Genomic DNA, 60,948 nt, shown 5'->3' with positions numbered 1-60,948 from the left:
ATTGATCCGTTAGTCATTAATTCGTTGAGGGGGCGGGGGGGGGGGGGGCGGGGGGGGGGGGGTCTCCATAAAAGTAGACAGGGGCAATCGTCCTAACTTCTACGGGAATGTTCAAAGATTATACGATTCTTCTATCCCTTAGGGAATCTCATCCTATCTAATAACAACCACAGATTCGAAGACAGCTGTACTCAAAAGTGTCCAGCAAAGAGATGTGCCAAATGGTGGTGTCTCAAGTATCGGAAAAAAAAATGGAAAACTTGGAATATTTCCTAGTGCTATTTCTTAGGGATAAAAATAACTTCGACCACACTCAGCTACTAAGCTATATCTTATTGGTAAGAATTGCTGGTGACCTCAGTCAAAATGCTACCAGTTGAAACAAATTTTTCCATATCAATATTTGGGTGACCTTAAATCTCGCTCGGCCAATCTCTTGGAGGCCTGGGTCTAAGGGCTTTTCAAGACTTGTGTGATAAAGATTTGACCAAGCGATAAAGTTTTTTTGACACATTTTTGCCTCGAGTCTCAAATTGCAAGGAATCAGCATTTTTCAGCATGTTTTCTGAAGATCAGGGAGCGGGAAAACTTTAGCTCTTCTAAATATGGGCATCCATGCTCATATAAGGCAATGCATACGAAGGACACTATCCGTGGGGGATATGTTTGATATGTGTCTGTTTTTATGAGTCTACCCCCCCCTCCCCCACCCCATCCACCGGGGATCATTAATCATGGCTTATTCAAATTGGCTTTACTTTCATTTCAATTCGCTTGAGTGAGTAATTCCAACCTTTCCAAGTCATCCAAATCACACCCTGTGCACGCTGGTTGTTTTCGCCTTTAAGGTAGAGGCCGTTAGAGTTGGTCGCATGACAACTGTTGTGCCACCACGCGCCCTTGTATAAATACGCACAGTTGCCGTTTGGAATTGCATCGTGGTCACGGTCTTTGGTGGTGAATTCTCGTCCTACGTTGCCAAAGCTGTTTTCTGCATCACCTGAAGAAGTTTTTTTTTTCATATATACCTCATTAAACTTCATAAAACATTCATGGCGTATCAATTTTCAAGCTCAGACTAGATGAAATGATTGTATTACATTTAGCCCAATTGTTTCTGTTGTTATACTTTTTCTTGCCATTATCTTCGATTATGTTTAAATGAGGTTTTCTATGTTTTATAATTTCAATAAATATACATCCTAAAAACTAAAAAAACGTACACATAAATCACGAAAAAGAACAATTATAAAAATATAATATGAGACCAAAGAAGGCAGAAGGCTACCTAGTAACTGCAATCTTTCATTCACACGGGTGATGGGGTGATAAATGCCTACCACAAACCATTATATAACCACCAAAAAGCTATCTTACCGCCCGTGGTTCATTTTCCAGCTTGCCTGCCTTCTGTCTGTTTGTTTTTACCAGTGTCTATAGGGAGTATCGAGCCCCAAGAGCAACCAGCTTGTAGTTAGCCACCTCACCAACTTTAAAGCCATCGTACTCAGCGTAGCAGGTGTTGCCTTCGAAGTCCTCCATGTCAAAGCGCAGACGGTACCGCTTCTGTGATGTCATAACGTGGATATTTTCCAACCCCAGCCAGAACTCTCCGTTCTTGTCACCAAACCCCCACTTGTACTCGTCCCAGCCTCGGTAGAAATCTACCGAGCGTTCCATGCGCCTCTGAATGACAGTCCAGCCTCCTCCGCTAGTTCCCAGGTCGCAGAAGACGTCGAGTTGCCGAGAGGGAGTGAGGGCGATGGTGTAGATGCCGTCCGAGCATACGCCGTGGAATGATTGGAGCTCTGCACAAGACGCTAACCTCTGAAGCTACACGGGTTAGAAAATAGAAAGTATGATTAACCAACCCTACAACGACAGTGCTGAATAACGTATGAGCATGCGCGTGCTCTGGAGAAAACAAACACTATCGTAGTGTTGAATCGTTCGAAAGGCTGACTTCAGTTGTTGTTTTTAACAAGTGTACGGCAATAAAACTAAAAGATGACAGTTTTTTTTATAATGATGGAGTCATAAGGATTATTTTAGCCTTAGCTTTAGGCTAGTTTTCTTTTTAGCATTCGCCAAAATGTAAAAATTCGCCGGTAAAAAGCCGCCATTTTGAAAAAGGCTGGTTAAAGCCACCATTTTAAAACAAAAAGGTTGGTTTAACCACGAGGTACTTATTTACTTACTTAAAAACGTTGATTTATTTCGTTTATTTTATTTATTCATTTATTTATTCATTCATTTATTCATTCATTCATTCATTCATTTATTCATTCATTTATTCCTTATTCATCTATTCACTTGTTCACTTGTTCACTTTTATTTCATTTTTATCTAACTTTCTTTCAAAATACGGATCTATGAATTGGCTACGGGCCTGTATTATCAGAGTTTCGAGAGCTCATTTATAGTTTGCGTATATTTGTGTTTATTGAGGTTATGAATATTCTATTATTATTTTCAATTTTTTGACAAAGAAAACTCATTCTCGTAGTAGATCTATTTAGTATTTAATAATATACATTCACAGATTTTTCGATTCTGATTGGCTGAGAGCAGAGTGTAATTCTCATGTAAAACCAGGATAGCAAGTTGTAAAGTGCAATTACATAAAAAGTAAAAATCCACGAAAACTAGTATTTCCTTACACGATAAATACTATACAATACTCAAAACCTTTTCCGATAAAAAAAAAACATCAAAACTTTAAAAAGATAAAGTGAAAAATAAGATAAGAATTATTGTGAAAGTTTTCAATTTTAACAAATCGTTGAGCGCGCTGTTGACGAATCACTCCAGTTTTGACAAGAACGCACGCTGTTTTACTGTGTTTCAACCAAAAACTTGGCTTATTTGTACATGTTTATTAATAAGTAATGATACAGTTGAAATCACATTTGAACCAAGTTTTTTGCTCTCTTTGGGCGCAAGAAAGATCGAAAAGTCGAATGCAAAAGGGCCGAAATGCGATTGCTGGCGATAACCAAAGCTATTTGCTTTCTTTTTCTTGTTTCTTTTGCCTGTTCTCAGTGCAACAATGGTAGATGTGCAAACTATTTCATGACCGAACACGGTAAACGATCCCTCGCCAAATTGTTGAAGTCCGTACGAGTTTTGGACGACTTCGCGTGTACTCGGGAATGTTCCCGTACGGAGGGGCTCTGCGCATCCGTCAATTTCTACAAAGATAAGGGTTCCGATGGCAAGCACCTTTGTGAGTTACTCACGGACGACGTAGAAAAAGGCAAAGAGGGGAACTACTTGGTGGAAGATTCTCACGTCGACATTATCAGTCTCGATGGCCATCTTGTAAGTCCCACTACCTTATATCTTTATATATTTTTTAACTTAACTCTCAATAACTCGAAAAGTAACTTTTAATAACTCGGGAGTTTTTCAATATCTAAAACAGACCATTTTGCGAGACTATGGTCATATAAATTATTTCACTGTCCAATTATAAATAAAAACAAGTTCCAAAAGCCAAGAAATCACTCAAGTTGAAGTTATCTAAGGAAGTTTGAATTATCTTAGGTAAAATCATTAGAAAATCAAATGTTAAATAACATCAAATGTTATTTAACTTTTGATTTTCTAATGATTTTCTAACATCAAATGTTATTTTACATTTGATTTTCTAATGATTTTTCCTAAGAGAATTCAAACTTCCTTAGATAATAGATGTTATTTAACATTTGATTTTCTAATGATTTTACCTAAGATAATTCAAACTTCCTTAGATAACTTCAACTTGATTAATTTCAGGGGGAGCAAAAATTACTTTGAGCTAGCGGGAGATCAAAGTTTTCAAAAATTTGATTTTCTGGCGTTGCCGTTATTAGGACTTTTTTAACAAATATAAAACAAATCCATTTTGTATTGAGTTAGCAAGAGAAGTTACACGAAATTACTGAGGTGTCGAGTTTTCGGGAGTAAAAGTTGCTTTGTTTATAGTTTATTTGGCCTTGTGTATTAAGATTAAGAATATCCCTTGTCAAAATAAAATACATCATTTATTATTTAAACAGTTTTTACACTATTCTAACATGCATCTAACAACATCTTTTCGTGAAATGCTCCTGACAGCTCCACATTCTACGCTTATAACGCTACACCACTATTTGTTTTATTGAATCACTGCGCAAATAAGTACAACGAAGATATAGTTAGAATATCAGGGAAATAATTTTTTATTTTTATTTTTATTTTTTTTTACTTTAACTTCATACCATACGAAGACATCAGATATAAAATAGGTTAATCCCCTACTCCGGAACCTCAAGATCTGGCGCGCAAGCTAGGCAAGGGATTTTTATGGAACCACTATATAATGGACACCGTTGATTGTCTTATTTGTTACATACAGTAGAACCTCTATATAATGGACACCCTTGCTTGTCTTATTTACAGTTACATACAGTGGAACCTCTATATAATGGACACCCTTGCTTGTCTTATTTACAGTTAAATACAGTGGAACCTCCCTATAACGAACACCCTTGCTTGTCTTATTTATAGCTAGACACAGTGGAACCTCTATATAACGGACACCCTTGATTGTCTTATTTACAATTACATACAGTGGAACCTCTATATAATGGACACCCTTGATTGTGTTATTTACAGTTACATACAGTGGAACCTCTATATAATGAACACCGTTGCTTGTCTTATTTACAGTTACATACAGTGGAACCACTATATAATGAACACCCTTGCTTGTCTTATTTACAGTTACATACAGTGGAACCTCTATATAATGGACACCCTTGATTGTCTTATTTATAGTTAGATACAGTGGAACCTCTATATAACGGACACCCTTACTTGTCTTATTTACAGTTTGGAACCACTATATAATGGACACACTTGCTTGTCTTATTTACAGTTACATACAGTGGAACCACTATATAATGGACACCGTTGATTGTCTTATTTACAGTTACATACAGTAGAACCTCTATATAATGGACACCCTTGCTTGTCTTATTTACAGTTACATACAGTGGAACCTCTATATAATGGACACCCTTGCTTGTCTTATTTACAGTTAGATACAGTGGAACCTCCATATAATGGACACCCTTGATTGTCTTATTTACAGTTATTAACAGTGGAACCTCTATATAATGGACACCCTTGATTGTCTTATTTAAAGTTACATACAGTGGAACCACTATATAACGGACACCGTTGCTTGTCTTATTTACAGTTATTAACAGTGGAACCTCTATATAATGGACACCCTTGCTTGTCTTATTTACAGTTACATACAGTGGAACCTCTATATAATGGACACCCTTGATTGTGTTATTTACAGTTACATACAGTGGAACCTCTATATAATGGACACCCTTGCTTGTCTTATTTACAGTTACATACAGTGGAACCTCTATATAATGGACACCCTTGCCTGTCTTATTTACAGTTACATACAATGGAACCTCTCTATAACGGACACCCTTGCTTGTCTTATTTACAGTTACATACAGTGGAACCTCTATATAATGGACACCCTTGATTGTCTTATTTACAGTTACATACAGTGGAACCACTATATAATGGACACCCTTGCTTGTCTTATTTACAGTTAGATACAGTGGAACCTCTATATAACGGACACCCTTACTTGTCTTATTTACAGTTACATACAGTGGAACCTCTATATAATGGACACCCTTGCTTGTCTTATTTACAGTTAGATACAGTGGAACCACTATATAATGAACACCCTTGCTTGTCTTATTTACAGTTATTTACAGTGGGACCTCTTTATAACGGACACCCTTGCTTGTCTTATTTACAGTTAGATACAGTGGAACTTCCCTATAACGGACACCCTTGATTGTCTTACTTACAGTTAGATACAGTGGAACTTCCCTATAACGGACACCCTTGCTTCAGTTAGATACAGTGGGACCTCTATATAACGGACACCATTGATTGTCTTATTTACAGTTATTTACAGTAGGACCTCTTTATAACGGACACCCTTGCTTGTCTTATTTACAGTTAGATACAGTGGAACTTCCCTATAACGGACACCCTTGCTTCAGTTAGATACAGTGGGACCTCTATATAACGGACACCCTTGATTGTCTTATTTACAGTTATTTACAGTAGGACCTCTTTATAACGGACACCCTTGCTTGTCTTATTTACAGTTAGATACAGTGGAACTTCCCTATAACGGACACCCTTGCTTCAGTTAGATACAGTGGGACCTCTATATATCGGACACCCTTGATTGTCTTATTTACAGTTACATACAGTGGGACCTCTATATAACGGACTTCCTTGATTGTCTTATTTATAGTTAGATACAGTGGAACCTCCCTATAACGGACTTCCTTGATTGTCTTATTTATAGTTAGATACAGTGGAACCTCCCTATAACGGACACCCTTGCTTGTGTTATTTACATTTAGATAAAAACGTACTATATGACTGAAGTGAAGCCAAATCCTTATATTTTTTAAATTCGTGTCAAAATCGGTGATCTCGTATGCTTGACGTCATCGTACTAATAGAGATAGTATAAAAAAAATTACTGGCAAGAACTTTAAGTATTGGTTGCACGAAGAGATTCCGCTTAATTGAGGTCCGTCACAGGGCGTGTCTAGAAAAAAAAAACGGAGGGTTGGGTCCAGAGTAGTAATTTACTGACCACGGATCCATTAAATCCAAATAGGCAACGTTAGCTCTGGTAATAGGTCACTAGATCCGTAGGGGTTGCAGTGGGTAAATCCGATACTTGCCGAGGCGCCGAGACCCGCGTTTCAGAATCCAAGCCAGAGACTTTTGTCAAATTTCGGAACCCGAGCCCGAGCTTTTCCGGTCTCTTAAACCCCGAGCATAAGCTTTCAGGTCTGATAACCTGCTCGAGGTATGTCATAAACATTACTTGAAAAAAGAATTTAAAAAATTCTTGCTACAGTAACTAGAATTTCTGTTTTGAGCGTATAGGCTTAGGACTCGAGACTCGAAAAAGAAGAGGAAACCCGTAGTATGGTAACAACATAAAACTGATCGCTAACAGATCGTTAAAATAATCCGAGACTGCGAGATCGCGTTTAATTTTCCAATTCTTATTATATAAGCTCAAGATTCCGCATACAAGGAGTTCCTCTGACCAAAAGCTTAATTACAAATTTTAAAGAAATTTAGAAGATATGAAATTTGGATATTTGCGAGCAAAATTGCCTTTATTTCTGATCAGAGCCCGATTTCTCCCTAAAAACGAGGATAATTCATACTTTGAACATTTAAAAATTGCACTTCAAGCCTCATTTCTTGAAGACGAATCCATAAAAAAAATACTTTTTGATATGTTGGTTAACATAACATAACCTTATTTTGGCAAAACTTGCCATTTTTTTGCTCTGTCGTTCTTACCCTGATTAAACTCATTTTATGTCTCTACTTCAAAAGCTTCCATCATGCGCTGAGATCCAGTCAGCAAACGGTGCTTACATCAGTGGCATCTACAAAATCGCCCTCACTCCCTCTCGGCGACTCGACGTCTACTGCGACCTGAGCACTAGCGGAGGGGGCTGGACTGTTATCCAGAAGCGCATGGACGGCTCGGTGGATTTCTACCGTTCATGGGACGAGTACAAGATGGGGTTTGGTGACAAGAATGGAGAGTTCTGGCTGGGGCTGGATAATATCCACGCGATGACGTCACAGAGGGGGTACCGTGTGCGCTTTGACTTGGAGGACTTCGAGGGCAACACAAGATACGCCGAGTACGATGACTTTAGGGTTGGTGATGAGACGACAAAGTACAAACTTGTTTCAGTTGGTACATACTCAGGTAAGAGCGATGATTTTGTTACAGTACTAATACGTTTTAATGGTAAATGAAGCTTTATTACATAGCATTCGCACCCTTGTATTCCAATGGCATAGAGGGAAGGAGGGAGGAGGGGCCTTACTCAAAACAACTGATTGATATGGTTTTATTTCCAGGCACCGCGGGCGACAGCTTTTCGAGTCACAGGGGCTTTCCTTTTACAACGCGGGATCGCGACAACGACAATGATAATACTTATGGCAATTGTGCTGAGCGCTATGAAGGTGCTTGGTGGTACGATAACTGTTATAATAGTAATCTAAACGGCAAATGGACCATTTCTGAACACGGGATCACCTGGGAAGCTTGGCGCCAGTATAAGGCACTAAGAAAGGCAGAAATCAAAATTAGACCTTACTAAGAGACAAACCTACCTCATCTACCAGAATGCAGCGCGCGCCTAACAAAGTGCGCGCGGTAGTTGAGGTAGGTTTCCATGTCGAGTGCGCGCCGCATGCTTATAGATGGAATGGCCTATTGGCGATCATGCGATCATTTTGTATCAATGCTTTAATTTGTGCAGCCTAGCGCTTTTAAAAGCAAAGTGCTTTTTTGTATTTGTACGCATGACCGCCTTTTCAACACCGTTGCTTACCATCCAGTTGCATGCTCACGTTCAAACGACAAAAAAATCACCAAATATCGTTTCCAGTTTTAGCGTGAAAGTCGGTAATAGTTAATATCATAGTAGGTACACGCTATTATCAACAATCATAGAATATAATATTTTCTATCATGGTTGTTTGAAAGGGGCATTTGCGAATTTAATTAAGCTCAAACATGACGAACGACACACACGTCGCACAAGCTTACTGCGGTGACGGATCCATGGACAATTGGTCAACTCTTTTTAATATCAAAATGGGATAGCTTCGACCTTCTAGGAGCACTTAAAAGAACTTAAAAACGTTTTTGCAATTTTTATAATTCGACTATCTTTTTTTTGAATTATTCTAAATCCGTCATGGCATGTTTAAGTATCAAAACCCTACATTTTACTCTAGTTTCATTGTTTTTCACTCACATCAGCGGCGGCGGAGTGGTCCCATCCTTAACCCAGGGGGGGAGGGGGGAGGACGGTGGTGTTTAGTTAGGGGGTGGGGTGGGGTTACCTGGGTTTTAAATAGGGGAAAAAGGTTAACAATTAGTTTAAAAAATGGTAATATCGTCTTTTATCAAGCAATATATTTGTACGTAACGCTTGATGCATATTTAGGTGCGTTTAACAGCGTTAAACCGAAACTTCTTTAAAAACCTCCCTAACGTACTTAGCGTTTCACGTTGTTTATGGGAGACACAAGGTAAACTAATCAGATGCACTCAAATTACTCTAGATATAAAATTATATTTTTGTGGCTTCTTTTGCATACAAATGAACAAAACACGCACAACAAACATATTCATTATTAAACTTCATTGCAATATTTTAATTTAAGTCATTAATCCACTAAATCCGACGAAATCAACCAATTACCGTACACTGTCAGTCAAGTCGAAAATACATAATTTCGCTAAAAAAATGCTAGAAATTAGCTGCGAAATGTCACAAATTAATCGTCAAAATTAATGTGGGAGAAGCCGATGCTTACCCCCTTAGCTCGATTTCGGTGTTTTTTGTTCTCTTGATTTATAAGATGGCCTCACCCTAAGAGGACCGCGTTGGTCACGATAAACCTCCCGCGTCAGGTAAGTATGAGTTTATTTGGCAACTCCGATGCTTTTTAGGGCCCGATTGGTAAAAATTTGCTAAACAACGCGGCCCCATGATTTTTAAAAAAAAATCATTAGCTCATTTTGGACTTAAGTTGATAATTGACCAATGTTGCGTTTTATCGTACTAGTCTAGTAAAGCATTGAGAAAAATATAATCTTAAATAAGTCAGTTGGCCTTGCTTGTAGTTTCTAAAAAACTTAAAGAACATCGATCTACCACTCGTTTATCATTGTTTACAAAATAAACATAGGTTTAATTGAAAAATTCAAAATAAGATCCACTATCGAAGTTTAAATACCTTATTAACGATAATTAATAGAAATTATCTCAGGCACTTGCTTGAATTAGCCGATGGAAATGGATTCTTTTAGTGAGTCGGTATTTTAGCGTAGTTTAGCTCAATAGAAGGGATGTTAGTACGCGGTGATGCATGATGGGGTTCTGGGTTTATATATTTAACTGGATTTTTAGAGGAAAAGGAAAGGATCTGTGGACATCTGTCGGGGGGTTCACATCGTAGGCAAGCTTGCTAGAATCACTGTAAAATCTTTTCAAAGAGAAGAAATAAAGCATGATATCAAATGTAATAGAGTAAATGTTTCTTTATTTATTAATGAACTGTTACAGATGGGCTGTTACATTTTGTTAGACTTTTTATTTGCACGCAATCGGAGGTTGCGCAGAAACTTATTAAGTTCGGCTTTGAATCACGCGGTGGAATATTACTTTATGCTACATGTTCGACCGGAGGCACGTTTTTCTTAAAGTCCTCCTTGGTCCCTTGGTTTCCAGGAATTTTATACCTGGCCACTGTGTAGAAATTCTTGGTTACCGGGGAAACCGCTGTAGCCACGCCCACCTGTGTGGTACCACGCCATACAACCTGGGTGAAGTGCAATACCACTGACCACCTATCCTTGCCGGCTCCTTTGTTGAAGTCGTAATCCGCGATCTCGTCATACCAGTCCTGTGCATTTGATCACAACTCTGTATGTTAATTTGCGCTTAAGAAATATTCAACATTTATTATTGCCATTGTCATTTTTAATATCAATGTCATCGTCATGGTCAACGTCATCGTTATCGACATTTTCATCGTCATCGCCATTGTCATTGTGTAGTTCCAGAGAATATCTATACCCCCCCTCGTATAAAGGGGATTGAAAATTTCGGGTTGGGGGGGGGGGGGCGCAAACGGCCTGGAATTTAGAGGGAAGGGGTGGAATGCTTTTTTTCCATTAACAGTCAATGTATTATTTTTTTCCAAGGGGGTTGGTAATTCCAGGAGGGTGGGGGTCATACCCCCTACCCCCTCAATAAGGGGGGGGGGGGGGGGTGAGGGAAGTATGAATATTTTCGGGAGCTACACATTGCTATTGTTATTATAATTTCATCGTCATCGTCATTGAAATTGTCATTGTTGTTGTTATCCTGTGGGGGAAAAGGGAGGGGGCGAAAATGATGAATCTCAGATATACCTAAGGGAAGGGGACAAACGCAGGCTAGAACTGTCATTCTCTAATTCTTGTTCCCTTTTTCCTAGACTTGCTTAAGCGGCGTGGGGCGACCAAGGGGGTTGCCGAGCGTGAACCGTACCCCTCACGAAAGAACAATGAATCGTCTCTTCCTCCGCCCCCCCCCCCCACCCCCTCCCCCCCTTCTCCCAACCTGAGCTGTGTCAGTAACTGAGGGAGTCTTCAAAATCAATAATCCGCAGATTTAACGGCTGTAAATCCGTTTCACACTACTTACCTTAACCATCTCCCCACAGTGCACGCACCACGTGTCTTCCGGTCCCTTGCATTTCCGGTTTGCCGGCGCGAAGTAGGCCAGGTTCTCGCCCTCCCCAAGTTTTTTAAGGCTTGAGTCATGCTCGAACTTGTTTTCGCGTGCTAGGGTATCTGCCCAGCTCTGTGCGTCACGTGCCAGGTCACGTGACCAGGTCATCGGCGGTACGCCATGGCGGGCGCGGTACATGTTGTGCGCGTCTAGGCATTCCTTCTCGAAACCTGTCATCTCTCCTGTGAGTAGTTAGTAGTTATGAGTAGAATTCTGATCAGCGGATGTTATGACTGTTATGACATGTACGAATTAAATTGTAAATTCAGAAAATACAGTTACCTCACTCCTAAAGCAAACACCCTGAATAGAAAATGGAAAAAGAATTGCACAAACGCCATTCTTTTCTTTTTCTTTAGAGGCACTTATTATATCGCGTCACATAGGGTCGGCTCTTTAGAGTTTCCAGAGCGATGTATAGTAGGGAATGCATGCGAACAAATGTAAAAAGCTTAATGAGCGATGTCCTTAGCGCGTCCATATCCCGCGTTAATTGCCTCATTGTAGTGCACAATGTCCGCTGATCATCCTTTGTTCCAATCGCGTTTCCAGCGCCCACGTATCTTTGTGCCAGCAGCAATCTTTGGTAGATAGCAACAAAGATCACAGACTATGGACACAAGATTGCCTTTTGTACACGAACCGAAGATTGATTTCGTACACTACACTTCCGGCTAAGTTTCTTTTGCTTTGATACGAAAAGGTATGGCTCGAAAGGGAAGAGACTCTGTTTTCATAGAGGCATTAAATATACAATAAACTTTATCTATAGAAGGGTTACATTATAACCAAGTATGTTACTCATAGCCCTGTGTTTTTAGTTTACCTGTAGTTTGGGGTTTTAGCTCTTGCTCCACAGTTTCTGGCTTTGGGAACTTGATTTCCTGTTCCGGTTCTGCAGTCACCGGTTCCGGTTGCACAATTTCCGGTTTCGGTTCCTCAATCTCAGGTAATGGCGGAGCTGGCATTTTGTTGCCTGAAATAAAAGCGCTTTTCGTTTTATAAAGTGCATTTTTGCCTCCATGGGAAGCAACATCGGACATAACAGTTTCCGCGTCTAAATGGCAAGCGGCAGGCACTCTTTTGTATCAAAAAAAATTTATGTTATGTTTTTATGTTATTTTCATCTGAAAACCTGTTTCAATAGACCGGGCATTCCAATTACATATTACCTAAGATGCAATGCGGGCTACGCACATAAAGAAATCTAACAGTAATTTAAAGTGAAAGTTTGATATTTGAAATAAGCGTATACTGGTGCGCTCTTTCTCTCAAATTCCTGAAGTTATTTTACTTTCAAGGTAATTGCCTAAAATCAAGCTTGGGACGCTAAAAACCCTTAAAAGTGTGTTTACATGTGTATGTAGAAGAGAGGGGGGTGTAGGAGGAGGGAGTATCGGGATTGGTAGGGGAGGGGGGGGGGATTTTGCTGTGACTCACCACACATTCCGCATGTCTTACGACATTTCATGACGGCAGGGTCGTTCTTCCATTTTGTGCAGTAGTCTCCGAGGTTTACAACATTCTTAGCGATCCAGTCACAGTCACTTCTCTCGTCTCGGCAAGTTGACGACGCATCTAAAATTTGAGCTAATATTATAGACTATAATTACTATAATGGGAGATATTCATCGTATAATAAGTTCTGGCTCTGATTTCCTCTCCTGTTTTTTTTTTTTTTTTTTATCGTGGAATGTTCCTTGGCGAGGCAAGTGTACTTGTTTTTTTGGGTGTGACTTGTGCGCTTATGTGCAAGGGTGAAGCAGTAGTGGCGCAATAGCTCAGTGGTACAGGCTTCGTCTCTCGTCTACTAAGAAAAGGGACCGAGCAAGAGCAGGGAGGTATCTCCCAGGCCCTCTTTACTGTTTCCGTAATTTTTTTAATATTCTTACATGCACTCATGTTTTTTTTTTTTTTTTTTTAAGTGGCAGTCACACCAGTTCTTCGGGCAGACAGAAACCTCAACAAAAAGAATGTATTAGGACCCGCGCTATTCAACAGGCCATCCCCTCTAAAAAAAAAAAAAACTCCTCGAAAAAACTTCAATTAGACTGTTTTAATAATTTTGAAATATTTTTTTGCTTTTCCGTAAAATTCATTGGAGATTGTCACTTAATTGACCGAAAGTAAACTGGTGTAATTGTCGCTTTAAACTTACCATCCTGTTTGCATATAGATACTTGAATACTGAAACCGCACAGCAAAAAAGCTGCAAGTAGTGTTGATGTTAGACGGCTCTCCATTTCTGTGAGGTGTTCGCTTTTCAAGTTAGGGCACCAACTGATCGAGGATAGCGGAGCGTGGCTCGTTTTATAGATACGAATCGCCTTTCATAGGTTGTTTATTTTGACTATTTATCTGCCTTCTTTTTTATCTCCTACTTTTAGCAAGCAGGCAGGCCGTTAACTAACAATTTAAAAAGTGCACTAGGTTTTTTTATCACAGACAGCCATAAATCTTAATGAACCAACTGTTTTATCAAACAAGGGCGTAGTCACGCAGTGAGAGTTATCTTTCGAGCTTGTTTCAGTTGCCTAACTTTTTTTTGTTTTAAAGTAAGTCCATTTTAAAATAAACTAAGTATGCTTTAAAATGATATCTTGATATCATTCCAGTTCTTGTTAGCAGCGCGCAAAGAAGACACCTTTCGCATTTTGATTGTAGTCACTGGGATATAAAATAATTAAACCCTTCTTTGGCTCACTGTGATACACACAAATTTCACAGCTGTTCATTTTTCGTACCATTTCTTATCCTTGGACATTATCCGCCGATATCCAAGCCGCTAGAAGGGGTTTATTTACTAAATATACTCTACACCATTTCTTTTTTCACTTATTTTTATTCCCTTAAGAAGGGAATAAAAGGGAAGGGAAGTGATTTGAAAATGTTTAGAGTTTGTGACCCTGAAGCTTGGACATTGAGACTAAAACCGATAAAAGATTAGGCATTTTTTTTTTATCACAAGGATACCTGATTACCGCATGCCCTGATAATCCTAAACAAACAAAAAGTGGTCTTTCCACAGATATCGAGCACTAGTACTTTGGATTTCGATTTTGAAATATCAGGGCAAATGCACTGAAACAAATAAGGGGCTTAAGGTAATCTGGCGACTACAGAATCTAAAGATATGAGACAAGAAAGCAGCATTTTTAGACCATATTTTTTATATAATCCCTGAAGTCGATAAATTACAATTTTCATATAGAATGATATTTTTTTCATTTTTTTTCTTTAAAAAATGTTGGGTTAGTACCCCTAAGATAAGAAATTAAAAAATGCATCGATTGAAATGAGGCGGTGGACTTTCTCAACTTTGATTCAATCAGATAATAAGCAATAACCGTTATTACGGGGAAAATATAAAACCCTGTGTCTACTTGTACGGCTTCCGGTAAAGGAGGAAAAAAAACTAGCTGCACGGCTGTCTCCCATTTTCTCGATTTTTAGCCTAAACAACAAGTTTCTGGCTTTGAAACATTTCCACGATTATTAAGAACAGCCAAGCGACGATTTTTAGCCTGAAAAGAAATGCAACAAGCGACCCGCAAATGCTTGGCAAAGTATGAACGAATCGTGGAGTTCTACACTTCTCGTTTTCGCCATAACAGCTGTGCAAGGAGAAAAAAAAGTAAATGCACTTCCCTTTTTTCTTTTTGCCATTAAGCCAAAATGAAAAGTTTCGACTTTAAAAACCTCCCACCGTTATTTAGAACCGTCAAACGATGGCTTCGAGCTGAAAAAATTCGCAAAAGGCGACATGCGAGTGCTCAGCACATAAGGAACGATGCATGAAATGCCGAACTCCACGCTTCGTTCATACTTTGCCGAGTATTTGTGATTGTGGGCCGCTTGTTATGCATAGCTTTTCAGGCTAAAAATCGTCGCTTGGCTGTTCTAAATAATCGTGGAAGTGTTTTAAAGCCAGAAACTTGTTATTTATCCTAAAAATCGAGAAAACTGGAGACAGCCGTGCAGCTACTTTTTTCCCCTCCTTTACCGGAAGCCGTGCAAGTAGACACAGCGAATATAAAAAGATGTTGACATCTCTGGAAATTAAAAAGAAGTAAATCTCTCGGAGTTCTAGTCATACACACCTTTGTTAATGTCTTTTTTCATCAAAGGAAGTTAGACAACTCGGAAAAAAAGCAATAAGCCATGTTGAATCAAAGTCACCAAATAAAACTTAATCGAAAATATCACAATTATAGCTTGGTCCCAATCAGCCGGTGTAAAATTAACTGCAGTGGATATTTGATATTAAGAGATCAAATTACATATTACTCGGGGATTATAGAAGCAGTAGCCTCTTCCCTTTGCTTCTCGGCGGGCCTATCACGCTCTACATGGCTATGACGTCACTGGCCCTTAGTCAGCGTGAAGCGTCCGCAATATTGAAAAGTGTGTCTGCGCGCAAAGCATCATGGAGCTGACAGCAAGGGAGTAGCCTGGGGACGAGGCTACAGATGCAGCATGCTTAAGGTTTTTTTTTTGTTGTTAAAATTTTCAAACATTTCGAGAATTAAATGCAAGGGGTAAAAGAGAGAAGTGCAAAAAAAAAAAATAAAAAAATAAATAAAAATAAAAATATTGGTGGGTCTTCGGGATAGAGGTAATCCCCCTGCGTAGTCGTCGGAAAACGAGAATAATACTGGAATCGTTTCAGGAAGAATAGAAAGTGGTGCTTATAAACATCACAGCAAACACTTAACTGGATGCCAAGGTACTTCATATATACAAGGAACGCCAGTGCCATATTAGTAACAAAATAAAGAGGGCCGCAGAAATAAGAGGAATCTTTATTTACACATGCACTCATTCTTTTTACAGAACGTCACGTGTCATGTAAATGCGTAGCCTGGTCTCTAAAGTTTCATGCATGTATAACCTTTTATGCGAAGTAATTCGTTTTGTCTTGTGATCAAATCGACTGAGCGAGGCGGTAAGCAATTTTGGGCGATGCTGGCGCTACTTGCACGAGACTTCAGAGTAAAAAAGCACAGGCATTTATTCTTTGCTCGCACGTTTTATGCAAGAAATAATACCTTTTTAGATGGACTTTTCGAGATTTCTACAAATGTTTGTTCCAATATTGTGTAAAAACAATAACTAAGGCGTGGCTACAAGTCTCTAAGGCACAGTACACACGCGCAAGTGTTTCCGTGATGTTTTCCAGTTTAGCAACCGAGGAGGCACTATTGAGGACACATAAATGTTGCACACACTAGAAAGTGTCCCGACCAGCCGTGGGTGTAGTCAGGGGGGGGGGGGGGGGGGTCAGTCTAGACGATGAGTTCCGGGACCTGGTCCTCTACCGAGTAAACCTGAGTCTTGACCTTCTCGCACCAGTCAGACAGGCGATCTTTCATGTTGGCGATCTGGGAATGATAACAAGCCTGGTTAACATTGGCAATGAGACGGCAGCAGAAAGCGCTGGTATATAGTATCACCTTAATATACATAACAACAGGGCGAGCAGAACTCAAATAAAAATGGATACCGTAACTGCTCGATTAAACGCCTCGCCTTAAACAAAAAATTTGAATAAACACCTCCCCTGCCTAAGAGCAACAATTTGAATAACCAGTTCCCCAAATAAGCACCTTGCCTTAGATAAAAAAAAAACACGAATAAACACCTCCCTTGCCTAAGAGCAACAATTTGAATAACCAGTTCCCCAAATAAGCACCTTGCCTTAGATAAAAAAACACGAATAAACACCTCCCCTACCTAAGAGCAACAATTTGAATAACCAGTTCCCCGAGCCTAAGAGAAAAAAATAATAAAGCACAGACATCTATTCAAGAAAGAATACCTTTTTTTAGATAGTACCTAATTTCGCGATTTCTTTACATGTTTTTTTCCAATAATGAAATAAAACAGGTTACCCAAATAAGCGCCTCGCCTAAGAGAAAATTATGAATAAGCACCTCCCAAGAATAAGCGCCTCGTCAAAAAGGAAAAATTTGAATAAGCGCCTGATCTAGCACCTCTGTACCGTGCTTAACTACTGTATATCTCATTGTCTGGTTGCTAATAACTGGTTCAGGTCCAATACACACGCTCTACCCATGTCATGTCAAACTGACTTCCTACGGTGTGTGCAGTCTCTGTTTGTACTGTGTTTAACTACTCTATATCTCGCTGTCTCCCAGTCTCTGTTTGTCCTGTGTTTAACTACTGTATATCTTGTTGTCTCTCAGTCTCTGTTTGTCCTATATTTAACTACTGTATATCTTGTTGTCTCTCAGTCGCTGTTTGTCTTGTGTTTAACTACTGTACAGTATATCTCGCTGTCTCTCAGTCTCTGTTTGCCCTGTGTTTAACTACTGTATATCTCGCTGTCTCTCAGTCTCTGTTTGTCCTGTGTTTAAACACTCGCAGTCTCTCAGTCTCTGTTTGTCTCATGTTTAACTACTGTATATCTCGCTGTCTCTCAGTCTCTGTTTGTCCTGTGTTTAACTACTGTATATCTTGCTGTAGGTTGCTACATGTAATACCTGGTTGAGGTCCAGTACGCGGGGCTGGACCCATGTCATGTGCATAACCTTGTCCACCTCATCAATTGATCCTACACGCAGAAACAAAACAAGATCTGTCAAATACAATTTACACCCAAAAGAACAAAACTTTGGTGGTGGTACCTCTATTAATTGACCATCTTTGAGACAGAGTTTAGTGGCCAGTAAATAGAGGTCAACCACTAAACAGAGGCTCAAAGTATAAAACTGAAAATAAGAATTTTTTCATAGAAGGGGGGCTTCACCAAAATGTTTTAAGTAATTCTTAATAGTAAGCATTTTATGACAAATTTTAAGCTTTCAGCTTTGTTATCAACCATAACCTATTCTCTTTATAGCCACTAGGCCTTTTCTTTAGCAGAGAGATAATATAATTGATTAATATATGTGGAGAAGACAGTATTTTGAGTAGTAATATTATATTCAGGGTTGAATCTGATAACCCTGCAACCAATAAACAAAAAAAGAGGAGAAAAAAGTATTAAGAGTGATCAATAATTTTGGAAAAGGGGACTTGTGCTAAGATATCACGTGACCTTTTGGGTGACAAATCAAACACAGACTTGACTGCGCTCGTCTCGCCAAATAACGACGAAATTGCATAAAATGTTTAAATGAAATTAAAGCCCTTTTTTATAAAAAAAATTATGTTGTTATTTTGTCGCTAAAAGCACTTGCGTGTCTGTCACCCAAAAATCATTGTAATGTGACTGCAGTAATACAGTAGCTCACCTTTGACCAATCCCAGGGAAAGCGCTCTCATCACAAGAAGTTCCACCTACAGGGTCATGAGAAGATATGTGAATAAAATCTAACACAGAATAACAGCTAAATTTTTTTTTAAACCTTTAAAGCCGCATTGTCACCAATTTACTCCGGAGGTCCGACGGAAACCTCAACCGTTAAAAGACAAAACAATCTATTAAAATCCGAGATATTAAACAGGCCATCCGCTCTAAATTATCAATCACACCCTCAAAGAAACTTCCAATAAACACACTGCTTTCAATATTTTGAAATATTTTTCGCGTTATCCGTTAAAAATCATCGGATATTGTTACGTAATCGACCGAAAGTAAACTGGTGACAATGCGGCTTTAAATGGGCTACACTAATGACCAGATTTCTAGTTTGTATTAAAGCCCATCTTTTACAGACAAGCCTTGTCAAAATAACTAAGTATCTCTATGCGGACCACCAAAACATTATACAGTATGTACAAACATGTCAGGGGTAGCTACCGTTTTGTCATCTTAGTAAAGCACTTAGCTATAGAACTTTGTTTTAAAATGATTATTTTGATATTTCAGCACTCCAAAATGAGATAATGGAAATAAGGTGGAGGGGAACATAGTCATTTTGGTTCTTACAAAATGTTACAGTCTTACCTCGTTCTCAGGTATTTGTGCTTCTTTTGCAATTTCCTCAAATTTTAGGTTCCTGTTGTGGGATGGGCGCTTGAAGGTAAGCTGGTAGAAATAAAAAAATTAAACAATGTTTGGATTTTCATTATCAATAAGATATAGTTTTATCTTTGTAAATGGAAACCCACAATACCTCCATAAGGCAGAGAAGGGTGATCTTCTCTCGTAGACTTTTGTAGTTTTTGTTTAAGTCAGGCTGTTGATCGGAATAAAATTATGATGACTATTCGATAAAAAAATACAAGAAAATGCTTCAGCTCAATGTAGTTTGATTAAAGGTCGCGTGATTAAAGTATGGTATGATAATAGCAACAAGTACCTGTTTCTGCCAGTGCGGTCGCAGATGCTCAAACTTCACCAAGTCCCCACTATTGAAGGCATAGAGTAGCTCGACAAGCCAGCCATGCTGAGTACCATGTATAGACTTTAGCACGTCATGGGCGAGCTATAACAAAAGCAACAATCATTCTTTATTTGAATGCATATCTCAGACAATGAGAATAACCAAAGCCAGAGGTTTCTAAGCTGAAAATCAGCTGATATATATTAATATCTAGATACATCAACAGGTTTCCATTTCGATAACCTATAAATTAAAGTATTAAACAAGGACACTGCATTACTGAACTGTATAAAGCTAACAGACGGATCACATATGACACTGTGTGTCTAAATTTAAAGAAACCAAACAAAAGTCACACACATAGAACATGGTCCTAATTTTTTTACCCTGCCCAAACTCCCCCCAAAATACTCATCTCTCCCATAAACTCACATTGTATTATTCAAGTGAGTAACTGAAAAGCTATTAATGTATATTTATTTAAAAAAAAAAAAAGCAAATGAGGAGAAGCAAATTTGCATTCCCATATATATATACATAGAAGCATATCATCCTTTCTGAACTTACCAATTCCCCAAAATTGTAGACCTCACTGCCAAGAAGAGCAGCTAGCGACAGATGAAGTGTCCTCTCGACCTTCTCACTGTCTGGAAAGTTATGACCAAAAAAAATTCATAAGCTTAATATGTACTGTATATATGGCACATAATGTACCACCAGGTAAATGGGCAACAACTGACTCATTTGCCTTTGCTGGGAGTATAAGGAACTAAGATTTGACATAGCCATTTTAGGCTATTTTGTGAAATAAGATTGTTAGGTCCAATGAAACATTGCTGTCATTTTAATGTGAAGTTCCAAATGCAGTGCATGCAAATGACCAAAGTCAATCGTTTCATGTTTTCATTTGCATTTGAAACTCATGATAAACAGGATTTGTTCAAGGTTAGCTTAGTTCTTATAAATTGTTTTCCACCTACAGTAATCTTTCAGTATTGCTCTATAGACAAGCTATGTATTGTTAAGGCGGCACGAAAGGCAAACAAGGCAAAGACGAGCTCAAATGACCCTAAATTACAAATTACACTTATGAGGCTGCTTTTGCATGAAAATGATTGAAACTTTCACAACAAACAGATACATTATCCAATTTTGTGACAAAATTGTCAAATAAGTCTATCTACCTGTGGGGTCTTAATAGTGATGACTTTTTTTGTAGTAGGAACCCACGTAGAGATGTGTAAATTTTTTTATCCATAGCGCGCGCTATTCTAGAAAATGCGCGTTTTTGTCAGTTGTAATGTTTTTGCGTCTCGCTCCACTATTCTGATGTAAATAAGCTTGTAACGATTCACCTTCTTCAGTCTGCCCTGAAGAAGACGAAAATTTGTCGATTTCCAGGTTTTGGTGTATTGTATTCCAATATAAATTCAGTATATAATACCTAAGGATAACATAAAACTTTTCATCACAGTGCGCCAAAAAAAATTGAAATGCAAGAAATTAGTTGTGAAAAATTAAAATTCAAGTTTCGCTCGAGATTATTTCGCATTGAAACATATATCGATGGCGCACTCTGATAAAAAGTTTTAGATGGATTAAATAAATCCTGGTACAGATAGAGTGTATTTCGTGAGTCTATGTGTCTTTGTCTCGAGTTAAATCCAGGCAATTGAAAGTTTTCAAGTCTCAGAAGTGCCTGTTTATCGAGAAAACACAAATTCTTCGATGGAGTTGACTCACCTTGGTTTGTCGAAGGCTTTGGAATGTCTTGTGGAAACAATAGTGTTGGTTTTGCCAAGAGTATAAAATATTGGCGTGAAACTTTCCTTTGCAAAGCAACTTTTATTTATCTTGAAAACGAAGAGCTCTAAGATGCTCAAATTTTCAGGACTTCATATTAATCTTATATGCAATCGATTGTTAAAATTTAAAGGAAAGAAATTAAGAAATTCGCTAAATGTACTTATCTTTGAAATTCCAATTTCCCTTGGTACCCAAGAGAGTCCAACGGAAGACTTGTGCCCTATGGATTACCTATTCTTTGGACCACTGTGCACCCTTACAAGGGCGTTGGGAAAGAGGTTGTCTCTTAAATTGATTTAGAGATGACAAACAACGAAACTCCCCTCTGTCTTGGTCGAATTTTGCCTTGTTTTGCGAAGCACTCTCTGTGTTTACGTAGATACCCGGTGAAGTTACATTGCATAATCCGAGCTACTACCATGTGGCGCGCCACATTGCGTCGGGGACTGTTTGTGCGCCACAGGGTAGTAGCTCATATTACGCAACGTTGCTTGACTGGATATCTATGTAAACACGGAGAGCGTGTCTCAAAACAAGGCAAAATTTGACCAAATCAGAGGGTAATTTCGTTGTTTGTCATTTCTAAATCAATTTATCAAACAACCTCTGTTCCCAGCACCCTTGCCCTTATAAGTGAATTTCTGTGTGGACTTCTTACCTGGAAGCTCCTGAAGCTCCACACAACCCAAGTAGCGCAGTGCATCCCGATAATAATCATTGTATGAACCAGTGATCTGGTAAAATCATAAAAAAAAACAGTCAAAATAAACTAATCAAACAGAGATAAACTGATGTCAAGTAAGGCACATAACCAGGGGAATTTGAACAAACCAACATTAAATTCTTGCACTAACAGTAAGATAACCTTACACCCAAAGTGACACCACTAGCTTACTAGAATAATCTATAATTTACAAAAAGGCTCTCCCCTTTAAAGCCTGTAGGCCAATAGGGGTCCTTACAAAAATAAAGCCCAGTGAGTTTGGCATCACGTCATTGGTCTTCTTGAATGAAAGAAAATTGTTCAGGTCCCAAATATTGGGACCACTGGGATTGGTTAAAAAACAATGCTAATAAAAAAAGTGTGCTCTTATTGGCCCTTATCCGCATGTTCAAATGTCTTGCCCAGGCCGGTCAATGCATGTTTTTATTTCTCACCGGTATAATTGTTCAAAGCTAAGATCTACTTGTTTTATACATATATATGGATGCCATTTAAAAATGTACTTTCCCATTTAAATGTGTACTTTTGCGAGAGCATTGTTTTCACGTCCTCAAAACGCGGGTCAACCAATCAGAGACCGTCACTTTAAAAGCCTTAATTTCGTTTCGCGCCATCACAAGTCTTTGGTTCATTGAGATCAAGTATGATTAGTCCGACCTGGGAACACTAAAAATATCCACTTGGTGAATTGTTCACAGAAAGACATGACATATTTGGTATAGCGAAAAGAGATTCTGGGAGAGCTGTGCAAAGAAGAAAAAGGTCATTACTAGGGTAAGCCAATTCGAGTGTCCTTGGTGTTGGTTTTAGAAATAGCTTGCTTAATGACTTGTTAAAGTTCGAGTACTATACGTAGTTTTGAAGATGTAAGGCTACTCCTTTTATTTTCTAAAGTCATCTTCTCCATTTGATCTCTTCTGACCCCTAGTCTGCGTTAATTATCGTTATCACCGGCAATCTACATCTGTTGACAGAAGGCTATTTGTATTGACCTTTTTGCGGAATAAGAATGATTCGGTGTGATTGGTCAGGTTGCGTGGAAGAACGCAGAATCACGAAGGCTCAAATTTCGAGATCATTTATCATTGGCTGACTGGCGTTTTCCAGACGTGTTGAATTAAGGCTATTGAAGAGACGGTCTCTGATTGGTTGACCAGCGTTTTGAGGACGTAAAAACAACGCTCTCGCAAAAGTACACATTTAAATGGGAAAGTACATTTTTAAATGGGAAAGTGTTCTTAATACTGAAGATATCATTAGCAGTAGTTATTAAATTCTTAGATAGACAAGGCGCCAAATATTCAAGAAATTTGTCTCTGAGAGCGAAGAATTATTGGGATTGTTTGTGGTACTTTCCGCCACGATTGTGAGTGAGCTTATCAAATAATGAAATTTGTTTTCAAGCATAGGTTTGTCTATTTAGACAAAAAACATGTTAAGCAAATTGGTGATGTGAATAACCTGTAAGTACATTGGTGATGTGTGGATCTGCAGTCATAAAAGATTATGTAAACTGTAAATCTCTTGCGATGTGAACTATATCCTGGTGTTTTCTTGAAAGCATCCAATTAATTTTACAACTAGACCCTGCACACAGGGTTGACTGGGATACCTGAGGGATTGAATGTGCATCTGCAATTTGTTTGGGCCCCTGTGTTGTGACAAGTGACATGTATGACAAAGACTTTTCTGCCATAAAAACACCCCCTTTGAATATAATAAAAGTATATGTATAATATTTAGTTTCATTCCAAATATTGCAACACTAATTAGGCAAAAAAGGTAAGAAGCATCATCTCTTCCCAAGTTGGGGGATGGGGGGGGGGGGCTCCATGAAAGTAGATGAGGTGATTTTCTATTTTTCACGGGTTAAAATTATACCAAATACTATTCCTTAGGTATTTAGGGGGAATACACTAGCATAGAGAGAGAGAGAGAGAGAGAGAGAGAGAGAGAGAGAGAGAGAGAGAGAGAGAGAGAGAGAGAGAGAGAGAGAGAGAGAGGAGAGAGAGAGAGAGAGAGAGAGAGAGAGAGAGAGAGAGAGAGAGAGAGAGAGAGAGAGAGAGAGAGAGAGAGAGAGAGAGAGAGAGAGAGAGAGAGAGAGAGAGAGAGAGAGAGAGAGAGAGAGAGAGAGAGTAAATCCACAGCAGAGTTAGCACTGAGATAAAATTCAGGAAAACTAAAAATGTGTTTTGCACTATCTTATAAACTGCCTTGACCATCCACATTGTGCTATCAGATATTGTATTAACAATATAATTGTTTCCTTTGTTCATGACATTTATTATTATATTATTATATAATTGCAATGTAAACAACAATATCTATTTATGCTATCATATTGTTTAAACAAACATATTTTGAAGTCAAATGAGCAGGCTATAGAATATCCAGACATGAAATAACATTTTTTTCAAGGATCAAGTTCAACAACACAATCCTCTAGTTGTTTATTGAAATTGTTCCATAAAGATATAATGACATTCATTAAGGAATATATATTTTAGGAAGAAAACAAAACTTATCTAAAGAAAGCATGTGTTCTAAGGACTAACCAGAAGCCTCTAAAAGCTCTAGCTTATTCATAATACCATAGCGATTTAGTACAGAAGTTAAGTTAGTTTTCACTCAGATAACTTTTAAGATTAAGTAATTTAGTTAAATACCTTTAGTTCATTCTTTTGTATTAAGATCACATCAAGATTCTCGAACTGACTAAAGTAGTCAGCACATGTTTCTTATGTCCTTCTTTATGTGCTACGGGTCTACATGTGTTGAATATGTATTAAACACAACGAAATGTGGCGTAATCAATCCAAGTGAGCACAACTTTCCACAATAACTTGATAGAAAGTAAAGCTATGGTAAATTTGCAGCAATAAAATCGCCAATAAGGCCTTGATTCTGCACAAATACATAAATCATACATTCTAAATTCCAAGATGTGGACTACCCCAGCTTGCCCTCTAGTGAATTGCAATGACATCATAGGCTTGTATACTTCGTGTAAGGAAAAAAAAAACCCAGTTGCATTTTATGACTGGGCTACCACAGGTACCCCAGTAATTACCTCACCAGAGTTTGTCTTTACTAAAATTATAACCTTGTATATAACACAACTGGTATCACAATTTCGCCTCACATAAATATTGTTTATAATTTGATTCGTGCATTTAATTGTGCGATTCAGACGTATTTTGAAAAAGGGGTGGCAGGTGTCAAGTCTAGTATTTGTGTCAAGCGTAGTTTTATTTTTCCTCTCCGACTTTTAAAAAATAAAATTGCCTGATACTCGGGCTAACTTGGATAAGGCAAAAGAATTGGAAAGCAGTCCTTTATATATACAACTAAAAAAATTAATAGTTTTCTTACCTGGTGAAAGTTGGCACAAAGCTTGTAGAACCTGCTATGAACTGTAGTGACGCCATCGATTGTGTCCAACATCTCTCTTGCCTCTGCTATAATAGTCTAATAAACAAGTATAAACAAGTCATGTCACATTTGTGATAACAGTGCAGAGACATGACACGAAGAAAGACGACAAGACATGAAGAAAAAATGTTTCAGATGAGCTCATTTCGACAAAAACTATGTCAGAGAATTACTTAGAAGTACTTTTAGTGAGCAGCAGCTTTCAAAATATTAAATGCAACCAATTTTTAATCTGATGTGCTGTTTAGAAAAGTGTCTTTGAAGTCCAGCTTTCATCCTGGCATTTGTATAAATGGTGTAATGTATGTAAATGGCTCTGCCAGGTTTGCTTGTGCACTTGTGTTAGTCTGCCATGTCAGCTGTAGCAGTAATGGAATAGATGAAAAAAGTTACAGTACTCCCAAAGGGTATCATAAAGGTAATAATGAATTGGATTTCTTGTTTAATGTTAATAATCTAAGAAGATGTAGAAAGCTAGGTCTTTACACCCAAGTGGGCCTGGCTTGGTTCCAATCTAGGACTTCTGGCATAAAATGCCTTATTCGACTAAGCAATCACAACTCAACTTCTATAATATAATATTTGTTTTTTACCTTTGTCTCATCTAGTTTGTTCTGCTTGAGTCTAATGATTCCTATCGCTGTCAGGCACAAGATCTCAGCTTCTTGATCACTTTTAACTTTCTCTCTCTGCTTGTCCAGGAACTCAACTGCATTCTCTGGATCTAAAATGAGTCAGAAAAACAAAATCATGAAATAGCGGAAGCCAAAAAACTCAAACTCAGATAATTATATTTCTCCACTACCTTATGCTGATTAAAGGGGGAAATTTAAAAGCATTTAATATACACAACTCTAACTCCCTCCCCCCTTCCCCTTCCCCGAAAACTCAATTTACATTCCCAAGTGATCAATTTTTACACAGATAATTTGTTTCTTTTTCTTTTTTTCAAGTAGCACATTTGCGCTTAGTGATGTTGACTTAGCATTTCACAACGGAATGTTTAATTGCCTTGCGTTTTGTGCAGATTTGAAAGGAAATAAATGGTAATCCTAGTATGACATCCCTACTCCTATAACTAAGCCAAATATACTGGTTCCGCCTGTTCCGCTAGCTCCTCTTTTTAGTAATGCCGCAAAACATCAGTCCTGCGGAAAGTTAATATGATTATCTAAGAAAATAATTGCCTGTACCTACCATCAAATTCCTTTATGACAAATAGAATGATCTCCATGGACTTCAGTGGATTAATTCTAATAAAGAAAGAAAAGGCAAAGATTAATCATAAATAATTATTCCCAGTAAACCAAAGGTACATAGCACATTTGTGTCGTTGATAAGTGATATTGATTGTCCGGGTACATACAACTCGTAGTAGGATAAAGTTCAGTCGAGTAATAATAGCCAGATACTACGTTCAGCGGAATGTACTTTACCTGTGTTCAAAATCTGAGAGGAAAGAATCATACATCTGCGACAAAACAAATTCAATATTTACACAATGTTTAAACGCTATATTGTGGCAAACATATAGTTACATGAATTGACAAAACACTGAAAACAAATTTTAAATTTTCAAAGTAAAACCTCAAACTTTGTTTTACTGACCTCCAAAAGACCACCATTTTTCTCAAAATGTTCATGTTTCACAAACGTTAAAAGCTTGACTGTAAGTTGATGCCAAAGCCTGTAAGAATAACCGAGCACAGGAAAAGTTTAGATGTTTTAAATACAATCGAGACGAACAAAAATCGAGAATGACACAGCACATGTGAGAGTTCAAAAAACTAAAAAATACTTAAAGATTTTTACCTTTTTTCGTATAATTCTTCAAGAGCCGACCAATCCGAAGATAGAGGTCCTCCCTCGCTTTGCTTTTTAGAAAGAAATCCTTTAACGTCTTTCATTTTAAAAGTTTTTTCGGTGAAGACTAGATTTTGTGAATAACAGAAATCTGTTATAAAGCCGCGCGCGCCTGCGAGGAAGTCAGCGGTAGACTCGCCCCAATCTCAAACTTACACAGGAAACTTGAAGAGCATTTTTCACCGAATTTTTTTACCGGGAGATCAGCATTGATTGTTATAATGTTTGTCATTGTTCGTTGTATATGAAAATAAAATAAAAAAATAAGTAAGAACCTTGCAGTCTAATTTATCAAAATTTTATCCAAAAAATTGCAAACACTATAACAATCATTGCTGAACACAACATAGGCGATTATAGTACAGTATCAAAAGACCATAAAGGGAAAAGTCATTATTTATTGGGGGGAGAGGGCAGTTAAGTTGACTTTTTTCCGCTAAAAAATAGCGACCCTCCCCCAATCGTAAGCACAAAAACGGTGCCCCCCACCCCCCCCCCCCCCAAAAAAAAAAAAAAAAAAAAAAAAAGACGACCAAAAATTAAGGCCCTCTCCCAGAGAACCAAAAAAAGCTAAAATTATCAGGGGCGTGCGTAGCTAGGGGGTATGGGACATCATCTAAAATACAGAAGAAAATGCCTTGAAAGGGCCTTTTGGGACCACTCCTGTTAAAAATCCTGGCTGGCTTTATTGTGCGAGGGGTATATGAAGAAACCGTTGTCGTTTTAAGGGTCTGGTGCCGAGGAATTTTAGTTTCTTTTCAGAGGCTTTCTTTAGTGACTACAGCTGGTCACAGTCACTGTTTTTCTCTTCTGAATAAAATTCATAAAGTTCGCGAAGCACCTGCGGTACGGCAGCCCTAAAAATGACAAGAATCGTGCAGGTTTTCCAAATAAGGAATAGATTAGGTTCGGATTATATGGGAGTGGCCGCGTCTGGGAAAAACGACAATTTTTGGCTAAATTTTCTTGGTATGTAAAGGGGCGGCGGAGCAGGCCTTAAACACCTCCAGGCCATCAGGAGAAAAGTTGATTTGGCGCCTATTTTTCAGTGGTGTAAGTAATATTGTATGATGGGGGGGGGGGGGGGGGTCTGGGGACATGCTCCCCCGTGAAAATTTTGCCATTTTCAAATATATGAAATGCTAATTATTGTTAGAACCTAAATCATATGGAAGTTAATAAAACCAAAACTGCAAAATAGTAGAGGCCAAACTTTAGCCAAAGGAAAGTCATGAAACTGGCTGGGGTCCTCTCCAAAAAAAAAAAAAAAATGAAATTCCAGACTTCTAGGAGGCTTGGAATTTGAAAAGAATACCTGTTAAAAAAAATAAGGCCCTCTTTAACCCTATTAAAAATTGAGGCCTTTCCCTGTAATCGATGCTAAAAACATCGCAACCCCCAAATATAGCAGCCCCCTCCTTATTAAGTATCTCTTCATTCTTCTAATTAGCCATGAATCAGAATTTAAACAAAGCATTTGAGTGATCTTTCAAATAAAAACCTATTTTTTCCCACACCAGGCGGATCAGGTTTAATTAAGGGGGCGCTGTCAAGTCGAGCACCATTTTGACTCCTAAATAAAGATTTCAGCTACTATATATAACTATAATTAGCATTTCATACGTTTAAAAATGGCAAAATAATATATTACATACACATATATATAGCAATTTTATAGCAATATAACCATTCTTTGGCCTTTGGCGCTCATTATAGATCGAATGCTCCTGAAATAGCTTTATGGTACCTTAAAAGGTCAATTCCATATTTTGGATGACTAACTTTACTCCTCTAAATATTGTTTTGCTTAGACACACGTCTTAGAACGAAAGGTCAGACCAGTCAGACATTATTCATCAAATTTCAAGTGCAGCGACAAGCAATACGTGACGGCAGCTAAGAGTTTCAGAGTTTGTACTTGACTCGATTGAAATCTTGTTAATGATCGGGTAAAAAATGGATCGAGATGAAGGGCAACACCTAGGTTGCATGGAAGGCGAATATACGGTCTTAAGTCGTAAACAGAACAAGGATATAAGAGGAACAAAAGGATAGAGGTCGGATGATGCTATCTTTAGGAGAATATATGGCCCAGAAATCGTAAAGAACGAGTAGATAAATTTACCAGTAAGGGGGAAGGTCGAGTGTCTATCTTTTCCTTGGCTATCTTTTAGAATGTGCCTTAGCTCTTTTTTGAAGGCACGCATCAAGTTAAAGTGGACACATGGTACTGAGGTAGCCTCTTGAGGCGACTCAACTAGGGAAATGTTTCAGCCGGATATAATAAAATGTGTTTAAAAGCTGTAAGAAATTTCTTACTTTTCCTTACCAACCCTGAACCCTGAACACTTCCGAAACCTAACCACTTCGCTTCTGACATAGAGCTCATACCTATTGAAAAAATAACAAACAACCGCGACTCCATCCGCAAAGCAAGAGAAGTTAAACTGATAGCTCACGCTGGTACTCTTGAACGTGGCCTCAACCGGCGTGAAGAAACCGTCTAGTTATCCACACAACCCTATTTACCATCATCCACTAACTTCCTTAAGTTACTCCTTACTCAAATACTTTTTATCTTTTGTGTTTGTTAGTTAATCATTAATGAACTTTGTACATTAAAAAAATGTAACATGCCACTGTAGAACTGTAACTCATTTATAACCTGAAGAAGGCGTGGCCTGCCGAAATATCTTTTTAAAAAAGAAACTCTGCGTTGTTTCGACTTTTTCTTTTAAAGGTTTTATTTCATAATCAAGTGTCGGCGCAGATCACAAGGTCCGTGCCTGGTTTCTTCCTACGTTTTTGTCCTTTTTAAGGGACAGCACTTCATGTTGAAAAGTGGGTGGGCTGTCAGTCATATTTAAAAAGGAATAATAAGGAATAAACCATAGTTTTTTACTTGTTTCTGTCGTAAAAAGTGGGTTGGTGCCGCGGCTCTCCAGCCCCTCCCCCACCGCGGTGCCTGCTTGGCTAAGTCTGTAAATGCCACTGAAATCACAGGGACGAGAGTAAATCGAGCAGGGAAAATAATCAGAGATAATTACCCAATTGTCTGTCCCTAGCCTTGAGAAATCCTACAAAAAGCTTTGCGCTACATTTTCAGATATGATATCCAAACCTGTACCCCACCCCCCCCCAAGTAAATCTTGGGTATAAGCCGGCCTCGCCCGCCACTCTCAGCTAACACTGATCGTGAGGCAAGAGCCTATCATAAAATAGGCTGGAATAGTTGTGCACCTCCCCTCCCCCCCTCCCTTCTCAGCTAACACTGATCTTGAGGCAAGAGCCTATCATAAAATAGGCTGGAATAGTTGTGCACCTCCCTTCCCCCCCTCCCTTCTCAGCTAACACTGATCTTGAGGCAAGAGCCTATCATAAAATAGGCTGGAATAGTTGTGCACCTCCCCTCCCCCCCTCCCTTCTTTTCCCTTGTTTACTAGTCTCGAACTCTACCCTATCCTTCTCTTCCAGGCTGGACCCAGCGTGCAATGCGCGCGTTCATCAGTAGCGCCATTGCAGTAGACTTGCAGGGTCCCGTACAGGCGCGTGATTTAAACATAAAAATAATGATGAAAACACAATTCCGTGATCATAGTCGAAATACAGCATTTTATAGTCCCATTGGGAGTAATCCACTTTTACATGTACATAGAATCTATAAAAAGCATACATTACTTCGGTTGCAAAGGCTGCATTTGCAGCCGTCGTACATGACCAGAGTACGGCGCCCTGATACCAAGTAATGTCTTATAATAAATTTATGGACGTTAACGCATATCGTGTAACACAGGTCATTATAATACTTCACGTGCAGTTTTCTGGGCGATTCCCATGGGGAATAGTCAAAACGGCATTTCTAAATAGGATAAAAAAAATTTTTTTTTGTCTTTTTGTGGATGGTTTTTCCTTTATATTTGTATAAAAAAGGTATCAACAGGCTTCTGTTTGTTTTTTGCCAAAAAGTAGGAAGTAAAGAGTGTACATATCTTGGCTCAGTATTGCTATTCAATTGGAAGGGTGTAAATAAACTGTGTTTATGTTGTTGTTGTTTCCATCGCTACACAAAATATTCACAGATTTATGGTACCATTTTTCAATTTTTGTCATATTAAAAGTTTCAGCAAGATAATTTTTATCTTTATTTCTTTATTTTTTCAGCTTAGGAAATGCTCAGAGTTAAAGAAAGCTTACCGTCTCTACGTGCGTAGCAACTGAACCAGAACATTTGTATAAACACAAATATAAACATGTATCACGGACTTTTTTTTCATTTTGAGACTGCAGTCTGCAGTGTCATATTTGTAATTGTCGTCTACTGTAATTAAAAAAAAGGAACAGGTGTTTTTGTGTATTACGGATACTGAAAAATGTCGTGTGTATTCAGCCCCCCATAACCGCCTAAAACTTGATCCTAAAATGTGTGTTGTAACATTAGGGACAGAGGAAACCGATCTTTGCTTTGATTCATTTTTTTTTTTTTTTCGATTGCCAGCTCGGTTGGTCGACTTTTTTTTATCTGTTGTGGATGTTTTCTAGATGTTTTGTTTTTATTTTTTTGTGAAAGGCATTTTGTCGATGATATAGATGGCCAGAGTGTCAGGTCCTTAATCGTTCCCTATGAATATATCCGGAAGCGATAAAGAGTTTTATTTTTCTCTCCAACTTTTGAAAAATAAAATCGCCTGATACTCAGGCCATGATATAGAATATGGTATGCTGCCTAAATTTGCTCTAAAAGGCCCTTTAAAGTGAGCCTACCATCACAAGGGTGTAGCCAGGATTTTTAACAGGAAGGTGGCCAGAAAGGCACACATTAAACATTTTCTCTTGTATTTTAACACATTGACCCCTCAACCGGCCTGTACCGGCTTTGGGAAGTACCCACAACCCAAAAAATTCATAAATTCAAAATAAACACAACAAGATGAAGATACTCAGGCATCAGTCTAAGGGATAAATGGTCTTGCAGATATGCATCCAACCAAGGTGTTGGCATCTACTCTTAAGCCAAATAACAGTACAGGTTCTTTGACAAATCTCAAATCGAACAAAGAGAGAAAAGCAGAATCACCCCTCTCAATAAAACGCTCAAAATACCACACAAGGGAGAGAGATCAGCAAACACAGCTCAAGACACAAATAGATACCTTTATTCTGATCCTCCAGGTACATTTCCTTGGCCTCAAAACACAATGTCCATTCCTTAAAGGATTGTACAACCACAAAAATATATTTACGTATTGCAAAGCATTCTGGGAGATCCAGGGGAAAATTCACGAGGGGAGGGCCAGTCAACACTCCTCTCCCCAAAGTCAGATGGTTTTTTATAAGTCTTTTCACCCCGAAGCCAAACGAATCAATTCCAGGTCATACAGACCCAGAATAGCAGTGTAAACAATTTTGGAATCAATTTGGTTTCAGAAAAGACAGCATTTAGGAGAGCTGTGGTGATTCATTAGAAAATTATTTTCTCATCCGGGCAAAGCCAAACAAGAAAAAATCATCATGAATCCACCTTTACTTGCAAATATCCATAAGCAAAGCACTCAATTATGCCCCAAAAGACTTCATGATGTCCTGAGACACCCTCCTAATATGCTCATAGCTGTATTTTTGATAAAAAATACAAGCAACCGCAAAGCACTGTTGGAAAGCTTGGATACCGCTGACTAGGTGCAGCTGTGTTTGACTTTGACAGGCTGTATAAAACTCAGAATGGGGGGGACGTATCTGTTTTTAGTCAGTTTTTTGTAAATTCAGCTCCAAAAAAGCCAGGAGTCAATGGGTTAAAGCCGCATTGTCACCAGTTTACTTCTGGAGGCCCGACGGAAACCTCAACTGTTAAAAGACAAAAGAATCTATTAAAATTCGAGATATTAAACACGCCATCCGCTCTAAATTATCAATCACATCCTCACACAAACTTCCAATAAACACACTGCTTTCAATATTTTGAAATATTTTTCGCGTTTTCCGTTAAAAATCATCGGATATTGTTACGTAATCGACCGGAAGTAAACTGGTGACAATGCAGCTTTAAGTAATGTCTCATATATCTGGGGGGGGGGGGGGGGGGGGCTTGCCCCGTGGGCCCTCCCACTTGCTACCCCCCTGGTTCAGCATAAGATCTACACAAGCCCTAGACCCGCTATGCACATTATATAAGGCACAAAACAAATTCAGGGAGTTTTAAACAACATCAGTCTTTTATTGTCTGAATTTTCCATTATTACTTGTGGATTCAACTTCTCTCTATTCTTAAAACAAGAATAAATATCTCCATTCCAACAACTATTCAGAAATTGAAACCCACAATTTCAATAAATACTTACACCTCTGAAAGGCCTTTTGCAAAAATCAACAATAGATTCTTCAGACTGCTGGTGACATTTCACCTTCAGCATATACATTGAAACCCTCAGAGATTAACTTTAACAAACTGTTAGCCATATGTGACAATGGAGTCTATTCTTGCTGTGAACAGCCTCTATAACTACACGTATCCATTGGATACTATTAATACCATCAAAATGACAGATCTAACCTGAACTGCTTTATATGCTCACTAAACAGGACCTTAATATAGTACATTATTTGATATTCGATAGTCTCTTTCTGCTGCAATATTCCTTGTTAATGTATCTATTATATAATGACTTTTAAATTGGTGCCTCCATCCAATGAATGGGAATTCATCTCAGCAGCTTGCAGGGTGGCAAGTCCACACAGTGGAAACAATATTCTTGAAAATCCTAAAAAAAAACATATGTTATATGCAGCTTTAAAAGAGCATAGCGTTAGGTCATGTATTTATAGTGTTTGGTAATGACGTAAATGCATTATACAAGTGTATATGCTACCTATTAATGCTCACAAGCACATTCCAAGTCAATGTGTTAATGTCTAAATATATACCCCCTCCAAGAATTATTTGTCAATTAGACCGTAAAAGGATTAGTCTCATGTTTAGTGAGTGACAGATAGAAAGAGGAATACATCCAAACGATGATATTCATTTTTGAGTAAGCCTGAGCTGATAGCAGATTTTACTATGTCAAAAAAGAGACTTAATTCGGGTTATACACATTAGTTATTTTTGTTGATGGTGACGCAGTTTATATTGGTCCGTGAAGTAGAAAAAGCCATGCCCAGACACGTCCGTATAGTCAACGGGTAGCTACTTCGCATTCCTATCCCAAAAAAATAAGTATTTCCGATTTGGTAGCAATCACTCCTGAATAGCCATCTAACACGCTCAAAACTATAAAAATTAACTTGAATTTTCAAACGATCAAGATATCATTCTTGTACTTTATTGCATAGTTTATTACAGACTGCTTTTTTTTTTTAAATAATGTTTCCGCTTTAAGAGGTAGGCGGTACAAAAACAATGAAAGCACAACGCATTGTACTTTGTTGCCGACATGAAGCCAACATTATCTGAAGCTTAGCCTGGATAAATGCGGCGAATTCTTTCAAAGTCGAGCTAGGGGAGATTTATGTTCAAAGCCGCGAGAATTAATCCGGAATTGAGAATCACAAGCAATGCTAAATAGGAGTTTGTGTTGTTTCTACAAACACCGAAAAGTCATCCAAAGTTGCTTTCAAACAAACCGATAGTTTACATTGACAAAGTCGCACTTATTTAAGAGCCAACGTGTTGTGCCTTTGTGAAAAAGCGGAAGTGGGTTGTGCGTATAATTTAATAACGAGAAGAGGAAAATTTACACCAAATTATGAACGCGCGCGCGGATTGTTATTTGACAATTTGAGAGATTTTCTGTTTCTTGTAAAATCACGAAATGCGTGTCAATTAGTAAAAATCATTTGCAGTCTATCATATATTGACATGTATCTTTGAGATAATATTAGCACGAAAATCTTCCTGCAAAATACGATTCACACGAATGTGTAACGCAAGTAAACAAAGTCCAATAAAAAGTGTCATAATTTAAACTTACCAAGCATTTCGGATTAATTTTTGAAAAACTTGTCCAAACACGTTTGTTTGGAGATGATCGACGATCTCGTGTTGCTCGTCCGTAGTTGCATTCCTTTACTTGTACTGACTACTTTACTCTTCGGCTTTTTTTGTCTCAGATAATCTATAAAAGAATACGATCACAAGTTAAAATTTGCACCCTTTATATAATATAGTCTTTTGTGTGAAGCAAGCGACCGTTGAGGGAAGCTGAGCCTTAAACAAGAATTCCAGATTAGCCCGCGAAACAATCCCCGCTAAAAAAATACCGCCACAAATTAAGGATCATTTTGAAGGTACTTAAATACCAGCGATCCGATCAAACGCAGAATTAAGGAAATCTGATCGGCCCAAATTTATACATTAATTCATACGAGAATTGAAATTTTAACCCGGGGGCAGACCCCTAATCGAGGTGTTCGCCGTTTTACGATAGAGTAAATACGCTTTTACTACGAACAAATGCTCGATTCTGTGAATGAATTAATCGGTTCCAGGTATCAAAGCAAGTAGTTTAGCTATCATACCTGTAATAGGTGTAGTAGAAGGGCGTTTTGTTAGGTTTCTAACAGTAGAAATACGAGATTTCGGTTTTCTTCGCGCGACTGTTCCATCGGTCGACTTTGTTGTTGTGTGTAGCTCGCACCTCGGAACGTTACGTTGTGAATTTTGGACCTCATTCTGTTGTGTATCTTCGATTAAAATATCCCTGTTTGCTTGCTCTAAGCTTGTAGTACATGCTGTATCCATATTAGAGGCTAATGCTTCGCTTTCGTGACGTTTAAACCAAGCATAACGTCCAACTTGTGGAGTCTCACTAGCGAAGTCAAAGTTCCATCGTCTTGACTCGGACTCCACAACTTTCTTGATTTCTCTTTGCAAGTCTGCTTTGGTTTGCTCGTGATCAACAGGCCCAAACAAGCAACGACGTACCGAAGTCCTAGCTGGTCGTTCCATCCTGTGCAGAGAATTAGATATTAAAGCCATTCGATCAACACTTGCAGTCATATTTTCGATCAAACCTTCGGGAACCACGCTCCGGAAACTGGTCTTAGCACACAACTGCGTAGTGGCTTCTCAATCTGTTATAAATATCCCCGTGCGTGATATCATAGTCATCTGATTGGTCGAGACAGGGTTTCCATGGAGACACACAATGGTGCCACAATTTTGGCGCGAGATTTTTTCTTTGTCTAAACTGCTTGACAAGCAAAAAGAACAAAGCGTGCTTCTTTAATTAGAAAACTCGAAAACTATTAATTAAGAGTTTAAGCTTACTGTGAATTTCCTTTTATTTATTCACCACGGGTTGATGAGACGGTAAGCAAGTGATTGGGTAAAGGCGTTGCTTTCGTTTTAGATGTACCGATACCCTGATATTAACAAGATCTTATCTTTTTGTAGTCTTGAACTCTCGCACGGAATTCTTCATTTAAAAACCTCGTAGTTCTTGAAATCTTTTCGAAACCACCTGCTAGTCCCACGGAGAGAAAGCGAAATTGTGTCCGCCCAAAGCCGACACGTGTACATTAGCATATGAATGAGCTTATGGTTGTTCGCACATAAACTTCAACGAAATTCTCTCTCTAAGCTCCTAACATGACTAAACACAACAAATACTCAAACATTGCAGTGAATACAATGTCTTAGGAAAAATATCATCCTAATATTAAAGTTATTTTTGCGTAAAGGTTTAACCGAGGAAATTAGTTCTTTTGGGGGGATAAAGTGGCTTCTGACAGCCCCCTTTAGCAGTGAGCTCCCTGATCAAACAATATACGGATAACTATTGTTCGCCCTTTCCTGACACACGTGTCCTACACAAACGCCTAATAATCGAGTCTTTTAAAGGGAAGCAAGTCTTTCAGCTGTTTTAGTTTGTTTGTATTGTCTTATGCTCATCACAAACTTTGGTAAAAAGTTTACCGAAGTGTTCATTAGCTGAAAAGATTAACATTAGGTGATGGCCGGTCTATCCGCCGACGCGCTTATAATTAGTCAACATTTGATTTGCAAAGCAGAAACATTCATAGGTTTAGAAAGCAAAAAATGTTTAACTTCAGTGATACTTCAATCAAAGGATTATTTTTATTACAACGGGGTATCGTGGCCTATTTTGGGAGGAATAACAAATAGTGCCTACACTACCAAATATCCGACAACGTGAACTTTTAGAACAATTTAAAGGGTTTGGAGAGCCTTTCGTTTATTTTTGTCTTCTTAAAAAAGTCACCTTTGGCAAACTAAACTCTGAAGTTTATAACCGTATTTGTGGGGGGGACTGGAATAGATATTATCTGATAAGGGGCACAATTTTAGCTTATGCCTCAATGTCGTATAACACTTAATCTTGGAACATGGGCATGAACACACATATATTGGTGATAAGTTTTTAAAAACTGCCAGAGGAAATTGATCATGGGTAACAAACAGAAAATAAAATGAACACGTTTTCCTTTGGGTAATTTGTTTTCCTCCTTGTTTTTACTAAATAAAAGCGGGTAATCCAAGGACTTTGCAAAGGACGGTAATCAAAATTAGCACATTTTCTATGACGTGAAGTACTACTAATTCTTTATAGAAGGTACAGTTGGAAATAACATGGCAACGGCGTGCCTGAAAGAGTGAAGAAGAATAGGCGTACGGCTTTAAGCTTTCTTATTTTATAAACAATCGTGGGAACTGAATGATATCATGAATGACTGGAAAAATATACTGGCAAACACTTTGTTACTCCACCCGTAAGCTAACAAACAAATTGTGTAATTTTTTTCATGCTACAAATAACTGATTTAATTGTTTTTCAAGCGGACGGACACGCGTCGAAGATAACAAGGCATTCCCTTGGGATGATCCATAATTGAATGTGGTTACTGATTAGGCCAGTGGACGTGCATCTATGTAAAATACAAACGCTTTTGTCTTTTGATTTTATCCTTCAGTATAATCAATAAATAGGTGCTATAAGCTTTTCTCTTTAATATCATAAACTTTAGAGACTACTCACTACTTTTTATAGGCGTCCTCTTGCACTCTGTGTTTACCGGTACTTCGGTTGCGGAGTCCCGAGCGGTAGCACGGCTAGAATTACAGCTAGTAACTGACTATATTTTATGCTATCGAAGTATTCACGAGAAAAAAAAGGTTTCGAATATACTTTTTTGCAAAACTGGGAGCTACTTCAGGGAATCGAGAATACCCGTCAACTTTTCCAAGCGGATAGCCGGTCTCCCTTGTCGTTATGTTTGCCACTGTTCATGCACACATATCATTTTTGTATACTTGTCTATATTATTTATTAAGATATCGCGAGCAGATGAAAATACATAAAACAATTAATATATGCATTAACAGCCAAACCTAAAGATAATACTTATAAAGTAAAACAACACACTTTCGAAAGTTCATATACATCCAATATCAGGTTGCAAAGAGCTCTATTCCGGACCGGAAGCGAAAGAAAAACTTTTTGCGATACTTTATTTGCGCAAACATAATAAAAACAAGTTCTGACAGGAACAGCATCACTGCTCACTAGTCATCTTTTATCTTTTTCTTTTAGTGACGTCTTGATTGTTTCCGGTGTTTTTCTTTGTTCCACTTTTAACCAAGTTGTTCTAATAGCCACAAAGATCAACCTGCCCCGAACAAAGTTCGTTTCTTGGGAAACTGTGGAACGGAGAGGTTATTTTAAAGGCGGTTAAATGAACCTGCAAAAATTACACAAGGGCATTTAAATTCAATATACCACTCTTACAACTCAAGAAACAAAAGCTCAAGAAACAAAAACGAAGAAATCGTTTCTCTCACTTTTTCTAACTTCTAGAAATCCTATCTAGATCCTCATCATTTTATACTGAAATGTCTTTTAATATAAAAATATATTCACTGGGAAAGGAACATAATAAGTCTTTCTAAAGCGAATGAACTGTAACGATTACTTGTTAACGGTTTTTTATGTAATCATTAATGAATTCTGGGATGCGTTACTAAAAGAACAAAGTGTTTGGAAAAGCTATTTTACGGTAGTTCATACATTTTTCGCAGAATTCATATTCTATAATGCCCATAGGAAACATTAAAATCATCGCATGTATTTGTCAAGGCATCTACTTTTCGGCTATTAATTAAATAACATCTTTCGCAATGTTAAGCTAGCTTGTATTAGGTAACACTTACCAGTTCCTCTCCTTGCTATAGAGACACAGGTGGTACGAGTGATAACGTGTTAGTTCATCCATCCTGTAAGAAAACGCTAAACTCACTATGTGGTCTGACCGGATAAAATCAAAGAGGCACGCAATGTGTAGAGTCACGCTACTTTAACACCAGAATTGAAATATATTGAAGATTTATAATACCATACGTTACATTTTCCCAATATGCTTGCAATGAAAAATATATTTGCATTAAGAACTCATCCGTCATACCGTACCCTCGACTGTTTTCTAGTTTTACCAACGACAATTTCGACTTTTTGCAACAACATCTCTTGGTGAGAACGCCCTAAGAACGGCTGTATGGAAGCTAATCCTTTGCTAAAAACACGTCGTTTTAGCGCATTCGTCATCCGAATGTCTGCCTTACAGCTACAAAATGTGATGATTGACTTTTCAGGTTTATTTATGTATTCATTGAACAAAAGAAAAAGGTCACCTAATAAAAGAAGTTTTGTTAGTTTTTGAGCTCAAAGATACAGATGTCCATACAAGACTGTATGTTGCACGATATTTCAAGGACGCTTAGGATTTTGTGGCCAGTTTTAGCCATTTTCTTTCTAACAATTGTATGCTTGTAATTTTTGTTAATAGGCCATAAATATCAAAGAAAAGGTGTCGGATAGGACATGCTTATTGCTCATTTCAATGTACCACCATTTCTTTGTGACGGTTGCCTTGAGGCGTGTGGTTGTTATGGCGAAAAATTGCCATTCATTGCTGGGCAATACTTCATGCACTGAAATAAAGAGTCCCTCGGGACTATAACATCCAAAAAAATTAGAGAAGTTACAGTAAAAGAGAGAGTTGAGCTGTGTACAATTAGATTATTTGTTTTAATTTACCAGTCTATTGTTCTATCACATGTTTAAGCGTATTGTTAAACTTAACGCTGTATGTCGTACCACCCCCGTCTCTCAAAATTCAAAGCAAACCTGTTTTAAAGCCGCATTGTCACCAGTTTACTTCCGGAGGTCCGACGGAAACCTCAACCGTTAAAAGACAAAAGAATCTATTAGAATCCGAGATATTCAACAGGCCATCCACTCTAAATTATCAATCACATCCTCAAAGAAACTTCCAATAGACACACTGCTTTCAATATTTTGAAATATTTTTCGCGTTTATCGTTAAAAATCACCGGATATTGTTAGGTAATCGACTGGAAGTAAACTGGTGACAATGCGGCTTTAAAGTTATCATCCATGCAAGAACTACACACAGCCCCAATGCTGGTCATGGTCACCTGAACGAGTACCCTCCTGCAGCGGTGTAGCCAGAATTTTTAACAGGAGGAGGGGGCCCAAAAGGGCTTTTCAAGACATTTTCTCCTGGGTATTATATAATGTCTCTTAAATTTGCTGTATTTTTGGCTGCTTGAAGGGGGGGGGGGGCAGGCCCCCTGGGCTACCCCCCTGACTACGCCCCTCTCCTGCGCAGATCTTCCTTGTCGCTCGTTGCTCCGGCTCGTTTAAGCAGGGTTTGATGTGGAGCAAAGTAAACGACCGACACAGAAAAGCTCTGCGCTGGAGGGTAATAAAAGAGAAGACGTCAACATATTTTATTATATATTTTTTGTTTGCCGTCAGGGAAAGTTTTTTTTTACTCGTAAATCATCAATAATACAATAAGCATAATAAAAAAACATTGAACATTGAGTGACTTGCTTTGAGACACTGACACTAAACGGTTATTGAAGTTGTTCCTTTTTGAGTCCGTTCGTAGTTGGTTTATTCCCTGCATTCCATTCACATGGAACCGGATTGTCCAGGCACGTACCCAGGGGGGGGGGGGGGGGGGGGGGGTGCAGGGGGTGCGAACGCAGCCCCTCCCCCTACAACGGCCGAAGTCCACTTTTGGTTTTTAATAGACGTGCTATTTGTAGGCAAAACTGTAAAGTATATTAAGCTAGATCACTCTGGTATGAAGCCAAATCCGTCAATAAACGTCCCGTGGAGATACTGCAAAGGCATATATCTCACCAGTTCAGAAAAGATCACAGATCTGGACCGGGATGTGGTGTCAACGATTCTTTGTTCTCACGTGTTGCCTGAAAAAGCAGACTGATTCATTCGGTTTCACTGCGTCCCAAGATATTGACAGAGAGCCATGGAGGGTGACTTTATCTGGGTATAAGTTATACATGGTACATAGAGCCTTCAAGGGCGTAGCCAGGGGGTGGCCTAGGGGGCCCGGGCCCCCCTTTAAGCAGCCAAAATTACAGTAAATGTATAGGACATTATCTAAAATACAGTAGAAAATGCCTACTTTTGGTAATGACTACTTTTGGGCCCCTCTCTTTAAAAATCCTGGCTACGCCGCTGGCCTTGAAATTGGCGTTGAAATTTGGCGACTTGCACCAAGAAACAGCGTGACTCTCTCAACTTTGGTGTGGCCCGAAATGGTGTTAGTTCCGAAGTGTCTCGCGCTATGACAGGGCCGTAGCAGGGTTGAGGCACAGGGGGCGCGTCGTCCCCCAAATATCTTTAGAAATCATAAGGGAATTACCAGTAGGGGCGTGTCTGTGCCCAAATATTTCCTTAATGTTTCTGTTACGTGCCCCCACCCCCCACCCCTCCTCCAATATTTCCAGGCCTGCTACGGCACTGTCTGAGGAACTCTTTTTTGCCTTCTTCTGTGGTGCTATTCGACCTGTAACTTGAAACGGTCAAAATAGTCCGTGTAAACGTAGTCTGAATGCAGTCTTTCTGGCTTATTTTTTAAAAACCTTGGAAGTGAAAACCCCCTGTAACTTGAAACGGCCAAAATAGTCCGTGTAAACGTAGTCTGAATGCAGTCTTTCTGGCTTATTTTTTAAAAACCTTGGAAGTGAAAACCCACGGCTCGTTTATATGTTCTAAATATGATGTACGAATAACGGAGCCTTCATACTTTTATATCAAATATATATATATGGCATCCTTTTCGCAGCGAGAGAGTTCATAGATTGCGGACTAGATCGGATGCTGAAAGCTGTCGGTTTCCAAAGATCTCTCTATTCTCGGAAGTGAAAACGAGGGTTCGTTATATGTCCGAACGACTTCAATCGATAACGAATCGATATCTCGGTTAAAGATGGATGGGTGTACATCCAATGAGTCGGGATATTCCGTCCAAAAGTCCTTAAAATTTTTAGGTCGTAGGCTTCCGCTAGATGATCTTCTATTTCGTAGATCCTGTATAGGTAGTGATCCATTACACTCCGATGTCCTTATTCCATTCCTACAATTACTACAATCCGAAGTCCTTGTTCCATTCCTACAATTACTACAATCCGAAGTCCTTGTTCCATTCCTACAATTACTACAATCCAAAGTCCTTGTTCCATTCCTACAATTACTACAATCCAAAGTCCTTGTCCCATTCCTACATTTACCGCCCCTCAATCCGCTCTTCGATTCTCGCTGGAGTGCTTCCCGTTTCTGAGCCTCCGTTATCTGCCGCTGGACCTCCGTCATTTGCGGAAGGAAAGATCGCACGTTGTCGGCGATATGTTGTCGATTAATGTCGAAGCAGCTCGAGTCGACAGAAGCCCTCTTTGTCATTCTGAACACAGGTTTTCTGTCAATTAATCGAATAGGAGGTGGTAAGACTTGGCGGGTTCCTCTTGAAGTCGAATGGTCTCTAGATTTCATACTGAGTGCTGAGTTGTAATGTCACGCTACATTATCGTCACACAACACTTGCACAAACATTCCATAATATCACGCAAATATCACGCTAACGGTGTGCGTTTTTTAATGTGCTTTCCAATAATATGAAAAAAGTTACCATTCATCAATCAATGGCTTTTCCCAAACCGCGTTTTCAAGTTCCGCCCATTACATGACACTCTCCAGGTTCATTTTCGAATCTCTGTGAACAACACACTTCAAAGAGCTGTATGATATTCTCTTTGTTTCTGGCTAAATCCCCTTTTCGTTTCTACCGAGTAATAGGTGATTTCTGTGTCGTAAATCCAAGTTTGCCCGTTTCCTATAGAGCAATAATATGGAGATGTGACGTTTAGCAATCAGACGAAAACTTACTCCTCTTTCCGATCCTGATGTCTTTACGCATTTGATTATTCCGTAAGAACCTTGTTTGAATCCTCTGTATCCTGCTTGAAGCAAATATAGCGAAGTAGAAGTCGTCAAATTTCTTGAAGCTTCAAATTGCGTAGATTTATTTCGTTTGCTGCTGCCAGATTTGGATTGCTATCAAACCTTCACGATGCGAAACAGTCACCCCAGATCTACTACTTTCAGAGTTCTATGTCAAAATTCAGCATACAACAAGAAGCAACGTAAAAGTTGAATCACGATAAAGCAAATATGGCGTTTAGACGCGAACGGCTGGCGTGGTTTGTTTTGGTAAAGTATTGTCAAGGAAATTTGAGACGACAGAGGTCATCTTCTAACATGTCAAAAACGACTTATGACGAAAACACGCACACACATAAAAAAAAAAAACAAAAAAAACAAAAAAAAACAGAAATCTTAAAAATAAAGTACATATATTAATATATCACTATCTAGAAATTGAAAATGGTGGTAGTGCAAAGATGCATTTTTAGGGACTCGTCCGATAACTCAATTGACTTCAGAGACTTCAAGTTCCCCTTTCAGATATTTCTACTCGATAACACTCAGGCGCGTATACAAGGTACACCCCGGCCCCTTGGCTGTCAAAAGTGGATCACTTCTTATTAAAGAATGTCGATCACCCACTCCTTTGTTATTGTTTCGAAAATACAACGGTTTATTTGCGAGGAAACTTCAAAATCACAATCTACGAATGAAGTCAGATATGATTTTGGTGATATTTTGTTGAAAATATATTGGTTACTTGCTTGAATTAGCCGATGGAAATGGATGGTTTGTGTGACTCGCCATTGAACGGGAGGATAAAATGGCGGCGTGATTGACCTTCAAATACTATGCCTTTTCCTTGTGATAACTATGCCTGCGCATTCCCTCTCAGCCAATCCAAGTACGCGCCTGACACTGACAATCACACGACAACAATGTTCGCTAGGCTAGCTGTCTTCATTTTCCTTCCCCGGAAACAATGGCTTATTCTTTAATATAAGTACAAAAAGCAGTCAAAAATGTAAAAGACTATTTACTCATAGTCAAAATTACACCTCTTCTTTAAGTGGAGAGTTGACAATGTTTTGATTGTGTTTTTACTTCAGTGATTTTCTGAGAATCGACAGACTTTTTGTTTGAAGACAACACATTTACATGATGACAGTGATGTAGTAGATATTATGAGTATTATTGCGGTGATCGTCCTATCTTTGCTTATGAAATTTATCAGGGCTTCCCTTAGGTGTCCCAAAAAATATTCGTAAAGAGTCTCGGTCTCATATACTAGTGTTCCGAGCTCGGAACATGACACCCCCCCCCCCCCCCCCCCCAAGGGGGTTCTTTCCATGGCGAACTGATAGGGATGCTTTAAAGGGGTATCCGAGAAAAAAAAATAGGCTTTTCTCTTAGAAATATTTTTTAATGCTTTTGGGGTATTTTTAGGGTAGCAATTTTTTTAGGGATATTTTTTGAAATTTCCCGACGAGCATCCCTATCACTTTTACCCTAAAGAACCCCTCCCGGGGTTCCGAGACCAAGAGACTCTGAATACTATTCATTAAAATTTTGTGCTATCACTTCGGGGTAAGAATTGCTAACTGACTCGAAGTTTCAAGGCTTGAACCACGATTTCATGGTTTGAAACAGAGGTGTGTAGCGCGTTTTTTTTTCTTGGGGGGGGGGGTAATGATTTCTCAAGAAAAGGGTGTATAACACAACTTCTTCAAGCCATTTGACAAGATGTCATGATATTTTAGCATATGTATCACTGAGTAAAATACTTATTTAAAAGTCACTTTGTTTGAAGAAAATAAATGCCTTCGCCTGCTTGACTTTCCTGATGTGACAAATCTAATTCAGCGTGAAGTATTTTTCAGATCTATGTGACCTACCAAGAAACACTGGATCACTTGTAAGCCATGTTCTACTGCTCACCGAGTGCTGGTTGAGCGGGCTACCTGTGCCAAATGCAATACCCAAAATGCACCAGCAGATGCCAGTAGTGGAACGCCTGGCGCCTTTTGCACGATCTTCGTATATTTTACTTCCACTCGTATTTCCTGTTTTACTGTGGCCCCAAACATGGATACTGATGACGGCTTTCGTATCGTTCCCAATGTGGATTATACAAAGGTACCGCAGCGCGAATGATCAGGATTATGGCGTCGTCAGAAATGCGATTGAAACATTGAGATTTATAGGAAATCTTAAGCAATGCTGCATATCAACAGCTCGTATTATGCACCAGTCATTTGAAACCCCCACCCCTATGGTCCCGGGGAAGTGTGGGGTTAACATGGGGGTTTAGAGCACTTTTGAACGAGAATCTGTCCCAAGGGAGTGAGGGGAATTGACAGTTTTTACTCTAAGACTTGTCCCCACCCTGGGGGTTTGGGACAAGCGAATATCGTCACAAATGTCATTTCAGTTTCTGGCTTGAGACTCTGTCTCTTCTTTAGCAAGCAATTCCAGGTATCAGCATGTGGCAAGCTGCATGGCAAAATGTGCAAAAACGCATCTGGCATTAGATAACTAATTCCAGATAAAAATGATTTATGTTTTCATCTTTTTTAGTAACTGTTATTTTTATAGTTATTAGTACAAATGTAAATGCTGCAGTGTACTGGATTTGAAAGATAGTTAAGCTTATTTCAGATGACTTGTTATCAAGTAGTTGCCTTAAGTTTGCATCCCGAGGGGTAGGGCATTTGACTGCAGTTTTGTCCCGAGGGGATGGGGCCTTTTTCTGTTTTGTACAGGTTCAAACTCTAATCCCCACCCTTCCCCGGGACCATGGGGGTGGGGGTTTCTATTGACTAGTGCATTATTTTGATTCCAGGCCTCTCATAGCACGAGATGTTACGTACAGTTTTGGGTCACTATCTCAATACCGAAATTACAATCACTAAATAATAGCTAAATGTGCCTTTGTGTGTTAGATTTATTTTGCTCTCTTAGTAGTAGGAGACATGTTTTTCAGGTCAGCCCTTTGAACCACAAGCGAACCCTGGCATTTCTTAATCACTTCATCACCCATACAGTCAGATTCCTCAACAGATTCTCATGTGTTTGTGAAGAGGTTAGTACTATAAACATGGCAACAGCTAGATAATTTGTCTGGGTAAAGGCAAATGCAGATCTAGATTTTTTTTAAAGGGAGTTTTGACCAAGTGACAATTGAGGGAGTAAAATTACATTTGGCTTTTGTTCCTACAGACACCATTAGGTGTTTTTAGGTAAATGTGACTCCTCCGTTCTCAGGGCCTTTCATTAAAAAATGCAGCAAGAGAGATATATGGGGATGCACCCAAGATGAGAATCCTTTTTGGCATTATTTTGCACTTAAAACTTTCCCTTCTCAGTCCAAAAGAGGGGGTAAGAACTGCCTAAACTCTCTCCCTAGATCCGCTACTGGAAGCCTGTTTTTATAGCTGAATATCTTCTCCAAACAACCCCTATCCCAAATTCCCCAACCCAATCCTGGGCATTGTAATAAAGTGTGTGCTCTTTTACTTGCAGTATAAGAATCACTATGATAACAGTGGAGGTTTAGTCATAGGGATTCTCATACTGCAAGTAAAACAGCACACATGCAGGCACTTATTCGAATTATTAAGATCGTTGAAATCATTTGTGTTGGGGTACAGTGTTCATGCGATCACATACAGTCATGCTCTGTCCATGCCATGCCATGCTGTGTTTTATATATTGTCTATTATGTATCTTCTATCCAAGGCATCTTGTTACAGACATAATTATACAAAGTATAATTTTGTATAATTTTGTATATTGTCTATTATGTATCTTCTATCCAAGGCATCTTATTACAGACGTAATTATACAAAGTATAGTTTTGTATATTGTCTATTATGTATCTTCTATCCAAGGCATCTTGTTACAGACGTAATTATACAAAGTATAATTTTGTATATTGTCTATTATGTATCTTCTATCCAAGGCATCTTGTTACAGACGTAATTATACAAAGTCTAATTTTGTAAATTGTCTATTATGTATCTTCTATCCAAGGCATCTTGTTACAGACGTAATTATACAAAGTATAATTTTGTATATTGTCTATTATGTATCTTCTATCCAAGGCATCTTGTTACAGACGTAATTATACAAAGTATAATTTTGTATATTGTCTATTATGTATCTTCTATCCAAGGCATCTTGTTACAGAAGTAATTATACAAAGTCTAATTTTGTATATTGTCTATTATGTATCTTCTATCCAAGGCATCTTGTTACAGACGTAATTATACAAAGTATAATTTTGTATATTGTCTATTATGTATCTTCTATCCAAGGCATCTTGTTACAGACATAATTATACAAAGTATAATTTTGTATAGTTTTGTATATTGTCTATTATGTATCTTCTATCCAAGGCATCTTGTTACAGACGTAGTTATACAAAAGATAATTTTGTAATTGTCTATTATGTATCTCCTATCCAAGGCATCTTGTTACAGACGTAATTATACAAAGTATAATTTTGTATATTGTCTATTATGTATCTTCTATCCAAGGCATCTTGTTACAGAAGTAATTATACAAAGTCTAATTTTGTATATTGTCTATTATGTATCTTCTATCCAAGGCATCTTGTTACAGACGTAATTATACAAAGTATAATTTTGTATATTTTCTATTATGTATCTTCTATCCAAGGCATCTTGTTACAGACATAATTATACAAAGTATAATTTTGTATAGTTTTGTATATTGTCTATTATGTATCTTCTATCCAAGGCATCTTGTTACAGACGTAATTATACAAAGTATATTTACCCTAATTGAGCCACAGCAATTTACTGTAGCAATCAATAAGTGGGAAAGTGAAGTCTCACGGAAGTAAGAGTGCAACAAGAACATGCCTGTGCAATCTCTACCTGTAGCATTTTAGCTACTTCAAACACGCTTATTTTATTAAGCTTCAAAAACATGATTATTGTAACATAAAAAATACAGTAATATATCTGATTTTGTCTGGTCAAACTAGTTCTAATAGTTTTCTTGGTGTACTATGATATGTACTGTATGCATCGTGTTTTGTATGTTGTCTATTATCATCTAAGCAATCGATACTATTATTATAATATTAAAAACAGATAAAATATAATAGTGATGATAATAAAAATACATGTCTACATGTTTAAAATACATCATTAAACAACATCATTATAATTACTATGTTTATTTTACAGAAATTGTCAATGCTCTCAGGAAGAATTCAGAAAATAGAAATTATGATGAGCATTCTTGAAGCAAAGGCAAGTAGGAATTTTTTAAACAGCTTGGACAGTAAATGTTACTATATGTACTGTAATTTAATAATGATAAAAAATTCCTGTCACTGAACTTTAGCAAAACAGTAATTCAAAAATTTTGGTAACTCAAGCTGGAGGTAACTCAAGGTCTCGCTCAAGCAATCATTTACAAAATAGCTACAACCAAGGATAGCATTTTATTATGAAATCCGTCCTAAGGCTTTAATTCACCCCTTAACTGCTTTCTTATTTGTCCACGTGTGTATATCAGCTTGCATCAATTCCTGGCTTAGAGGATGTTACAGCACCAACAACAACCACGGCCATACCATCAGCAACTTCCGCCAATCAGCAACCTGCGCAACAACCACAAGCCGAACAGGTACAGTAATACTGTGACCAAGCACCCACCTTTTGCAACTCTGGCTATAAAACCCCTGTTAAAATCAAGACATGGAGTGGTAGACCAATATCTAGACTAACGTGAACGTCCCCTATCTAAAGAATGCCTCCTATTCAAGCTTACAAGTTTGTATTGAATGCCCCTCTCTAACAAATGAACAAGCCCAAGACTATATATCCCATTGTAATTAAGGATATTCGATACAGTTTTCCAAACCTCCAGCCATCTTGTTAATCACAACTTGTATCTTATGCTACAGGGATCGGATCATCAAACTAGTTGGCCATGGCATGCAGCTAGGGATGAACTTAATGAAAATGTAACATGTGTATACATTACTGTTTTTATGGCAACGGAAGGGTGAACATGTTAAATTCATTATTTGCGAAGTGCTGTTTGCTACAGGGAAATTTTTAACAAATAAGCTATAGGATATTGTACATCAGACCTTGGAAGACTTAACTTTTTTGCTTTTGTAGCCACCATGTAAAATTTCGCAGATTAATTTTTTCCTTGTTTCCGTATAATAAATTTAAGATATCAAGAAATACTCAGATTAACTTGAGCTCCATTAAAGGGTTGTAAGTAAACGATTAGAATTTTTTAAAATGGCATTTCAAACGCCGACGTTGCGCTGGCTCTACACTAGCCGCGTAAGGAACGTCTCTGCATGGTTAGCACGGGAAGAATGCAAAAACTACAACAATATGAAACGAACAATACCAAAAGCGAAGCAACAAAACAAGCGCAAAGACGGCACTTGAAATACCATTTTCATAAAAACTAATCGCTTACTTACAACCTTTCAATGAAGCTCAAATTTAACCTGAATTTTTCTAAATATATTTATTTTATTCTACGAAAACGACAAAAAAATCAATCGGCGAAAATTTATTTGGCGGCCAATAAAGAAAAAAGGTTCATTTCCTTTATTTTGAAAGTATCATAGTCCCCGGAATGGCCCCTAAAACTAACGATCATTTTTGTAAGCTATTAGAAATAATAGGTAGCTATTAAATAACAATGGTAAATAAAATTATTGCCCATGTATGGATTTTCAAAGTAGGTAAATAACAGAGTGACTAAAAATAAAAATATTGCCAATATCTCAGAATTCCTCTTGTAGATTTAAAAAAAAACTTTCTCTAAGTGTCGACCAATGTGTGATGTACAATATCCTATAGCTTATTTGTTTAAAATTTCCCTGTAGCGAACAGCACTTCACAAATAGTGAATTTAACAGGTTCACTGTTCCGTTGCCATAGAAACAGCAATGTAAACACATGTTACATTTTTATAAAGTTCATCCCTAGCTTGACATGGCCAAGCTGTAGCAGAAGATACAAGTTGTGATTGACAGGATGGTTGGGAATTCGGGAAAAACCGTATCAAATCTCCTTAAACTACATAACAAGCGTCTCTGTGGGGTTTCAGTGGAAAAAGATACCAAGCAAAGATTATGTACACCCTTTTCCATCGCTCAGTCTCTATTTGAGTTGAAACCTGCAGAAATGCTTGTTACGTGGGCTATATTTTACATGATTATCTTCACTGAAATAAGGACCCCAGTGCTTAAGTTTGTTATATTGTTATGGTTTATATATGAACATGCTTTTGAACATCCCCCCCCCCCCTTCCCTGAGACCATCCAAATTTAATAAATGCCCCTGGTGTTTATTAGATCATTTATGGTATTTGCTTTGTAACCAGTTGTTGGTAAAATATTGTGTGGGTTACTGATGTTCGAGACATTCTGTAAACATTCAAAATTATTTTGGATTAATAATTAATAAACAAACAGTCTAAATATAATTATACCTTTTTATTTTTATACCTTTTTCGGTGCAGCCAGCTGCTACGCCCCCACCTGCCACGCCTGCTGCACCTACTTCTGCCCCATCTGAACCAGAACCAGGTACAGAACAAACCAAAAAGGGGAACACATTACCACCAACTACACACAGGCACAATTGATGTCCATGTAGAATGATGTAGATGCCCAATAAGAAATTGTTTAAGTTCTTAAAACATTTCACTTATACCAATCTAGCCAAAACAAAACATAGATAAACTTTCAAATTCTGAAAAGGGAATTTAATTTGTTTTAAATTTAAATTTTTTTACAGAGCTTTGAAAATTTTCCTGACCCCGCAAAAAGATTGAAATGAGTGAATAATTCTGAGTTTTGGCTGGAAAACATAAAACAAGGTATTTTCCTTTCTGTTAAAATCCAGAGATGGCAATACCACAAAATATTGGCGAAGTGTTTTTTATTGCAATACTACCCACAATGAAGTGAGGAATAATTTAAAGCAGATAATTATATGCAAAAAAAAGAAAATATCATTTTGTTGTAAGTTGCCAAAACAGCACACGCTCGTGAGAATATCACCATTTTTGTTGCGAATGCCACACTCTTGAAAGAACAATCCAAAAACAATTTATAGACTGCAAAATATTTGCTTAATTTTGCAGATTTGTTTCCTGAAGTTAAATAATTATTTGACTACCAGGTTGAGATATTAAGATAACTGTAAAACTTGTAACCACACGATGATCTTTAGCAATAACTAAGAAGACAAGAAGATGGGAAGCAGTTTAGCGTGGGGATATACATTCTCATATAATTTGATTGACATCTCGATCTATGTCACAAATGACTGGACCCAGGCCTTTCAGTTCACAGCCTTTTTTTCGATTGATCAAAATACCTCAATATTATAGATTTGAGTTATTCGCATGAGCACACATTTTATAGATACTATATAAACCACATAAAATTTGGAAAATGAAAATATAAAGAATTGACCAAATCTATGAACTCTGAAAGGTTATATGGACTTTAAGAACATTACAAAAGCGTGTAGCAAAATAACATAAAATCTTCAAATTCAATTTTAATCAAGTCCAATGATGAACAGACACAATGAAGAGACACAATAGAAATAATAAAAAAATGCAGCCCATGGGGGGGGTTAAATGAAAGCCCCCCCCCCCCCCCCGTGGATCCGTTACTGTATAGGTTATCCAGAGGATAACTCATTGTTTTATCCTTATGCATATCTGATGCTCTATCCACTGAGCTACTATATGCATAAAGGACTTACAGAATGGCCAGATAGGCTTCTAAATGGAATCAGCTTATCTTTTGATTCAATTACATTTAAAGAAACTACTAAACAAGAGACATGTTTGATTATGTCATATGAACTATGCTACTATGGCAACAATAAGATAATTATTAGAAATTTGCCAAATGGCTTGTGAGATTCGTGGTTTTGATTGTAACCAGGTGGATTCAGTTCTGCTGTAATACATTTTTTGTCACACTGGTCGGCTAGTGACCTTGAAGCCAATCAGATAGCATGTTTGCCACATCCTTATAAACCTGTTCCACAATACTGGTTAGGTGGCCACGGTACCATGTTTTCACAGCAAAATCATTCTGAAAGTCGATTATTAATTTGTGTATTTTTTTGGTTGTGTTTGTAGAGCGAGAAGCTGCTCCAAGTAAGTTTTAAACATGTCAGGGGCGGACACAGGGGGGTGGACTGGGGGGATATCTTCCCCCCTTTTTGAGTAGAAAAAATGAAAAGTTACTTTGTTTGAAGAAAATAAATATTGCTATGTATTCATGGTAACAGGTTAACCACAAGTGTAAACAACTAACCATGTGTAAACCTGTGTAAACACTGTGAAAAAATTGCACAGTTTTATGAAAATACTGTTTCCGTTGCTGAAACGAAACTTTGCCCTCTGAAATCACTTGACTTTTTGGCTGTGGCCATAACGACAAAAAGCGATGAGAAGATGGAACATTACAATGAAAATAAGCCCTTTTTTGACAAAGAAACTTTCTGGCTAAACCAGTTGCTTTTTGTTGTTTTATATTTTGCTGCCAAAAGCCTTAGCGCGTGTGAGTTTGCAACCCTAAATGTCACATGATTTGTTAGTGCTAAGTCACTCATGTTGATGTTCAACAATGTATACTCTGATATCATGTAAGTAGCCTGAATGTTTTGATGTTGTGTTGCAGCTATGACAGTCTCTCAGGATCCAAGATACGCGAAGTATTTTCAAATGGTCAAAGTGGTAGGTGTATGACCAATACAGCCTTTCATTTTCAAAATAACTTCCTCTAAAGCCAATTTTACTATATCATATGTACGCAATATTTTGCAATTATAGAATAAGCCTTTTCTGTTTCCAAACAATATTTATCTTTTACATGGTAGAAATGTGCCATTTCCTAATCTCCCACAACGAGGAACTTTGTGAGTTACATCATAAAACACAAAACTGTTGGTTTACACTGATTTATTTTGTGGCAATGACTGTACACGTGCTGTGATTGGCTCAGTATGGTGGCCAATCGTCATAGTGATTTCAAATGAAAAACTGAATGAAACTCAAGATTCCGTTAAAAAATATATGAATAAATAAATGAAAAATAATAATTATGATTATCTACTGAGGCTTTGTAAGTCTTAGTTTGATATTTCCCGGTATGACCTCGCTCTCGGTTAGTACAGTATAGGTTAATATTGATTAACAATGCGGGAAATACAGTGATTGAGTCAGATATTGCCTTCCAGTTGCCACTGGCAACAACAAAACTATTGTGTCATCATCTCGTAGGGGGTGCCTCCTGGAGCGCTGAGGGGAAAAATGGTGGCTGAAGGTCTTGACCCTAACTTGTTAGAGTAAGTACCAGACATGGAGTCGGGAAACAAAGACAACGAAAACTGAACTTTTTAAAACGATGAACTTTAACAACACATTGTTAAAGTTTTATGCAGTACGCCTCTGAAAATAGAGCTGTTTCCCCAAAGCTTCGAGCATCAGAGTCGAAGCAGGCCACGTAGAATTGGGGGCGGGGAAGGGGGGGAGGGGGGGGAGGGCGGTGCACAATACAGAAACATTAAAAAAAATGAATATATATTTTTTTGGTGGGGGGCGGGAGCACAGCAACGCCCCTATTGGTCATTTCTAGCCTCGTCCCTTTGCTTCTCGGCGGGCCTATCACGCTCTACATGGCTATGACATATCAAACATATTCCCCAAGGATAGTGTCCTTCGTTTGCATTGCCTTATATGGTCATTGATGCCCATATTTAGAAGAGCTAAAGTTTTCCCGCTCCCTGATCTCCAGAAAATATGGTGAAAAATGCTGATTCCTGTCAATTTGAGACTCGTGGCAAGAATTTGTCTAAAAAAACCTGACAATTTTTATCTCACTAATCTTGAAAAGCCCTTAGACCCAGGCCTCCCAGAGATTGACCGAGCGGGTTTGAAGGTCACCCAAATATTGATATGGTCACTGGCCCTTTCTGCTCTAGCCCCCTAAGTCAACATGAAGTCAGCATGTAGCGTCCGCCATATTGGAAAGTGTGAGTCTGCGCGCAAAGCATCATGGAGCTGACAGCAAGGGAGTAGCCCAATCTTGAAATATTGGGAGGAGGGGGGGGGCACATGCCCCCAGTGCCCCACCCCCTGCTACGACCCTGAGCATTAGCCCTTTGTGTTGATCTTTTTCGCTACTGTGTTATTAAAGCACGAAACCGCGCTATAAAAGGAGCGTGCCCAGGGCAGCGACACCTTCAATTGCCGCTCAGCCGTCGAGCTGTCAAGACGTATCGGATTTTCTTATCGCAATCGAATATTTGGCTCCATATAAACTAGCAAAGGTAGAAAGAAACAGTAAGTTGAGAAAGATGAGGAAGTTGTTTGGGCGTTAAAGGACGCATTCATAGTTTTATTATGAAATTGTGTCTATCGCTCTGCCTAACGGTTAGTCCGCCATGTTGGTTCTAATTTCAAACTTTTTGATGTGTAAAAAGAGGGCGTCCCTATCCTTTTTATAGCGCGGTTTCGCGTTTAAAGTGGATTTTATTGTGATAGTGCAGCTTATTTATGTAAATTAATTCATTTACAGTAATCCCGATGCGCTGTTACCCGGAGGAGGTCCCCCACCCCCACAGGCGGACTCGGACGATGAGCTGTCATCTGCCTCGTCATTTAGCGATGATGAGTGAGACATGTCCATATATGGTAAAATAGGACCACGAGGGGTAATGGATAACCATATTTAGAAGTATTTGTCAAGTAGACTTGGGAATAAAATGTGTACAGGACGACAAAAGAAATATATCTATGTGACGTGCACATATTAGTTAAAGACCCTGGGTCCGAATTGCGTGACGCATGGTTTCGTAGGCTATGAAACCCTATGCAAATCTTCTCGATTCTATTGCTGAAATATCAAATAATGCAAGGCAAGTTGTATTTTTTCACAAAGCTAAAACAACGTCACGCTGAAAGAAGTCTCTATCTAAAACAGGTTTGAGACTTTTTATCACGAAAATGGCGGGAAAATTATGGGTTTTGTCGAAGTGTGTAGTTTTTCTTTAGAATGATTGTCTTCAATACTTGTAAAATACGATTTAAATTCTCTGCTTCGTCATACATGATGGATATAAAGTTATACTGAGAATTACGATGCGATTGCGATTACAGTGTAAATTGAAAACATTCATATCCCCCCTGTATCACCGCTTAATGTAACAAAAATCGCCGCTTAATGTAACACTAACACTTAATGTAATAAAACATTTTTTAAACGATTTTTTACGATGTTTCTATCCCGAGATATGAGTATTTTCGTTTTAATGACGTCATCGATGACGTCACACCTCACATGACTGTTTATGCACCCCCCTTGACACCTACATGACATTCTCCAACTTTGGTTTTCCGACAATGTTTTAATCATGAGATTTGATGAAAATTTCTTACATTAAACGTTAGTGTTACATTAACCCATTGACTCCTGGCTTTTTTGGAGCTGAATTTACAAAAAACAGACTGAAAACAGATACCTCCCCCCCTATTCTGAGTTTTATACAGCCCGTCAAAGTCAAACACAGCTGCACCTAGTCAGCGGTATCCAAGCTTTCCAACAGTGCTTTGCGGTCCCCACTTTTAATCCCTCGTCGATGTGCTGAAGCCAGCACAAGTTGATGGTTGCTTGTATTTTTCATCAAAAAATACAGCTATGAGCATATTAGGAGAGTGTCTCAGGACATCATGAAGTCTTTTGGGGCATAATTGAGTGCTTTGCTTATGGATATTTGCAAGCAAAGGTGGATTCATGATGATTTTTTCTTGTTTGGCTTTGCCCAGATGAGAAAATAATTTTCTAATGAATCACCACAGCTCTCCTAAATGGTGTCTTTTCTGAAACCAAATTGATTGCAAAATTGTTTACACTGCTATTCTGGGTCTGTATGACCTGGAATTGATTCGTTTGGCTTCGGGGTGAAAAGACTTATAAAAAACCATCTGACTTTGGGGAGAGGAGTGTTGACTGGCCCTCCCCTCGTGAATTTTCCCCTGTATCTCCCAGAATGCTTTGCAATACGTAAACATATTTTCGTGGTTGTACAATCCTTCAAGGAATGGGCATTGTGTTTTGAGGCCAAGGAAATGTACCTGGAGGATCAGAATAAAGGTATCTATTTGTGTCTTGAGCTGTGTTTGCTGATCTCTCTCCCTTGTGTGGTATTTTGAGCGTTTTATTGAGAGGGGTGATTCTGCTTTTCTCTCCTTGTTCGATTTGAGATTTGTCAAAGAACCTGTGCTATTATTTGGCTTAAGAGTAGATGCCAACACCTTGGTTGGATGCATATCTGCAAGACCATTTATCCCTTAGACTGATGCCTGAGTATCTTCATCTTGTTGTGTTTATTTTGAATTTATGAATTTTTTGGGTTGTGGGTACTTCCCAAAGCCGGTACAGGCCGGTTCAGGGGTCAATGTGTTCACCAACACACCCTAAAAATCGTGCTTGCCTCACTGCCTGAGAACAATGCATTTTTCGCAAGCTTAGGTGCATACAACAGTGTAGGCAAATTCTGCTTGATATACAAACAAGCCTCCTTTAAGTTATGGCTGATATTCTAACAGATAATTCTTATGTTAAAACCATTAGGGAAACCACAGGGAGCCCAAATTCTATAAAAATATTTGCCTTTATAAATTCAAAGCAGCAGTGTCAACAAACTTTTGGTACTTTTCCTGTATATTCACCGTCAAAGTAATCTTATCACAAAACCTTGCCTGAATCTGATGTTTTCTTGGGCATTTTTTTCTAAAAAAGCTATGCATATCATCCCTATCAATGAGTCCAGTCATGTCCAAGTAAAAAAAATTCTATTTTCTAGGTTAAAGATATTCACTTGCTAGAAATGGCATATATGTGATCCAATCCACTGGTGTATGTCACAGCACAAGTCTAAAAAGGTCTAGTTATTTTGATTAAAATCTAGGGGTGGTTGATTAACCCATTGACTCCTGGCTTTTTTGGAGCTGAATTTACAAAAAACAGACTGAAAACAGATACCTCCCCCCCTATTCTGAGTTTTATACAGCCCGTCAAAGTCAAACACAGCTGCACCTAGTCAGCGGTATCCAAGCTTTCCAACAGTGCTTTGCGGTCCCCACTTTTAATCCCTCGTCGATGTGCTGAAGCCAGCACAAGTTGATGGTTGCTTGTATTTTTCATCAAAAAATACAGCTATGAGCATATTAGGAGAGTGTCTCAGGACATCATGAAGTCTTTTGGGGCATAATTGAGTGCTTTGCTTATGGATATTTGCAAGCAAAGGTGGATTCATGATGATTTTTTCTTGTTTGGCTTTGCCCAGATGAGAAAATAATTTTCTAATGAATCACCACAGCTCTCCTAAATGGTGTCTTTTCTGAAACCAAATTGATTGCAAAATTGTTTACACTGCTATTCTGGGTCTGTATGACCTGGAATTGATTCGTTTGGCTTCGGGGTGAAAAGACTTATAAAAAACCATCTGACTTTGGGGAGAGGAGTGTTGACTGGCCCTCCCCTCGTGAATTTTCCCCTGTATCTCCCAGAATGCTTTGCAATACGTAAACATATTTTCGTGGTTGTACAATCCTTCAAGGAATGGGCATTGTGTTTTGAGGCCAAGGAAATGTACCTGGAGGATCAGAATAAAGGTATCTATTTGTGTCTTGAGCTGTGTTTGCTGATCTCTCTCCCTTGTGTGGTATTTTGAGCGTTTTATTGAGAGGGGTGATTCTGCTTTTCTCTCCTTGTTCGATTTGAGATTTGTCAAAGAACCTGTGCTATTATTTGGCTTAAGAGTAGATGCCAACACCTTGGTTGGATGCATATCTGCAAGACCATTTATCCCTTAGACTGATGCCTGAGTATCTTCATCTTGTTGTGTTTATTTTGAATTTATGAATTTTTTGGGTTGTGGGTACTTCCCAAAGCCGGTACAGGCCGGTTCAGGGGTCAATGTGTTCACCAACACACCCTAAAAATCGTGCTTGCCTCACTGCCTGAGAACAATGCATTTTTCGCAAGCTTAGGTGCATACAACAGTGTAGGCAAATTCTGCTTGATATACAAACAAGCCTCCTTTAAGTTATGGCTGATATTCTAACAGATAATTCTTATGTTAAAACCATTAGGGAAACCACAGGGAGCCCAAATTCTATAAAAATATTTGCCTTTATAAATTCAAAGCAGCAGTGTCAACAAACTTTTGGTACTTTTCCTGTATATTCACCGTCAAAGTAATCTTATCACAAAACCTTGCCTGAATCTGATGTTTTCTTGGGCATTTTTTTCTAAAAAAGCTATGCATATCATCCCTATCAATGAGTCCAGTCATGTCCAAGTAAAAAAAATTCTATTTTCTAGGTTAAAGATATTCACTTGCTAGAAATGGCATATATGTGATCCAATCCACTGGTGTATGTCACAGCACAAGTCTAAAAAGGTCTAGTTATTTTGATTAAAATCTAGGGGTGGTTGATTAACCCATTGACTCCTGGCTTTTTTGGAGCTGAATTTACAAAAAACAGACTGAAAACAGATACCTCCCCCCCTATTCTGAGTTTTATACAGCCCGTCAAAGTCAAACACAGCTGCACCTAGTCAGCGGTATCCAAGCTTTCCAACAGTGCTTTGCGGTCCCCACTTTTAATCCCTCGTCGATGTGCTGAAGCCAGCACAAGTTGATGGTTGCTTGTATTTTTCATCAAAAAATACAGCTATGAGCATATTAGGAGAGTGTCTCAGGACATCATGAAGTCTTTTGGGGCATAATTGAGTGCTTTGCTTATGGATATTTGCAAGCAAAGGTGGATTCATGATGATTTTTTCTTGTTTGGCTTTGCCCAGATGAGAAAATAATTTTCTAATGAATCACCACAGCTCTCCTAAATGGTGTCTTTTCTGAAACCAAATTGATTGCAAAATTGTTTACACTGCTATTCTGGGTCTGTATGACCTGGAATTGATTCGTTTGGCTTCGGGGTGAAAAGACTTATAAAAAACCATCTGACTTTGGGGAGAGGAGTGTTGACTGGCCCTCCCCTCGTGAATTTTCCCCTGTATCTCCCAGAATGCTTTGCAATACGTAAACATATTTTCGTGGTTGTACAATCCTTCAAGGAATGGGCATTGTGTTTTGAGGCCAAGGAAATGTACCTGGAGGATCAGAATAAAGGTATCTATTTGTGTCTTGAGCTGTGTTTGCTGATCTCTCTCCCTTGTGTGGTATTTTGAGCGTTTTATTGAGAGGGGTGATTCTGCTTTTCTCTCCTTGTTCGATTTGAGATTTGTCAAAGAACCTGTGCTATTATTTGGCTTAAGAGTAGATGCCAACACCTTGGTTGGATGCATATCTGCAAGACCATTTATCCCTTAGACTGATGCCTGAGTATCTTCATCTTGTTGTGTTTATTTTGAATTTATGAATTTTTTGGGTTGTGGGTACTTCCCAAAGCCGGTACAGGCCGGTTCAGGGGTCAATGTGTTCACCAACACACCCTAAAAATCGTGCTTGCCTCACTGCCTGAGAACAATGCATTTTTCGCAAGCTTAGGTGCATACAACAGTGTAGGCAAATTCTGCTTGATATACAAACAAGCCTCCTTTAAGTTATGGCTGATATTCTAACAGATAATTCTTATGTTAAAACCATTAGGGAAACCACAGGGAGCCCAAATTCTATAAAAATATTTGCCTTTATAAATTCAAAGCAGCAGTGTCAACAAACTTTTGGTACTTTTCCTGTATATTCACCGTCAAAGTAATCTTATCACAAAACCTTGCCTGAATCTGATGTTTTCTTGGGCATTTTTTTCTAAAAAAGCTATGCATATCATCCCTATCAATGAGTCCAGTCATGTCCAAGTAAAAAAAATTCTATTTTCTAGGTTAAAGATATTCACTTGCTAGAAATGGCATATATGTGATCCAATCCACTGGTGTATGTCACAGCACAAGTCTAAAAAGGTCTAGTTATTTTGATTAAAATCTAGGGGTGGTTGATTAACCCATTGACTCCTGGCTTTTTTGGAGCTGAATTTACAAAAAACAGACTGAAAACAGATACCTCCCCCCCTATTCT

The 60,948-nt window shown here is 38.4% G+C and overlaps 6 protein-coding genes across 8 annotated transcripts; 2 read left to right on the top strand and 4 right to left on the bottom strand.

Annotated features, from left to right (window-relative positions):
- Positions 1 to 743: 743 nt before the first annotated feature.
- On the bottom strand, positions 744 to 2,585 carry LOC5522355 (ryncolin-1). Its single transcript, XM_048723077.1, has 3 exons — positions 2,535 to 2,585; positions 1,488 to 1,833; positions 744 to 1,000 (listed from the first exon to the last, which is right to left on the bottom strand). The coding sequence occupies exons 1-3, from the start codon at positions 2,583 to 2,585 to the stop codon at positions 744 to 746; spliced, it is 654 nt and encodes a 217-aa protein (XP_048579034.1).
- A 328-nt stretch (positions 2,586 to 2,913) lies between these two features.
- Positions 2,914 to 8,912, top strand: LOC5522356 (ficolin-2). The gene is made up of 3 exons (XM_001641918.3): positions 2,914 to 3,321; positions 7,444 to 7,828; positions 7,984 to 8,912. The coding sequence occupies exons 1-3, from the start codon at positions 2,977 to 2,979 to the stop codon at positions 8,226 to 8,228; spliced, it is 975 nt and encodes a 324-aa protein (XP_001641968.2). The 5' UTR covers positions 2,914 to 2,976; the 3' UTR covers positions 8,229 to 8,912.
- Positions 8,913 to 10,168: 1,256 nt separating this feature from the next.
- On the bottom strand, positions 10,169 to 13,728 carry LOC5522224 (ectin). Of its 2 annotated transcripts, none has more exons than XM_032367674.2 (5): positions 13,579 to 13,728; positions 12,861 to 12,998; positions 12,247 to 12,396; positions 11,334 to 11,602; positions 10,169 to 10,548 (listed from the first exon to the last, which is right to left on the bottom strand). In XM_032367674.2, the coding sequence occupies exons 1-5, from the start codon at positions 13,661 to 13,663 to the stop codon at positions 10,309 to 10,311; spliced, it is 882 nt and encodes a 293-aa protein (XP_032223565.1). In that variant the 5' UTR covers positions 13,664 to 13,728; the 3' UTR covers positions 10,169 to 10,308. The 2 variants fall into 2 exon arrangements, with proteins under 2 accessions (XP_032223565.1, XP_032223564.1); XM_032367673.2 differs by having other exon boundaries at positions 12,861 to 13,010; positions 13,579 to 13,715.
- A 2,482-nt stretch (positions 13,729 to 16,210) lies between these two features.
- On the bottom strand, positions 16,211 to 27,658 carry LOC5522357 (26S proteasome non-ATPase regulatory subunit 13). The gene is made up of 14 exons (XM_001642062.3): positions 27,486 to 27,658; positions 27,282 to 27,360; positions 27,110 to 27,144; positions 26,871 to 26,926; positions 26,267 to 26,397; positions 25,614 to 25,709; positions 22,176 to 22,251; positions 20,279 to 20,358; positions 19,688 to 19,813; positions 19,502 to 19,564; positions 19,333 to 19,413; positions 18,677 to 18,722; positions 17,924 to 17,994; positions 16,211 to 16,801 (listed from the first exon to the last, which is right to left on the bottom strand). Exons 1-14 carry the CDS (start codon positions 27,578 to 27,580, stop codon positions 16,706 to 16,708), a joined length of 1,131 nt encoding a protein of 376 aa, XP_001642112.2. The 5' UTR covers positions 27,581 to 27,658; the 3' UTR covers positions 16,211 to 16,705.
- A 6,068-nt stretch (positions 27,659 to 33,726) lies between these two features.
- LOC5522358 lies at positions 33,727 to 36,595 on the bottom strand. Its single transcript, XM_032367723.2, has 3 exons — positions 36,048 to 36,595; positions 35,501 to 35,644; positions 33,727 to 34,291 (listed from the first exon to the last, which is right to left on the bottom strand). The coding sequence occupies exons 1-2, from the start codon at positions 36,526 to 36,528 to the stop codon at positions 35,514 to 35,516; spliced, it is 612 nt and encodes a 203-aa protein (XP_032223614.2). The 5' UTR covers positions 36,529 to 36,595; the 3' UTR covers positions 33,727 to 34,291; positions 35,501 to 35,513.
- Positions 36,596 to 45,801: 9,206 nt separating this feature from the next.
- LOC5522225 (WASH complex subunit 3) lies at positions 45,802 to 56,017 on the top strand. 2 transcript variants are annotated; one of them, XM_032367602.2, is made up of 9 exons: positions 45,802 to 45,940; positions 46,788 to 46,886; positions 49,021 to 49,086; positions 49,355 to 49,465; positions 51,335 to 51,401; positions 52,979 to 52,996; positions 53,523 to 53,578; positions 54,125 to 54,189; positions 55,422 to 56,017. In XM_032367602.2, the coding sequence occupies exons 1-9, from the start codon at positions 45,890 to 45,892 to the stop codon at positions 55,519 to 55,521; spliced, it is 633 nt and encodes a 210-aa protein (XP_032223493.1). In that variant the 5' UTR covers positions 45,802 to 45,889; the 3' UTR covers positions 55,522 to 56,017. The 2 variants fall into 2 exon arrangements, with proteins under 2 accessions (XP_032223493.1, XP_032223494.1); XM_032367603.2 differs by lacking the exon at positions 52,979 to 52,996.
- Positions 56,018 to 60,948: the final 4,931 nt, after the last annotated feature.

This window comes from Nematostella vectensis, chromosome 15 (assembly GCF_932526225.1).
Source record: "Nematostella vectensis chromosome 15, jaNemVect1.1, whole genome shotgun sequence".
Taxonomy (NCBI): Eukaryota; Metazoa; Cnidaria; class Anthozoa; order Actiniaria; family Edwardsiidae; genus Nematostella; species Nematostella vectensis.
The sequence above is the reverse complement of the archived record's forward strand: the minus strand, read 5'-3'. Positions and strand labels throughout refer to the sequence as shown.

Coding starts and splice junctions, on each gene's coding strand:
- LOC5522355 (XM_048723077.1), bottom strand. CDS start 2,585: ATGAGAATTACACTCTGCTCTCAGCCAATCAGAATCGAAAAATCTGTG. Junction 1,834..2,534: donor GAATCGAAAAATCTGTGAAT/GTATATTATTAA, acceptor TAACCCGTGTAG/CTTCAGAGGTTAGCGTCTTG. Junction 1,001..1,487: donor GTACGATGGCTTTAAAGTTG/GTGAGGTGGCTA, acceptor AAACTTCTTCAG/GTGATGCAGAAAACAGCTTT.
- LOC5522356 (XM_001641918.3), top strand. CDS start 2,977: ATGCGATTGCTGGCGATAACCAAAGCTATTTGCTTTCTTTTTCTTGTT. Junction 3,322..7,443: donor TCAGTCTCGATGGCCATCTT/GTAAGTCCCACT, acceptor CTACTTCAAAAG/CTTCCATCATGCGCTGAGAT. Junction 7,829..7,983: donor TTCAGTTGGTACATACTCAG/GTAAGAGCGATG, acceptor TTTTATTTCCAG/GCACCGCGGGCGACAGCTTT.
- LOC5522224 (XM_032367673.2), bottom strand. CDS start 13,663: ATGGAGAGCCGTCTAACATCAACACTACTTGCAGCTTTTTTGCTGTGC. Junction 12,397..12,860: donor TAAGACATGCGGAATGTGTG/GTGAGTCACAGC, acceptor CTTTTATTTCAG/GCAACAAAATGCCAGCTCCG. Junction 11,603..12,246: donor GCTAAAACCCCAAACTACAG/GTAAACTAAAAA, acceptor AACTACTCACAG/GAGAGATGACAGGTTTCGAG.
- LOC5522357 (XM_001642062.3), bottom strand. CDS start 27,580: ATGAAAGACGTTAAAGGATTTCTTTCTAAAAAGCAAAGCGAGGGAGGA. Junction 26,927..27,109: donor CTCTCAGATTTTGAACACAG/GTAAAGTACATT, acceptor TTTCTTTATTAG/AATTAATCCACTGAAGTCCA. Junction 20,359..22,175: donor GGAGCTTCAGGAGCTTCCAG/GTAAGAAGTCCA, acceptor ATAACTTTCCAG/ACAGTGAGAAGGTCGAGAGG.
- LOC5522358 (XM_032367723.2), bottom strand. CDS start 36,528: ATGACTGCAAGTGTTGATCGAATGGCTTTAATATCTAATTCTCTGCAC. Junction 35,645..36,047: donor TTCTACTACACCTATTACAG/GTATGATAGCTA, acceptor ATTCTTTTATAG/ATTATCTGAGACAAAAAAAG.
- LOC5522225 (XM_032367602.2), top strand. CDS start 45,890: ATGGATACTGATGACGGCTTTCGTATCGTTCCCAATGTGGATTATACA. Junction 45,941..46,787: donor CCAATGTGGATTATACAAAG/GTACCGCAGCGC, acceptor CATGTTTTTCAG/GTCAGCCCTTTGAACCACAA. Junction 53,579..54,124: donor ATTTTCAAATGGTCAAAGTG/GTAGGTGTATGA, acceptor ATCATCTCGTAG/GGGGTGCCTCCTGGAGCGCT.